At 42.4% G+C, this 72,089-nt stretch overlaps 1 protein-coding gene across 1 annotated transcript; it reads right to left on the bottom strand.

The window, feature by feature from the left end:
• Positions 1 to 26,850: 26,850 nt before the first annotated feature.
• Positions 26,851 to 55,590, bottom strand: LOC146866355 (uncharacterized). The gene is made up of 3 exons (XM_085640502.1): positions 54,263 to 55,590; positions 44,675 to 50,365; positions 26,851 to 26,931 (listed from the first exon to the last, which is right to left on the bottom strand). Exons 2-3 carry the CDS (start codon positions 50,321 to 50,323, stop codon positions 26,851 to 26,853), a joined length of 5,730 nt encoding a protein of 1,909 aa, XP_085496628.1. The 5' UTR covers positions 50,324 to 50,365; positions 54,263 to 55,590.
• Positions 55,591 to 72,089: the final 16,499 nt, after the last annotated feature.

Raw genomic sequence — 72,089 nt, 5'->3', positions numbered from 1 at the left:
ATTGCTCATTGATTGTGCTCATTGATTGTTCTCTTTGAGATATTCGCTGTCTACAAACGGGGAGGAGTAGAAATACTCTCTCTCTCTCCCTTTGCAGATAGTGAAGGGTAGGTAACGCAGACTTTTGTCCCCGTTGAAACCCGTCGTGCCTATCTTTATCTCCCCACTGATTGATTGTCCGAACATTGATTGTTTTGAAGAATAGTGCTCTTTGAGATATTCTCTGTTTGCAAATAACGTAGAATAGAAATATTCTGTCTAGTCTTTGCAAATAGTGAAGGGTAGGTAACGCAGACTTTTGTCCCCGTTGTAACCCGTCGTGCCTATCTTTATCTCCCCATTGATTGATTGATTGATTGTCCGAACACTAGTTGTTCGATATTGGTTCTTTTGGAGGTATTCTCTGCTTACAAATAACGAGGAATAGAGATATTCTGTCTAGTCTTTGCAAGCAGTGAAAAGATAGGTAGTGCTGACTTTTGTCCCCATTGAAACCCGTCATGCCTATCTTCTCCCCACTGATTGGTAGTTGGTTCTGCCCGGACCGCTTATTAGAGGTGAACCATCCGGCCCCACTGGAAGGCACCCCTAATAAGGACATGTTCACTAAATATGGACTAGTCGCCGTAGCTTATACCAAGCTATGGCATAAATATACAAAGAAGGACCCCGAGAGTCAGTGGCCACTGATGGGATCCTTCGACGACCATAAGATAGAAGTGCTAGAAATAGCTCTGCGTAGCAATAAGACGACGCCTACTATGCTTGACAGTATCGGCATGTGGCGCAAAGAAGCAACGCAACGGAAAAAGAGGGAAGAAGTAAAAGCAGAAAAGGAATTACGAAAAGCAGCTCACCTTGCCGCTAGAAAGTTAGAAGAAGAAATAAAGGAGAGAAGGGAAACTAAACTAAGACAGGAGCCCGAAACATCAGGCCAGTACGCTGTTAGGACCCCTTCTTTGCTCTACCCTGAGTTATCCTCTAAGCAGCGAACGAATGATGAATTACTATTAGGTCCCCCAATCATTTACATGCCCCCTCCATACGCACCCTCCCAATCGGTAGCGCACCACCCGCAACCCCCAAACACGAGCGAAAGCAGTACAGGGGCCTCGGTCCTCACGGCCTCCGCGCCGGCCGAGCCTCTTGTACTGAACACAATGTCGGCAACGACGTTGGATGACCCTGAGATAAGAAAGAAAGATTCCACCAGAATGAATCGATTAACAAAGGATGAATGAGCAGGAATTGACAAAATAGTAAAGACACTAGTGGAGCGTAAGGAAAGTGAGGAGTATATAACAGACTTATATAACTCGTATGCAGACAGCCGCAGACGACACTTTGTCGTACGACTTTGTTATCATGCCCTAAATGCATATGAGGATAGGTACCGCGATAAAGGTCCAGAAGGCTTAGCGACCCTATATAGGAAGGTAGACATTGGGGAAGAAGGAGAGGGCGATGTAACGAACCTCTTCACTCGTACACTAGAGGTCTATCGACACCTTAGAGAACACAGGCAGGCCACCAAAGCAGAAACCCCCATAGCGACTAAGCCCCAAGAAGGAAGGGCTGATACCATGATGCCCATCAAAGAGGCTGCCCCCTACTGGGTCCCCCCACGAGGTCAGGGAACACATGACGACATCAACCACCAAGATGCGAAGGGAAGGGTTGTATATAATTGGGTCTACCAGCCATGGGACCGACAAGATATTTTGACCTTTAGAAAAACTCTACCCGACTTGAGAAAGAACCCGACTGCCTTCTACACTGAACTGGGTACAGCCTTAGGTTCTACGATAATGACTTTAGCAGATATCGACTTGTTCTTTGGGCTGTGTCTGCCGGCTGATGTGTGGAAGCAAATCCGGAAAGTTGACCACGCTGAGCCGTTCGGATATACCTGGATACAACTCGATACCATAGATAAACAGCGAGAACCGGGACAGAAACCCCCGAAAGCCATATTAGAGCTCCCAGACAAGATTGTACTTAAGTTGAAGACTCTAATCCCGGAAAGAAAGGCAGATTGGTCAATAGTGACGGCTTGTCGCCAGAAACCCCAGGAGGATGTGTCTGAATATTTCTCTCGGTTCGAGACTGTGTTTTCCGATTATAGTGGCCAGGACATGACCACTGCAACCGGACATCACCTCTTTGTCCAGAATTATGTGAAGGGTCTGTCACAAGAAGTTTCCCAGAAGCTACAGACCAGCGAGAGTAGTTGGGCCGCCTCCAAACCCGCAGCAATTCTCCAGATGGCCCAATATTACGAAAACCAGAAGAACGAGAACGATAGGGCGTCAGAGAGGAAGAAAAAGGAACTGAAGGAGAGGGTAATGATAGCACAGTTGCAAGGGGTGACCATAATTCCCCGAAAGGGAATTACCAACCAACCGCCCCTAGAAAGCTACCCCCTAGAGACCATACACCTGCACCCTACAACGGACGGAGAGACTTAGATGGGAACCAATGTGCGTTCTGTAGAGGGTTCGGACACTGGAAATCCCAGTGCCCGGTCCTTCTGGAACTGAACAAAAATAGGGATCCCAGAGACACAGCATATGACCCCAGAAATAGAGGACAGGGACGAGGACACACGAACGACGCCATCAACGACAGGCCAGGCAGACCAAACACCTTTGATCGCCCCCGACAAAACCAGTGTCAGCAGTCCGACTACGAAAGCACCCATGACTTCGCATAGGACCGCCAGGGGCAAGGGAGGGATCCAGTCGAACTCCGTGTTGACCAGCAAGGTCCTTACGTCACCGCTAAGGTCTTGGGCACAAAATCTCCATTCCTGGTAGACACTGGGGCGACACGTAGTGCGTTATCCAAACGACTGATTCCTAGGGCACCCTTGTCTGGCTCACATGTAACCTCAATAGGCTTCGATGGAACGCCCTCCACTAACCCCTTATCAGCACCAATCTCCTTTGACTTAGAAGATAACACCACTGACACGACCTTTCTGCTCTCCTCCAACACCCCCGATGCTATTATTGGACTTGATTTGCTAAAACATTTTCGAGCTACCATCAGATGCTCCCCAGACGGAGTTCGAGTCATCCTACACGATAACCTAGATCTGTCCCGACCCTGTCACACACGGCGTATGCTCTCTATAACCGATGCTGACATGTCCCTACTCGACACATTACCTTCACATCTATGGGCTAAAACCGACTCAGATGTAGGGCGCATGGTGATCGACCCGGTACACATAACCGTCCGACCGGACGCAGTGCTCCCAAAGCTTCCACAGTATCGGATATCACCCGAAGGCGAGAAGGCATTGGTGGAAATCATCGAGTCCCTAGTCGAGGCAGGAGTGGTAGAAGAAGTAGTCAGTAATGTTTGCAACAGCCCTATCTTACCCATTGTAAAGAAGCAAGACGAGGGAGATGAGAAAGCCTACCGTTTCATTGTTGATTTGCGAGAGGTTAACAAAGTAGTCATACCCCAGTACCCCGTGGTCTAACCCCAGACTACACTAAACCTTTCTCCCTCTACACCCACGAAAGGGAGGGATGTGCGTTGTCTGTCCTAACCCAGTCCATAGGCCCTAAACAACGCCCTTGTGCCTACTTCTCTGCCACTCTTGACCCTGTAGCCAGAGCTTTGCCCGCATGCCTTCGAGCAGTAGCCGCCGCGGCTATCTCTATCCGGCAAAGCGAGGGGATCGTACTCTCAAACCCCCTCACAGTATTGGTACCCCATGCGGTTGACACCCTCCTGAACCAAACCAAGACTCAACACCTGACTAGCGCACGACTGACCGGTTACGAACTGACTCTGCTTGCACCCCACATCACATTGAAACGATGCACCACTCTGAATCCAGCTACTCTACTACCTCTCCCTGACACTGATCCCAATGCGTCCCCTATACACGACTGTGTGACCCTCACCGACGAACAGACCAAGAGTAGGGTCGACCTCCGAGATACTGCCTTCCCGGACCCTGACGGAGAACTGTGGGTGGATGGCTCATGCATCAAGCTCCCCGATGGCACCACCTCAGCTGCCTATGCAGTCACCACAGCCCGAACAGTTGTTGAGACAGCCCGCATCACACAGCGATCCGCACAGGCGGCGGAACTAATTGCTCTCACACGAGCCTGCATCCTGGCAGCAGGGACAACCGCAAACATCTACACAGACAGTCAGTACGCCTTCGGGGTAGTTCACCACTTTGGGCTCTTATGGAAAGAGAGGGGATTCTTGACTTCTCATGGCACACCCATCCTGCATGGAGATCTAGTCTCTGCCCTGACCGAAGCAGTCCTCCTCCCCACACGGTTAGCTGTGATCAAATGCCAGGCACACAAGAAGGTGACAGACATTATAGGACAGGGAAATGCACTGGCTGACATTACTGCCCGAACCACAGCCGAGAATAGGTCCACGACCCGTATGTACGTGACCAGGTCACAAACTGAGAAATGGAAGGATGCTAGGGAAACAATTAGGGATATCCAACTAGCCAGCACACCACACGAATTAACTGAATGGGCCCGGGTGGGATTAAAGGACGATGACGGTTGCTGGCGAACTAAAGACTTGAACAAATGGTTGCTACCAGATTCATACTTGATCCCCATGCTGACCATGGCACACTCCCCCGCACACATAGGGTCTGCCCCCATGATCGAGCTCATCTCCAAAGTCTGGCACAACGACAAAATCCCAGACTCAGCCAAACGTCTGGTCCAACAATGCCTAGTATGCCTCCAACACAACCCTGGGAAGGGAACTGCTGTACCCCGGGGAGGGTTTGGGGTCCCCAATCACCCTTTTGAAGTCCTACAAATGGACTATGTCCAGTTAGAAAGGTGCCAAGGTTTGAAGTATATACTTGTCGTTGTGTGTGCCTTCAGCAAGTGGGTGGAAGCCTACCCAACCCATGACAACACCGCTATGACTACCGCAAAAGTACTACTGAAGGAATTCTTCCCCCGATACGGCCTTTGTCGAATTTTGTGGAGCGACAACGGCCCCCACTTCGTAGCCGAAGTTATCCAACTCATCTTAAAAGGGTTGGGTGTAAAACAGAAATTCCATGCGGTCTTCCATCCCCAATCTGCAGGCTTGGTTGAGCGACACAACGCCACATTGAAGCTTAAGATAGCAAAAATAGTCGCCACCACAGGACTGAGATGGCCAGACGCTCTCCCGCTAGCATTGCTATCAATGCGTTCCACCCCCACTAAACACCACTTAACCCCCTACGAGGTCGTTTTCGGGCGGCCCATGAACCTTTGGGCTGCTCCAAAGCCAACATCCATCCACGACGTCCCGGACGTCCTCATGTCTGACTATTTGTATAACCTAACTAAAACGTTGTCTGTCATCCATCAGCAGGTGCTGCACGCCATTCCCGATGTTTCCAGGGGCCCCGGACACGACATCCACCCGGTGACTTCGTCTTAGTGCGTAACTTCCAGCGCACCAAGAGTCTGGAGCCCCGGTGGACGGGCCCCCTGCAAGTCCTGATCACCACCCGAACAGCTCTTCGAGTGGAGGGGAAACGCAATTGGCTGCATGCACACCACTGCAAGAAGGTATCACCGACCCTGACAACCACGGACAACATCACCGCCCAAGAAGAACTTCTGGACAAAGACCGACCATCCCTGAGTCGCTGCCCAGATACAGAGACACTCGAGTTAGTAAGATATCCTGATCCCACCGTGCCATCCAAGGAAGGGTATAACTTGCGACGAAAGGAGAGAACTTCGGCTAAGCAGACCACAGGCTAAGTGGAAATCTCAGAGCGGTAGCCTAGTCACCTCAAAGGCCACCAGGAGAGAAACTAAACAAAGTCTGTGGTTCTGCCCGCTACCGAGTCTCTTGAAGGTGATGGAAGCGCCCGACATGAAGATGATGGAAGCAACCGGACGTCCGAAGATCCACTACAAAAACCCAAAGACTGACCGAATGCACAGTTTAAAGACTATTGCACTTTTCATTACCCTTCTCTTTTGCCTTCTCCTCGTGGTTACCTTCTGGATCATGGAGGAGAGCACACCCGCTCATAAGACATTGCTGACCACCGTTCAACCTACCACCACGAAAGAACACCATCTGATCTCACTTTCACCCCAACTCCGAGAAAGGCGTAAGGAGTTCTGGAATAACTCTTTTGTACAGTTGCTCCACCAACACAATCTTGCCGCCAACGCCACTAACTGCTGGATCTGTGGATTGCTACCACATGCCACTGGACACTCTATCCCTTTCATCCCTTCACCTTTTTCTGTCCATGGTTCCTGCCTCGCCTGGCTAATCCTCCTGCAAGAAAGCTACAAGGACAATGCCACTTCCGGCAGAACCATGTCACACTTCTACCATGGGTTCTGGCTGAACAAAACTGGAAGAACTTCTGCCCTCTTCTGCCCTCTGAGATCGAACACTTCCTTTCACATGGACATCCCTGCCAAAGAACGAGTTGAAATGCAAGTGTTCAACAACCCAGCCAGACCCACCTTCTCTTACCTCCGGAAACGGACGGCTGCCACCCTAACAGTGGCCCTGTCCGTCATCAACATCACTGGATTTGTGTGCCTCGAAGGCCTGGGGGCGCAGCTGGTGGGCCACAGCTCCTGCCTCATCACCCGAACATTGGACTCAGTTGACCCACCCTCCTTTGTTGCCTCCCCGAATATGTACTTCGTCTGTGGTACTAAGGCCTACACCTGGCTTCCAAAAGGTTGGGGAGGCACCTGCTACATCGCCTTTGTCCTTCCTCCGACATATGTGGCTCCAGCAAACCATCACCGACAGAAACGGGCCAAAGACATTGTGCAAGCCGACTCCGCCGGAGCACAGTTCATGGACGCAGTGAAAGGCCTTGTTCCACTCTGGGGTCCAATGGCAAACAGCCGTGCCATCCGCCACTTAACCCAGGCAGTCGAAACGGCGATGAACATTACGGCTGGCGCCCTCACCAACAACACCGCCGAGCTCCAGGCCGTCCGCTTAGTGGCCCTTCAGAACCGCCTCGTTCTAGATGTGGTTCTGGCTGATCGTGGAGGAGCATGCCGCATCATTGGGTCCAGCTGTTGTACCTACGTACCGGATAACTCACCCTCAGTCTACAAAGCAATTGAACACCTCCACAGACTGTCCGCAGAGGTCCATCAAGAGCAAGAAGAATGGTCACTGGGGAGTTGGTTTTGGGACACTATTAAAAGTTGGGGATGGAGGCTGTTTTCATTTATCCTAATACCGATTGTGATACTATGTGGATGTTGCTTGGGGATTCAGTGTCTGCCACCTTTATGTTCGCTTTTTATGAAGTGCATCTGCCCTAAGACTTTGGACTTTGAAACAGAGCGAATGAAAGCTCTGTATGAGGTGGAAATTCGTAGTATTATGGGGATAGATCCGAACTAGACAAGCTGGCGAGATATGTTAAAAGGGAGGACTGTGGAAATTTAGCTTGTAACTGAACATTATCTGCGCCATCTTGCCTCTCCCCAGCGCCACGCACAGCGAATGCACGGCCGCCATTTTAGGCACCCCACTCTCTCCCCGCTCATTCTCGATCGCCAGCGCTTTCCCCTGGCGCTGCGAGCATCCCCCGTGCGCCGGCCACCCCCGCTCTCTCATACACGGGCCATAAACCCTCTCATTCTGCGCGACCCTGCCATGGAACCACATCCCACGCCTGACCGACATCCCATACATGGTCATGCCCCTCTTTGATAAACCCCCTTCCTCTGCGCCCCATTGTCCGAACCGATCCCAGGCCATCACCTAGCCCTGCGGATGCAGTTTATTGCCCCTACTGTAAGGGAAACACCCCACATCAAAGGGATTACGGTGGATCAAAGCCCCTACCCCCTGAGACCCGGCCGGTTGCACACACCCCCGGGAATTGGCGGAATATCCAGCTGCGTGATAGCCATCTCCTATTGTGGGTGGGGTGGGGACTTCTACTGTAGATATGTGTGGGAACGAGCTTGAAGTGGGGGTTCCAAGGAATGTCTTTCCGTACATCAAGGTCTCAATAAGAGTGTACAATATGTAATAAAGCAATAAACCTGTGTATAAGAGACCAGGTCTCAGAGATGCGGTTAGAGCATCTCGTGACGATACCTTGCTGTCTGATCTGATGTGTTCTGCTCCGACGGAATAAAACTTTGTTTCCTGCCTTCCAGTCTCCGGCGCCTGCCTCTTTCATTGGTAAATTATCGAGTGGTATGAGAGGCGATTACCGCCGGGCAATACTTGAAAGGTTATCGACTGAAACTGCCACTACCATTTAACAACGCGACCTAGGATGACAAAAGGGGGGACGGGTGCTCCGCAGGTGCAGGTTCCCCAACCGCCCAGGATACCGAATATGCAGCAGGGAGCTCGGACCTATGTGCAGATGCCCCAGTTCGAAGTGAATGGGGAAGATGACCCAGATCTAATGGCGAGACCCTGCTGGGAAAGAGAGGATGATTGTACGATCGGAGCTGTCCTAGAGGTAGATCAGAAGGGGCCCTTTGTGGAAGCTGAGATTGATGGTCACCGCACGACCTTTTTGGTTGATACGGGAGCTACGCGATCGACTGTAAGGTCTGCAGCGGTTCCGGATCTACCCCTTTCTGGAAAAATGATCCAAGTTATTGGTGTGGCAAATAAGAAACTGACAAGCCCACTGACGGAACCCATACCCATCAGGATAGGGAATTTCAGGGATCGACACCAGTTTGTGGTGTGCGATTCTAGCCCAGTCTGCTTGTTAGGAAGAGACCTATTGTGCAAGCTTAACTGTACTATCTACTGTACCACGAAGGGAGTGGAAGTGCAGACGAGGGACGATGATGCGACCTTTAAGGTTGCGAATCAACGTTGGTGTGTGGAAATGTATCCAGCGCTAACAGTGGACGAACTCCCATTCGACTTGAGGGATTCCGTGTCAGTTGATGTATGGGACCTCAGCGGTGAAGAGATTGGATTAGTTAAAGGAGTAGATCCAGTGAAAATTCAGGTCAAACCAAACGCAGAATACCCAAGAACACCCCAGTATAAGTTATCACCTGAAACTATTGAGGGAATTAGTCCTGTAATCGAGTCTATGATTAAGCAGGGAATTTTGAGAGAGATCATGGGTAGCCCATGTAATTCACCCATTATGGGATTACAGAAACCTAGCGGAAAATTCAGGATAGTGCAAGATTTGCGAAAAATCAACGAGATAGTTGTCCCGTGGTACCGAATCCATCTGTGATCCTGTTCCAAATCCCATGTGAAGCGGAATGGTTCGCAGTGGTCGATCTGTGTCAAGCCTTTTTCTCGATCCCTCTGCATGAGGAGAGCCAATTTCTTTTTGCGTTTCAGCTGGAAAATCGCGTGTTAACATGGTGTCGTATCCCACAGGGATATACTGAGAGCCCGTCTATTTTCAATCAGATTTTGAAAAGGAACCTTGAAGGTCTGGTGCTTCCACAGGAGTCTGTCCTTGTGCAGTACATAGATGATCTGTTCGTGGCGTCAAAAACTGAGGACGCCTGCGGAATTGATACGGTAGCATTGTTGAACTATCTGGCGGAGACTGGGCATAAGGTGTCTCCGAATAAATTACAGTACTGTCTGAGTGAAGTGCAGTATTTGAGGCACCGGATTGAAAAGGGTAAAAGGAAGGTGTCGCCAGATCGTATAGAGGCTATTTTGAAAATGCCTGTTCCGACTACCCAGAGGGCAGTTCGAATGTTTTTGGGAATGGTTGGTTATTGTCGCCAATGGATCCCAAACTTTTCCTTTGAAGCGAAGCCCTTACAGCGGCTGACGGGCAAGGATGTGAGTGATCCGGTACCATGGGATGGAGACTGTTTAAGGTCATATTTGAGACTGAGAGAGGCCTTGTGTAGCGCCCCAGCTTTGGGGATGCCGGACTATAACAAGGCGTTCGCACTATTCTGTTGTGAAAAGGAAGGTTGCGCATTGGCGGGGTTAACTCGAGTTCATGGGAATGTCCGTAGACCAGTTGCCTACTTTTCGCCTACTTTAGATCCAGTAGCCTCTGCGTTGCCCGGATGTCTCAGATCTGTTGCTGCAACAGGTGTCAGTATCGAAAGATGTGAGAGCATTGTAATGGGTCACCCGCTTACTGTGCATGTACCACATTCTGTAGAACTTTTGATGACCAGGACTAAAACCCAGCACCTCACGAACAATAGGTTGACGCGTTATGAACAAGTCATCCTTGCAGCAGAGAATGTAACTTTGAAGAGGTGTTCTGTTTTGAATCCTGCCACATTGTTACCTACCCCAAATGTAGATGATGAAGATTGTGAGGATCATGATTGTCTCGATGTGACTGAATTGTGCACCAAACCTAGACCTGACATTGTCGATGAACCACTTCCAGAGTCAGACAAAATCTTCTTTGTGGACGGTTCATGTTTGAGAGACAGTGCTGGTCAGTTGAGAGCAGCGTTTGCTGTATGTACCATCACTGGAGTGGTTGAAGCCACTTGCCTAGAAGGGGTATACTCCGCGCAGGTGGCTGAGCTTATTGCCTTGACTCATGCCTGTTTGGCTGCTGACAAGATCCGTATAACGATTTATACGGATAGTCAGTATGGGTTTGGTGTCGGTCACGACTTTGGACAACTATGGTCCCAGAGAGGGTTCATGACGTCAACTGGGTCACCCATCAGAAATGGGGATTATGTGAGACAATTGTTGGAAGTGTTGCAATGTCCAGATGAAGTTGCGGTTGTGAAATGTTCTGCTCACACGAAGAGAAATGATTTTGTGTCGCTAGGCAATAATTATGCGGATAAAGTTGCTAGATTTTGTGCAGAACAAGGATGTAATTTCACGGAAAGACATATTGAGGGAAGCCAAGAGAGAACCGACTTCAGTGTGATGTTAGCCATGGCTGATACATGGGAAGAGCTAAAACAGCTGCAGGACGAAGTGACTGACCAGGAACGGGATAGCTGGGTGCGAGCTGGATGCGAGAAAGGAGATGTGGATGTTTGGGTTTCCAATGATGGGAGAGCTGTGTTACCGGAGTGTCTGTTGAACCCAATGGCAAGACTAATACATGGTGCTGTACATCTTGGTAGAGATGCGATGGTATGAGTGTTTCGCCAAACATGGTATAATACGAAGTTTAGAGCAGTGGCCGAAGCTGTGTGCCAGAGGTGTGTCACTTGTCAACAAATGAATGTAGGGAAGAGAACAGCCGTGACAATGAGTCATATAGGGAGATCAGGTGGGCCTTTCAACAGGATGCAGTTGGATTTCATTGAGATGCCGAAGTGTAATGGGTTGAGGTACATCTTAGTCATGGTATGTGTCTTTTCGAGATGGGTGGAGGCTTACCCAACACGTAGATGTGACACACTAACTGTAGCTAAGTTACTGCTGAGGGAGCTTATTCCGAGGTTCGGTTTCCCGACCTCTCTTGAGTCAGACAGAGGAGCGCATTTCCACAGCGAAATCATGAAATTGCTTTGTGCTGCCTTAAATGTAGATCAAAGGTTGCACTGCAGTTACCGACCTGAGGCTTCTGGGATTGTGGAACAAGTTAATGGGACATTGAAAGCCCGGATGGCAAAGGTGTGCTCTTCGACTTCTCTGAAGTGGCCAGACGCATTGCCTTTGGTTCTCATGAGTCTCCGGAGTGTGCCTGATAGGAGAACTGGATTGTCACCCCATGAGATCCTCATGGGGAGAGCGATGCGTGTGCCAGCAATACCTGCCTCTGCTTTGATTAATATCACTGATGATGTAATTCTCGACTACTGTAAAGGCCTGGCTGATGTGGTCCGTTCTGTGTCTCAGCAGGTGCAGGCAGTAGCTGTTCCAGCCGCAAGTGACCTGTGCCACGACTTGTGCTCCGGCGATTGGGTATTGGTGCGCAAACACGTGAGGAAGAGTTGCTTGGATGTTCGGTGGCGTGGGCCCTACCAAGTCATCCTGGTCACGAACACGGCAGTGAAGTGTGGGGGATTGCTGAACTGGGTGCATGCCTCCCATACCCGTAGAGTCCCAGCACCCTTGGAAGATACAGCCCCTCTCGTGAACGAAAACGAAGCTGAGGTGGCAGAGCCATCTGAGAGGGCAAGTCAAACTTTAGGGGTGGCTGACGCAGGTTGTTGTGCACTGGACCGAACCGAAAGGGGATGTGAGAGCAACCCGGAATCGGAAACGGAGGAAGGAGAAGTTGCAGTGGGCGGCATTGAGTCAAATTCTGCTGAAGGAGAGAGCAGTGCACAGGGTATTCGAAGGGAGAGCAGTGGTGTCACCGAAGCAGAAAGAGTTTGGCCTGTGAGTCAGAAACAGGTAAACTTGAGATTGGCACCAAGAAGAGATCTTGCCCCAGTATCTGAAGTGGCAGAGTCAGAGCAGAGTGACGAAGATCAAGCCCCGGATGCTCTGAGAAGATCGAGGAGAACAAGGGTGCCGTGTCAAAGGTACGCCTCGCCAGAGTGGACATGCGTAGTGACAGATGCCAGGTTTGCAGAATACGGGGAGGCTGAGATCAATCACACTGGTCAGCAGTTATCCGACTCCGAAAGTGGAAGTGCTGCTGAAGATTCCAGGATTGGAGATCAAGGGGATATTGACCATCAATATTCCGGATCCACCGCTTCTGAATAACGTCCGTGGTCTGATTTTGGATACGTTGGCTTTCCCGACCTTTGCTGTTATTCCGGCTCCCCAAGAACTGAAAAATCTCAAACTTGAATTCTTACAGGGGGTCCTAGAGCTGTTGGGACCGGCAGTTATTTTGGACTAATGAGGAACTTTGTTGAGTATAAGCTTGAAAAGAAGATAACCTAGACCCAAGCGGAAGAAGAAGAAATTTAGGGACTTTTCCATTGAAGATATCGAAAGGGGTTAAGGAAGCCTTTTTCTGAACCGAGTAAGTAAGAAACTGAAATTTTGTTAGGGAATACTAGCTACAGAGGACAATTGCCTTGGGTTGAGACGCAAGTCTGGATGAGGAGGAGACTCTTGCCCATTGTCATTAAACTGGACTTTGAGCACAGTGGGAAGATGGCTGAAGCTGGAAATTCTCATCGTAGAGCCAAATTAGTGATAGGTACACTTTTAGGGGTAGTGATAGTTGTTATATTTGCAGTAGTTATAGCGTCTTATGTAGGGGCACACAAGCAGGAGGAGGAGGTTCAGGGGACACCTACACCTACCACTTCCGGTAAAAAGGGGGATGCCATAGGAGACCGAAGAGCTTCGATGCTAGAAGAATGTCGTATGTTTCATATAGATCTGTCTAGAGGCGATTTCAAACGTAACGCTTCTGCAAAGCTGTTGTATGAGTATGTTGATGCGATGGATGCGAAGGATTGCTATGTGTGTATGCAGCTGCCTGCTTCCGTAGATGAGGGTATTAGATACCATCACCTTCCCTTGACCTATGGGATTTCTTGCAGTTTATTGCCTAGTCTGTTTTATGAAAGGAAACAGTTAGAGTATTATTTTTCTAATTATGACACAGTGCTTCCTGATGTACCGGCATTTAAGCATTTGAATAAGTATGATTATTATAAGTTAGAAGAAAGACTTCGGACTTACTTCATTCCGACTACAAGTTTAGACACAGCTTATGCGCATAGACATAATCTGACGTGTTCGTTATCGGACACTGAAAAGAAATGTATTGGTCAAGTTGAAGATAGGTATAGAAAATTAACCCAGATGAAGGAAAGAAGTCCGTAGACTGGACTGATGAGGAGAAACTACATAAGTCAAAAGGAAGTTATGGACCCATAGCTTTAGACCATGTACAGAAGGGGAATTTGTGTGTTGCTCGTCCTCAGTCTGATAAGTACAATACCTGGGTTGGACATAGTACGTGTGATCATACCTTTACTATGGAAGATTCAGCTAGGAATTTCTTGCAAGGTCCGGTACAAGTGATTCTGACAGTGTAATATGTATGCGGAATGAATGCGTACGTGAGATTGCCTGCGCAGTGGTATGGTACTTGTTATCTGGCTGTTATTTTCCCGAAGATATATCATGCAGAAGATTTGAATCTGCTGGAGACTGGACAGCATTCTAGAGTGCGGAGAGCTGAAAGTGCAGGAGTAGTGATTGGTGATATTTTTGGAGCAATGATACCCAGTTTGGGCGTGGTCTTGAATGATGTGAAAATACGAAAGTTAGCAACCGTGGTTGATGAGTTGTCAATGAACACGGCAAAATCATTGCTGTTGGTGGATGGAGAGATGTTATCGATAAGAACGATGGTTTTGCAAAATCGTCTTGCATTAGACGTATTATTGGCAAAAGAGGGCAGAGTCTGTAAATTGTTGAAAAGTTCAGGAATGTTGCACGTATATTCCAGACAAAAGCAAGGAGTTGAGGAAATATATAGTTAACATTACTACGATTCACCAAGAGATTGCAAGTTTGGCGGAAGAGAATGTGTGGGAAAAGATTGGCAAGGGATTTGGGCACGTAGGAAACTGGTTTGCAGATTTGGGGAAAGGAGTTCTCGGATACGTGCTAAAGCCAATAATCATTGTGGTGGTTTGCGTGATTTGTTTGTGGGGACTTGTAAGAGCGTTTCAGTGGGACAGAGGAAATAGGGCTGAGAGGACTCTCAGAGCGCATGAAAGACGAATGGCCCATATACAGGATATATTCTTTCCAATGGGTTGTTTTAGAATCCCATCCCTACATGTCAAAGCAAGCCCTTTCTAGACTTGAACAGCGCTGGGTCCTACGATTGGCTGCGGACACTACTGGTCTCAACGAAGATATTCCTTGGAATATGCTTACTTAAATTGCCCACCCCATTTCATTCTTCTCAGCTCATTTAAGCAGCCTTTCTCCTCTTAACCCCGAGTCCTGACACTGGAAAACAAACCCCCCCCCCCGCTAGATCAGCATCCTTGTGGGAAACACTTTGATGTATGTCTGCCATCTTCCTCTACTTTCTCGAGTCCATAAACTTGTTTCATCTTTTTTCTACTTCAGAGATACATTCTCTTTATTATGTGGGCTCGCTTGGGTGCGGAGGTACTTATTCCTTTCCCCCGCCCTCCTAAACAACGTTGGTTTACTTCTGACCCTTTACTTTTACTTTTATTCCGCGTCCGAGTTGATGGCCTCACACGCCTCTCTTTCCTTTATTTGCCCATGCGACTGCGAGTGTGATTCTCTTGCGTTGGTTACCATGGTAACGACGACCGCGCTCTCACTGAACTACACACAGTGAGGTTAGCGGTTCAGTTGCTTCGTTCACGCAGCATGCCTTTCCTCACCGGAAGTCCCGCCCCTTTTCCCCCTCGCGTCCCGCCGACGAGCATTTTTAACGTGAACGCGAGTCGGGTGTCCTTGAACCATACCTCGGTGGATGGTGAGGCTTTAGGTTTGCGGCACATTCCCCATTACGGAACCGTGAGTACTTGCACTAAGCTTCCCTTATTACTAGGGTATGTTTATATTATTTAATTAGATTTTCCCGGTCTCCGTTACTGTATTGTTCCTATGAACAACGGACCAGCATCATTATGAGTACTCCCACCTATAAGCTACCATTGTGTTCCCCTGAATAGCTCTGGGACCGCGTTTGACGCGCTAAATGTTTTACTTTCAGCGTCCCCACTTCCCTTCACGCTGGATCTCCATTGCTAGTGCATCTTTAAACCTGTCGGTCTGCTTATGGGGAGACTTTTAGACACAATACAGGTTCTCCAGCCTCCATGGGGAGCCAGCGGCTAACACAGTGGTTTACACAATTCCTCTGGTTGGCATTATATTATTTGTCACTCTTTTTGGCCCCAATGATGCGCATCCATAGCTGCATATGGCTTTCCTGTCAGCAACGAGGGCTCCAATATACCCAGTGGTGCAACGTGACGCAGATTCACAATATTCCTGTTATGTTGTCTTATTGACCCTCTCGTATGTTTATCTGCTTTCTATATCCTAGGACACTAATAATTTAGTGCTCTCCCACCCTGGCCTCGATTTCATCACAGCTCATGAGGGTGAGTTTCCTTTCATTACTCCTGGTCATTGTGCTCAGCTAACTCTGGGGATGTCCAGTGCAATGATTTGTAAATTTTACTGCTGCTTGCTCAAAGTATGTCCTGCACACGTTTGCTCACAATCGATGCATGTCACGGTTACATTGACATTACCACTTGTCTACAGCAACCCTGATATCTCGTATTGTCGTTATTGTAATGCTATCTTTGATTGCAATACTTTTAATCCTTTTTCTTTTTTCGCAGGTTGTGTTATTTAACTTTTGGTACCACACATTTTTAGGGTGCTGTACGTGTGGCCACCATTGATACTTCCTAGAGGTTGTGACCACCACCAAAAAAGTGCAGGTAGCCTTATCATTTTTGGTCCTGAAGAATTGCCAACTAATAAATTACCAGGCAAGAAACATGTTGGCCCTTTTAGCACATTGACTCACACACCTAAAGGTGAGATATGTGCGTTTCACTTTGGTTTTAATCAGGATGGTGACCATGCTTTATTAAAATAGTTTGAAGTGGATCACCTATCCCTGTTTTAGTTCACTCACTTCACACTTCACATGCACCTACACTAGCTAATAGAAGTAACCCCTTACACACCTCACTCATCGGCATTGGAAATAAAGATCTCCGTTAGGAAGGCCCCATTTGGGTGCCTGATCGGGCATTGCACCGCCGGCCCGATAAGGAGCAAGACCTGGTGATGAAGCAAGACACCCGCTTGTTGGGTGTGTGAGGGTCTTCTTTTCCAGAAGGAGTTATCTTCTCTCCTGCGTACCTTAACACCCTCACATTGTCACCTTGGTACCCTCTAGTTATTTCACCACACCCTGCGTCACACTTAGGAACTGCATACCCCTTTGTTTTCACTGCTTGTTGGGCACGTATGCTGGACCTATATGAATAATAATAAAGATTATTATTTATAAGCCCTCTATCCCTCTATTTGTTTGAGATTTATTGTACAGGTTACCCCCATGGGAAATTCAGGATACCAAGTGGTTCTACTATGCTCCCTTGGACCAGTTCATCAGTAGATTTTGTTCAATTCTGACTTATTCTACTTTTTATAATCACAGGTCCATTGGGACCATTTACCTCCCATATGGAAAACTTTCAAGGACTCAGCTTCGATGATGAAGCAGCAGCAGAAATACTTAGAACACCATCACTGTTGGCCCCTGATGGCAGTTCTGCCTCTGGTAGCCACACAGAAGACTGGGCTGCATTATCCAATCTGAAACATGAATGGCTGAAAGTGACACTTCATGGTGCCATGATGACTGAATATCTGAGAGCTAATATAGCTCCTAATGGGCTTATTGTAAACAACTTTCCTCGTCTTTTTCTAGAGGATGCGCTATTTAAGAAAGAGTGGTCCCTAGTAGCATGGAAATGCACTATGGACTGGCTCATCCTCATCATTAACACCGCAAAAAGAATAGCGGATGCCTTGCTTATCAGGATTCAGACAGCCGAGGGTGCTATTAAAGTCATCATTCAAACGACCGCATACAAGACTAAACTGGCAGAGATCAATGCTGAGCTCGCCGATAATAGGGAGTACCTTATGAAACAAAAAATATCTAAGCTTCAAAAAGATATAAAGAGGTTTTCAACAGAAAAGATATATCCCTATCTTAAAGCAGACTATACATCTACAGTAACAAGCTATTCTTCAGATGAGAGTTCAGGGCCTTCCAGACGAGGTTCTTCAACCAAGAGTGCCTCTAGCACAGGGAGTTGGAATAACAATAACAGGAAAGCGAGACCTTTCCAACCCCCTGGATATCCGTCATATAATATGCCTCCTTACCAAGGACCACCTTTCTGGCAGTATCCCATGTACCACCAAGGCCCTCCTCCACCTTTCTTCCCAAACAGAGCGGAACAACCTTTTTTAGACAGAGGCTGGGGCAGAGGAAGAGGGCGCAGAAGAGGGCAACAAAAAAGAGTGCAATGGCAGGAACAACCTTCACGATCAGTGGAAACCAGGAGCCAGACCAGAGACAAGAGAGATTGATGATCAATCTATCCACCAGAGGTCTTACTCCTGTGGAAGAAAGAGTTCTCCAAAAAGGTCTGGGGTATGTCCCCACACCCAAGACAGACAAATTTCGTGACACTTGTGAGGTTCAGAGCTTATTTCGCAAGATTAGATTACAGGCATTCTTTCAAGATCACCCACCGCCTACGGTTAATGATTCAGGCCTTCATAGACCATCGACCTTCACTCCTACTAGGAGTATGGTCCCCCCCGAAGTACTTACCTTCGAAAAGGCAGTCCTAAAAGATCTCAATATGGATACTAATCAAGTGCCCTTTAAGAATATGTCTACCAGTAAGTCATTAGCCATAAGAAATCTGGCTAATGACAATACCATTGTAATCAAACAAGCAGACAAGGGTGGAGCAACTGTCATCATATCCTCAGTTGACTATGATATTGAGTGTCGCAGACAATTGAACAATACAAGATACTATACGCCTATTAAGGAAGATCCCACTCCTCAGCTGACTAGAGCTATAGGCTCTATGGTTTCCACAGCTGAGTTAGAAGGTTGGATTTCTAAAAAAGAAGCGAACTTCCTCATAGCAAAAGAACCAATAATCCCCTACTTTTGCTGCCTTCCCAAAATTCATAAAGGGACCACTCCAGTGCCTGGACGTCCCATCGTTTCAGGGATTGGGTCCATTTTGGAACCCTTGTCTCAGTTCGTTGACCACTTCATTCAGCCTCTGGTCAGAACTACCCCCTCCTTCATCCAAGACACTACTGATGTCCTCCGCCTCCTTGAGGGTATCCAACACCCACAGGAAATAGACCTATTGGTAACATTGGATGTTGAGGCTTTATACACTAACATACCCCAACAAGCCACTCTCCTAGTCATCGAGGACGCTCTGAGTAACAATGAGCTTATTTCCACCACTCCAGTACCATTCATAATGGAATGCGCTAGCCTGGCCCTTACTCAGAACTTTTTTGAGTATAACACACAACTGTACCACCAAACCCAAGGTACTTCTATGGGCAGTACATTCGCACCGAGTCTAGCATGCATGTATATGTCAGCCTTTGAAGCTAGAGAAATTCCCAATTCCACTAATCCTTACTCGGCGAATGTACTGCTCTGGAAAAGATTAATCAATGACATTTTGATGCTTTGGAAAGGAGACTACGCTAGATGTACAGAATTTTGTACCTGGATCAACACCCTTAATCCCTATCTCTGACACGGAAGTCCCCTTCCTTGATCTACGTGTCCGTCTAGAAGGAGAAGAGATCACCACTAGTCTGTACCGTAATCCTACAGATAGGAACAGCCTTCTCCTTTTCAGCATCCATCACCCCAAGTCATTGAGAGAGAATTTGCCCTTTGGACAATTCTTGCGCATTAGAAGGAACTGTAGCTCACTGGCAGACTACCAGAGGGAGTCTGCTACCCTGATGAATGATCTGATCAAGAGAGAATATCCTAGACAAGTAGTCTCACGGGCACGTAAACGAGCAAGACATAACAACAGAGAGAGCCTATTGGAAACTAACATAAAAGAACCTGAACAGTCCATCACTTGTGTCACTATGTTTACCCCTGATTCCAACAGGATTAGGAACATCATACAAAAACATTGGGGCATTCTCAACACTGGTGACTTGGATTTAGAACCACCTAGGTTTGCATTTAAACGCACCAGTAATCTCAAGGATTTACTAATACACACTAGACCTAAGAAACAAACAATTAGATCACAAAGAATGTTGTGGGATCTACCTCCTGTCAAGGGCCACTATCCTTGTGGTTCTTGTTCTATGTGTCCTCAAACTAGGATTAGCAAAGAATTGATATTCCCTAATGGGGCTACCTGGACCATCTGTAAACACACTAAGTGCAATTCAGTTAATTGCATCTACATGATGACATGTCCGTGTGGTCTACCATACATAGGTATGACAACGCGTTCAGTCAAGACTCGCATGCTGGAACACAAAAGCAATTTCAGATGCTCTAAAACACACACCAAGATGATGACCCACTATCACTTGGAACGACATGCTCCTACTTCTTTCCAATGGGTTGTTTTAGAATCCCATCCCTACATGTCAAAGCAAGCCCTTTTTAGACTTGAACAGCGCTGGGTCCTACGATTGGCTGCGGACACTACTGGTCTCAACGAAGATATTCCTTGGAGTATGCTTACTTAAATTGCCCACCCCATTTCATTCTTCTCAGCTCATTTAAGTAGCCTTTCTCCTCTTAACCCCGAGTCCTGACACTGGAAAACAAACCCCTCCCCCCCTTGCTAGATCAGCATCCTTGTGGGAAACACCTTGATGTATGTCTGCCATCTTCCCCTACTTTCTCGAGTCTATAAACTTGTTTCATCGTTTTTCTACTTCAGAGATACATTCTCTTTATTATGTGGGCTCGCTTGGGTGCGGAGGTACTTATTCCTTTCCCCCGCCCCCTAAACAACATTGGTTTACTTCTGACCCTTTAATTTTACTTTTATTCCGTGTCCGAGTTGATGGCCTCGCACGCCTCTCTTTCCTTTATTTGCCCATGCGACTGCGAGCGTGATTCTCTTGCGTTGGTTACCATGGTAACGACGACCGCGCTCTCACTGAACTACACACAGTGAGGTTAGCGGTTCAGTTGCTTCGTTCACGCAGCATGCCTTTCCTCACCGGAAGTCCCGCCCCTTTTCCCCCTCGCGTCCCGCCGACGAGCATTTTTAACGTGGACGCGAGTCGGGTGTCCTTGAACCATACCTCGGTGGATGGTGAGGCTTTAGGTTTGCGGCACATTCCCCATTACGGAACCGTGAGTACTTGCACTAAGCTTCCCTTATTACTAGGGTATGTTTACATTATTTAATTAGATTTTCCCGATCTCCGTTACTTTATTGTTCCTATGAACAACGGACAAGCATCATTATGAGTACTCCCACCTATAAGCTACCATTGTGTTCCCCAGAATAGCTCTGGGACCGCGTTTGACGCGCTAAATGTTTTACTTTCAGCGTCCCCACTTCCCTTCACGCTGGATCTCCATTGCTATTGCATCTTTAAACCTGTCGGTCTGCTTATGGGGAGACTTTTAGACACAATACAGGTTCTCCAGCCTCCATGGGGAGCCAGCGGCTAACACAGTGGTTTACACAATTCCTATGGTTGGCATTATATTATTTGTCACTCTTTTTGGCCCCAATGATGCGCATCCATAGCTGCATATGGCTTTCCTGTCAGCAACGAGAGCTCCAATATACCCAGTGGTGCAACGTGACGCAGATTCACAATATTCCTGTTATGTTGTCTTATTGACCCTCTCGTATGTTTATCTGCTTTCTATATCCTAGGACACTAATAATTTAGTGCTCTCCCACCCTGGCCTCGATTTCATCACAGCTCATGAGGGTGAGTTTCCTTTCATTACTCCTGGTCATTGTGCTCAGCTAACTCTGGGGATGTCCAGTGCAATGATTTGTAAATTTTACTGCTGCTTGCTCAAAGTATGTCCTGCACACGTTTGCTCACAATCGATGCATGTCACGGTTACATTGACATTACCACTTGTCTACAGCAACCCTGATATCTCGTATTGTCGTTATTGTAATGCTATCTTTGATTGCAATACTTTTAATCCTTTTTCTTTTTTCGCAGGTTGTGTTATTTAACTTTTGGTACCACACATTTTTAGGGTGCTGTACGTGTGGCCACCATTGATACCTCCTAGAGGTTGTGACAACCACCAAAAAAGTGCAGGTAGCCTTATCATTTTTGGCCCTGAAGAATTGCCAATTAATAAATTACCAGGCAAGAAACATGTTGACCCTTTTAGCACATTGACTCACACACCTAAAGGTGAGATATGTGCGTTTCACTTTGGTTTTAATCAGGATGGTGACCATGCTTTATTAAAATAGTTTGAAGTGGATCACCTATCCCTGTTTTAGTTCACTCACTTCACACTTCACATGCACCTACACTAGCTAATAGAAGTAACCCCTTACACACCTCACTCATCGGCATTGGAAATAAAGATCTCCGTTAGGAAGGCCCCATTTGGGTGCCTGATCGGGCATTACACCGCCGGGCCGATAAGGAGCAAGACCCGGTGATGAAGCAAGACACCCGCTTGTTGGGTGCGTGAGGGTCTTCTTTTCCAGAAGGAGTTATCTTCTCTCCTGCGTACCTTAACACCCTCACATTGTCACCTTGGTACCCTCTAGTTATTTCACCACACCCTGCGTCACTCTTAGGAACTGCATACCCGTTTGTTTTCACTGCTTGTTGGGCACGTATGCTGGACCTATATGAATAATAATAAAGATTATTATTTATAAGCCCTCTATCCCTCTATTTGTTTGAGAGGCATATACAGGATAGCCAATATCAGGACCTTAAAAGAATGGAGGGTTTCCGACAGAGCAGGATGGCTACCACTTCTGTTTAGATGGATTTCTTCAGGGTGAAATAAGATTGAGATGATGTGATGACAGGAACTGAGAGAGCGTCACTGGTGTTAAGATTTGTAGGGGTGCACCATATTCACTGTTAGTCAGCACCCGTATATAATTCAAGAGTGTTTAGAATTATCATAGAAATATATTCGTTGATACAGAGATGTAGAAATGTAATCAGGCCTTGAGAGAAATAAAGGCCATCAGGGCGTGTACCAAGTTTTTGGGGTTTCGTATTAGGGACAGTGCCCCGTGGGTTGGGCAGACGAAACTTAGGAGGGAGGCTAGAAGGAGCACCATAGATCGAGCTCTCATTAAGTGAAGACTTCTTAGGAAGTTTCACTGCTGACACCTTTTTATGCTTTTCTCACCTGAAAGGGAATGTTATGTAGGGATGTCACTTTAGAATAGAGTAGGGACAGAAATGCTTTGATTAATGACTTTGAAATTTGACATCACGATAGCCATTTTGTACCTGATGCTTTTAGAAGCTGTAATCCTTTTTATCTTTAGTCGAATGCGGATACTTCGTAGAGTAGCATTTGTGTTAGTTCCCATTTATCTTTTGTGCCTTGTATTGAGGTGCCTTTATATTCAGAAGTTTTTGCTGATAATAAAAGGTCAACTTCCCAGACTTTGAGACATCCTTTACGAGTAATGTCAAATTGCGGTAAATATGTTCTGATAATTGTGTTCCTTCCCTCTACGCTATTAAGCAAGTAAAAAGATCCTGACGACCTGAGTGGGTTCTTGTAGATAATTGGGCAGAAACGAGAATCCGGCTTTATCAATGCTGAGGATGTTTCTAGAAAATGGCGAGATATGTACCGTGAAGTTTCGTTTCGCGGTTCCAGGCCAGCGTTAATATTTTGTTTAAAGTTGCTTTGCTGCACTGTGGAATGCTATCCTTCATGCACGTGCCTCTCCTCCATGCTATCTCTTCCAGAGCTGCTTCCCAGGCCCCCAGACACCCTCCCATCCGCACATAGCTGGCGCGTGGGGAGAACTTTTCCTGACATCTGCAGTTGATCAGACCCTCAGCATTCATACATGCAAACAGAACCCAGATAAAGGCCACTGGGTCGAGGGACAACCACACATTCTTTCCCCAATGACCCTCCATGGTCTCCGGTTTTAATCTCAGGATTTTACTGATCAGGCTAGTATATTCATGAGCTAGGTAAAAAAAAACACCCTTGGCTTCACAGTACTCTCTTTAAGGGCATGCTGGCCAGTGCTTGAAAGACTGGTAGGTCACGCAAAGGAGAAACGCCCCGATTCCTCAAGGCCAGTCCACTTCTATTGACTTTCACCATAGATAGATTGGGAGAGGAGTTGGCCTAATGGCTAGGGTGGTCAACCTCGATTCAGGGGAACTGGGTTCGAGTCTTGGCAATGATACAGAACATCCTGTGATTCTGGGCAAATTACTTAATCCCCCGTGCCTAACCAAAAAAAACAAGCATTGGCATAGCCAATAGGTCTCAGCTTTGGGACCTTATAAGTGTTTAGCCATGCATCGGTTGATGTTGTTGCACCGAGGATATTGTGCTGTATATTTAAATACTTATAAGGTCCCAAAAGCGAAACCTATTGGCTATGCCAGTGCTTGTTTTAATTTGAAAGGGAGTAGGAACTGCAGTTCTCTTCACTGCTGCAATACATCTAGACCCCCGTTTCCGAGTGATGGCGCTATACATCGCACCTCATAAATAACGATACCACGGGGTACGTAAATAGTGCCTTTTGCACGTTTTTGAGGAATAACACGGAGATGTTGGTGTTTAAACACACCAAAATCCGCATGACATGTAAATTACCGTACCCATTTCCCCATTTAAATTTAATGACATTTTGATAATTATCAGATGCAAGAATAACTTCCAGCTCGTACCCTGATCTGTGCGCAAACAGGGGTTTACACACCAGCTGGAATACAGGGACCCACTCGTAATCAGGCTCTTAATGGGAGAGTACTGGCATTTCTCAGGCGCAAACTGGTATTCTAAAGAGTGAGTACCTGTACTTCTAAATCTCCATTCAAAGCACTGTTGGGCAACCCCGTGAGTCGTTCTGGAATGCCAAAAAGGATACATTACAAGGTCAAAGAATGTAAGGGAAAGACCAAGGTAGGTATATAAAACTAAAGAAATGATAACGAATCTCGACTTGATGAACACCAGCAACGTTTTATGAAGATCAGTTCCAAGGCATTCTGTTCAGAATGTGTGCATGGGGCAAACATCCATTCATGAAAAGGTAAAGCAAACTTCATCGACAAGTATTGTTCTTAGAAACAAAAACAATGGTTTTGCGCTCATTCAAGAGATCTATCTGATTGATGAAAAAGAAACAATCTTGAAAGGGAAGAGGTGAGATGTCAAGTGCACAGCTGTTTTACTCATAGTTGTAACACACTCGTTCACAAAAGGCTCAACCTCTTCATATTTATCAGAAATCTTGGACTGCTATTTGAGTACTAAAATCAATGTTGGTGGAACTATTGGGACTTTGATTTGCATATTTGTTGCCTTAATTCTTGTGTTATTCAGTCTGATCTTCAGTGTAAATGCCTTCCTCATTGAGTGAAAACCGTGTTGTATTGTGGCTATGGATGCGAGTTGTTGTGGTCTGGGAGCCGTGAAGGGTGGGTGGCATCATACCTTCCAGAACATTGAGTGTGTTTGAGAGTTGTTGAGGAGGCAGCCACTAGTTATGCCAACACTTATCTTCTCCTGTTTTATGGTACTATATACTTATTTTTCCAAAGTCTGTGGTGTGGACCTCACTTTGTTACCCTGTCGTTGACCAGTGAGCAGGAGCAAATTAACTCACATCAAATTATTCCCAGATTTCCCTTTCTTTTCGGAACTTATTGTACCAATGAGCTAAGTGGAGCATGCACAGGAATTTCAGCATTTCTATTTTGAGAACAACTGATTTGCACTTACTTTAAGGAGATTTACCACCGCCTGGATACCTAGAATTTATTCTTTAAATGGGAGAATTTCTAATGATGTACACATTGGCTTGTGTGCAGTGACATCGGAACTTTGCGCATTGAGGAAGTACTCTGTGGTATGCGGCTGGAAAGCATCACAAAGAGGTCACATGTGATGCTACAAGGCCACCATTTTAAGTGTACCTCACTGTCGCTACATTTTCGGTAACAGGCACACCATTTCAGTTCATGATTGTATTATTGCTGCCATCTTTGGTGTATTTGGTGTTGCATACATCAAGTTTCTCTTATGTTACGCACAGCTGTTGCTTCTTTTATATGCGGCTTAATTCTTCTACAATGTTTTTTACTGTTCAGGCAGGTAAGGTTTCATCATTAGTTTAATTTTGGTGACATATTTTGTGGCAAGATGTCAGGCATAGCTAGCTACTCCATCTCCTTTTCTACAGTCTAAAGGTGATCCAACAATGAATTGAAAATTGTGGCTACTAGTTTTTCTAGCTTATATCCAGGTCTTGAAAGGTGAAGATTGTTCATTACAAAGAAAACTGTCTTTAATAGGACATTAACTTGGTGGAGTTGGTCTCAAATAATTTTTACATCTTCCACCATTTTCAGTCCCAGGAAACCTTGACTGTTTTGACTATGCTGTGAAGCAAGTAACAACTAGGTTTATGAAGACAATAAATCAAGAAATGGAATGGAATAAATATTATTCTAGAGCTCAAGGTGAAGATGAGTCGATCGTACAATATGTGTCAGCTTTAAGATCATTACCAACTTCATATGAATTTGAAACCATTACTTTTGACCTGGTCGTTAGAGATCATATAATGATGAAAACTAAGAGCAAAAACGTTCAAGAAAGTTATGGTCTAGTGCAGAAATGATGCTCTGTACAACTGTGAGCATTTCCAAAGGTATTTAGCAATCTGATTAATGAGTTTAACAGATTAGAGGTGACAAAGAGGGTGCCATGATCAAGAATGATATGGCTATGAATGATGTCAGATTAGTTAAATAGAAATAAATCCTCCAAACAAAAGGTATAACAGCAAGACATTTCAGAATGGAAAACATTTGTAATATACTTCAGGTGTGGTAGTAACAACCACATTGGGAATTTTAAAGGATGTCCAGCTATCGACAAAATTTGCAACTATTGTAAATTTAAGGGAAATTTTGAAAGAGTTTTCCCTGCTTTTCCCAAAGGTAAAGTCTATTGTATTAATAATGAAGAGGGAAGTGATGATGATGATTTTGATCCCAATTTGGTGATGTGTGTAACAGGCAAAAAGATTCAAGGATTTTCTGAGTGCTTGTTGAAGATCAATGGGAAGGAAGTAGCATGTGGGTTAATTCTTGTGCATGGTTTACTATAATAAGTAAATCGGTAATGAAAGAACTGTGAGGTGAAAGAGTGTTGAATCCACCTGATGTTCATACTGGAGAATGCACAGGACATGAAATTGATCGATTAGGATATTTCTGGACTGAGATGGGTTTTTCAGGAAGGCGGACCTATGGGAAAATAATTGTGGCTGTGAATGGTGATTCGATTTGGGGTTTGCCTTACCAGCAAGAGTTGAGTATGCGTCCTGATTCCAATGCTTGCCCACCGGAATGTATTGTTAATAAGGAAATTGATGTATGCAAACGATCTTAAGTTTCCTAATTCATTTTGCAAAAGATTAGGTAAATTTAAAGATTTTGAATATAAAATAATATTGAAGGAAAATGCTATTCCGATTCGACATAAAGTGTGTAATGTACCTCTAACACATAGAGCAAAATTGGAGGAGATTTTGAATGAATGATGCATTGCAAAGGTTATTGAACCTAAAGAGTCTTGTCCTTTGGTTGCTCTTGTTGTGATATCCCCAAAGAGTTCTGGTGACCTTAGATTGTGTGTGGATCTAAGAAGACTGAATAGTGAGAAATGAGTGAATAAGCATCCATTACCAAATTTACATGAGTTGAATTCAACTTTGACTGTAACAGGAGCTAGTGTTTTTTCCATCATCAATTTAGCTATTGCTTACCATGAGGTGGAAAAGCATTTGACAGCTTTTGTGATGCCCAAAGGTATGTTCCAGTATTGCTGAATGCCTTTTGGGTTGGCTAATGCTGCTTCGGTGTTTCAAAGGGTGACGAAAAATACTTTAGAAGGTATGCAGAGAGCAGTAGCATTCCAGGACAACATTCTAGTGCTTGGTAGGAATGAGGAAGACCATGATGCAAATATTAATGAAGTATTGCAACATTTAAAAAGAAATGGTCTTACTTTAAAAGAAACAAAATGCAAATTAAATGTTCTCTGGTTGAATGTCTAGGTCACCTGATTGCCAGGGAGGGTTTCAAACCAAAACAGAATCATGTTAAAGCAGTTGTGGAGGCACCTCTTTCGGCATGCAAAGAGCAATTGATGTTGTTTCTTAGTTTAACTGAATTTTAAGCAAAGTATTTAGAAAATCATACCACTAAAGTGGAGCCTCTTGGTTGCATGTTGTAGAAGAAAGCACGGTTTGTCTCGGGCACTGAACAAGATAGTGCTTTACATGAGTTAAAAAATGAGTTAGCTGAAGCACAATTTTTAAAACCTTTTGTGATTGACAAGTGTTGGATTGTGGCTGTAGATATGAGTGCTTGTTGTCTGAGAGCCATAATGCTACTCAGAGAAAAAGATGAAGAGTGGGTGATATCATACGCTTCCAAAACATTGAATATGTCTGAGACTTGGTGAGAAGGCAGCCACTGGTTAGGAGACAACTTATCTGCTCCTGTTTTATGCTAATATTTATTCTGAGGTGTGGACCTCACTTTGTTATAAACCTGATTGTGGGATGAGGGTTTCATATGGCCCTAGATTACTTGTTGGATCAGAGTCTGGGAGGCAGGCACCACAAATGGAAAGAGAAGTAAACTCTGGTGTAATTTAGCAGAAACCTGGGCATAGTGTATATCTGAAGGTTGCTGAATCCCACAGGTAAACATCACCAATTTACTCTCCAGCTTATGATTTATACTCAAAGAAGAACCACGTATCAAGATGGAATGAAGTTATCTCTTTTAAGTTCCAATTTATAGCAAGCATTGGCAAAGCCAATAGGTCTGGCATTGGCCACCAGCATTTCTGCAATTTTTTTTGTTTTTCATGGCTTTTACAAAACTTTATTGCTCAGAAACTTGCTGGGCCCTCATTGGATCTAAAAAGACATTGACTAAAGGCAAACGTGTTTTAAGGTATCCAAAATATACAATTTACCCTGGTACACCCAGCACAGAAAGGAACTGCATTGTGTGTGGATGTGCTCCTTGTGAAAGGACAGCATGCCGTAACTCAAAGTAAAGTCAGTCAATGGCGGAAGTGGGCTAACAATGTCCCTTGATGCATGCTAGAGTGGGTGAAAGAAAAATGTGAATGAAACAATCACAGACTAATGGATAAAGTCTAGTTGAAAAGTCCTAAAAGTATCTATTTCATACATACTTTTAGTGAAATAAAATGGTGTTTGCTAACACAGACTTAATAAAAAGCCATCAGTCTGGCATTGGCTGCTAGCCTCACCTTAGACCAAAAAGGCAAGAAAAAGGGAAGAAAGTAAGGGAGGGAGTAAAAAAAGAAAAAATTGGAAGCAGGCACGGAAGGAAGGCAGACACAACATTAAGGAAGAAGGGCAAAAAGGAAGGAATAGATGGAGGCAAAAAGGAAGGCAGGAAAGCAAAAAAGAAGAAAGGAGGGTAGAAGGCAAAACGAAGGAAGAAAGAAGGCAAATAGAAAGAAGGCAAGAAATACAGAAAAAGAAAGAAGGCAAAACAAGAAAGAATGGAAGAGGGTAAAAAAGAAAGAAGGAGACTAAAAAAGGAAAGAAGGCATTAAATTAGGAAGGAAAGAAAGAAAGAATAAAGGCAGAGAGAGTAGACCAAAAGAAAGAAGGCAGAAATAAAGAATGAAAGAAAACAAAAAGAAAGAGAGAGAAAGAAAGAAATTAAAGAATGAAAGAGAGAAGGCAAAACAGAAAGAAAGAAGGAAAGAAGGCGAAAAGAAAGAAAGATGGAAAGAATGAAGAAAAAAAGGCAAATAAGAAGGAAATAAGGAAAAAAGCCAAAAAGAAAGAAAGCAAGAAAACAAAACAAAAAGAAAGAAGAAAAGAAAAGAAAAAGTTAAAAGGGCAAGAAATAAAAATACAAAGAAAGGAAAGACAAAAGGAAAGAAAAAGGAAAGGAGGCATAAAAGAAAGGAAAGAAAATAAGGAAGAAAGGCAAGAAGAGAGAAAGTAAGAAGGTAAGAGAGAATTAAAGAAGCAAAGAAAAAAGGACAGTAGGTGAAAAAGAATAATAGGAAAGAAAGAAAGAAAGAAAGAAAGAAAGAAAGAAAGAAAGAAAGAAAGAAAGAAAGAAAGAAAGAGGAAGAAGGCAAAAATGAAGGAAAGGAGGAAAGAAAGAAGAAAGAAAGGCAATATCGAAAGAAGAAATGAAAGAAAAGAGAGGGCAGGAAAGAAGGGGAAAAGAAAGAAAAAAGAAATAAAGGAAAGAAGGAAAGACAAATGTAAAGAAAAACAGAAAGTTAAAAAGGTAAGAAAGAAAGAAGGAAAGAGGGCTCAAAGTATAATATATTGCCTACTAAAAACAAAATTACATCCCATCCATGTTTGCATAAAACTCTAACATGCACGCTGCAAATGAAACACATTAAAGTTAGTTTTTCTTCCTCGGAAAAGTTTAATAAAGAACCATTGGTGAAACAGAGTCCAGGAATACAACATGGTATGCTGTGAAATAGCAGCAATCCACTTAAAAAGGAATGTGCAACCCCATTGGAAGGAGAAAGGAACTGATAAAGCTGGAATGTGCCATGTACTCACATCATATGCATCCTACTATCACATCAGGCAACAGTGGCACTAAAGGGAACTAAACTACCATGCATGCAAATGTGCTCTTTCTGAAAGAGCAAAACGAAGTCATTCAAAGTGACATTAAACAAAGGCTTAAATATCCTGACCCATTGCTCCATGCTGTATGCTGCAATGGTAGGAAGCAAAATGGGAATGGCACGACAACAGACCAATGGGTGAAGAGAGATGGCTGAAAGCCCATTTAAGTAAGTATATTACAAATATTAATTTCCACAGATAATATCATTATTGCCAGCAGAGACTGCTGTATATGTTATTATTACTATGGTGTTAAATAGTAAACCTTACCAAGAACATAAAAGCTCTATAAGATGTGGCACACTAACAACAAAATCAGTGAATATTTCAAAGAACTTGGATATAGAGCTGAAAGTTTTCAATGGACCGTGAGATAGAAAGTGAATAACTGGACAGAGATGGCTGAACGCACCTTGATTTGTTTGGAAAAAATGGATCTTCGGATCACAGACAGATTTAAGAGGCCTGAATGATTCAGTGGTCTGGTTTTGATTATTGCAATGTATTTGGAACTTGATCTTTTCTTACACATTAGTCTGTACAAGAGGGTCCATTATCAGTGCTAATCTCTGACTCAAAATATGTCATGTTGTGGTTTTAGAAAGCATATGTTTGAGTTCATAGCAGTTGGGCCTCCTTGATGTCTACTGAGGTGTGATTTCAAAAGATTTAGACAAAAATAAGACTTCCCGAGGTACTTTCAAAAAGAGCCTATGAATATGAAATCAACAAATATGGTGAATAGGGTGAATCCTGTTTCTGTACTCACTACATAAGCAGAGATGGTTGCATTTCATTTTAACATTACCAGAGAGGCAAAGTTCTGTCCTTACATCTAATTTACATCTACAGATGTTTTCCGGTACCACGAACATAATGTCTGTGGGACACCTAAACACATGACTTGAGATCATTTTGTGAATATGGACTAGGTATCAGGCCCAACACTTGGATAACAGGACAGATTCAACACTGTAATGTAACATTGTTCTCTTTCCGTTACGTCCTATACTATGAGATATGGATATGAATTGTGTCCTCTTCTAAGATGGCCACCCTGTAGAGGCAAAGGTTCATCGCTACGTTCAGAGCATTATAATGGGCCTAACAATATGTGTGATTGAGACAGGGAATAGATTCAAATTGCAGCACAATTCGTCTTCAAGATGGCCAACTAAAATTCCCTGTGGAGACGACGTCCAGTGTCTATATCTACCTCATACTAATGGATGTCATTATGAAGACTAAGCCCTTAACTAGCTATTGATAACAGAAGTGGATTCAGCTCATTTTCAAGATGGCTGACCATAATATGATTTACATCCAAAGTCCCACCTCTATGTCTATCTCATATCAATGGGCAACATTAGTAGACTGTGTCCTTGAAACAATATTGAAAAAGGAAGTGGGTTCAGATCCTAGCAGTGAAATTGGAATAATATAATCCACATTTGTAAAGCGGGAATCAGTCATCCACTGTGAAATGCATGGAGGACAGTTAATTGGCCCAAATATCTGCAACGTTATTGAATGTGACTATGTCATGTGAATAAAAGTGGGAATGCTGGGTAATTCCTGACATTCACCTCTTTGTGTAATATCCCAAGACACTGAGATTGTATTTTGTGCTGTTTTTGTGCTGCAATCCACCATAAATAAATGATAACATCTGTAATGTTATGTGACAATGAGGTCATTTAATTTTTGTTGGGGTTTAACATTACATCAGGATTTGAAAGGTAAGCAACATCTTTCATCTTAAATTTGACTTGTGAGGAGGAGGCAATGACTTCTCACAGAGAGTACTTCAAATCAATGTACATTACTTCATATGGTGAGCCATGTTTTTTCGCAAGAATCATTCCCCATAGGAATGTGCACTTAAATTGTGAAGTATGAATTGTGACAGGGAGAGAGATATTTAGAGTAAATAATATAGATATATGCAACAAAAATATGGTGTGAACACAGGGTCCCTGACATTTTCAAACACCACCCGAATTTCATCTCAACCGAAATGCCTACATTCTCAGGATCTGAGACGGCGTCAACTTCATGGGGCAATGTGTCCCTGCGTTAAGGCACCTCCCAATTCATCGAAAATCAGAAAATGCAATAATTAAGTAAACGGGCCCTCTCAATGACTGAGTTCTAGGTTAATGGGAACGTTGAAAGGTTTATCACAAAATTAGAAAATGAAGCAGTACAGAGTAAATACCATGAAGGTTCTCAATTTAAAAGGTATACAGAGAAATGCAAAATCACAAATTATCCTAAGTCCCAAGAAGGCAGCAAAATCGGGACAACATCCCTAAAAACAGAAAAGTCTTCTGACTCACCCTCAAAATCGAGAGTTTCTATAAATTATTTTTGCATGTGAATTTACAAGATCTTCAGACTGATGTGAGCAAATTGTAGCACTTTATCAGCAAATCAGAGCACAACGAAAATCAACATCATATTGCTTTAGCACCTAAGCACTACCCAACTACATGAAAATTATTAACTACCCGCTATGCTAATATCATCCGGAGATGCTAGATCAAAACTAGATACATAAATAAGGTTGTGTTCTATGAATAAATAAGACACTGCTAACCAACGTGAAGACTTTGGTTATATTGTGGACTGCGACTGAAAGTTCATTGAGAGCAGAATAACAGTGGAAATAAACCAGTACATCTCTTCTTGACTGTGTGCTGCAGAAATGGGGAGGACAGACATGGGGCAAAGAATGACTGATAGGAAAAAATGGCATTTATACCGAAACTGAGGCCTAGTTAACATATATCAAAAAATGCACTTCCACATGTCATAGAGAATTTGTTTCAAAAGCAGCCATATTATATCTGTGTATACATGTGTAATCGAGTGTGACAATACTTTCTGTACATTGTTAATGATGTACAAAAATGAAAACGCATATCAGTCTTCTACATGGTTACAGCTGAAAAAGACATATCATAGTAGAAGAGCAATGTAATGCATTCTTCGACAGGTCTATATGAGAAAATATGGATTTGGGGAAATATTTTCCTTGCTCTGCCTAATATATATATGAAGGGCAAGAAGAGCTGCTGTATACTGCCGGCGTGAACAGCTCTGATAAGCTAACCGAGTTCCATATTGTTTTCATTTTTCCACAGGGGATACATTGCCTGACAATTATGAATATAGAACAACTATGAACACGTATTCTTTTATTTGGCCTTTTTTAAATGGTTCTAACAAATATTTTATTTGAATTGTTATGTTGAGTGGGTGAGAAATGTGTTGCTAAAAGGGCACAGAAACGAGTCAACTAATCATCTGATGGAGTCACTCATTCAATAGATAAAGTCAACACACTGACCGCATTCATGGTTTTAATTTTGCAATCTCATACAGGTAAAAAAAAAGTAGGTTTTCTACTGAATGAGACACAAATCTTAATGTTTTTCTACAAAGAAGCCGCTCATATATTAGTTGATAGATTGTCAGTATATCTACAGAACATCAGAATGGGCTCTGGTTGAGTTAGCGATCCCCTGAGCGTTAGCGTAGTACACCACCCTAGGTACAATGCACACATTTGCCAACAATAAAATGTTAGGAGTTGGAAAAAAAATATATTATTTATATTATAAAAGGGTGTTTTGAGTGACTAGTTGGTGACAATAGGAAGAAAACTGCCTACATAAGAAAATCTGAGGGTGAAGCAATACAGGCTTAGTTGTTGTGCCCATACAAGGTGTTTTGAGGGTCCCATTCTTTGATATACATTTTAAATGTGGTAGTTTGTGTTATCCAGATGGACACTAAAATATACAGGGTCCATATCTCTTCCTTTGAATACACTGGGGGATTACAATTTATCGAGCATTAATAGCCAAAATGGATGGTGGTAATAAACTATACTAATACGTTAACCATATTAATAGTAACAATGTACTGAAGGGAGTTTTCTGCCCGTTCCTTTTTTGCTGCTTGGAGCATGATTTTAGTATGTACCTCTGTTCCTTAGTGTAACCGAGATTTGAGTACTTAAGCCCTCCTCATGAGATGGTCGAGAACTAAGTAGGAAGACAACAACTTCCAGCCATCACAAGTTACAGGGCCCAGCATGAAGAAAAACCTCTGGTACCTGTACTTACCAGTTCGCAAACCCTGTGGACACTCTCTGCTGAAACCACTGCAATTTTGCCAGTTGTGTTTCAGCACTGCCCGCAAAAACACGAGGAACTGGCAGTCCTGCTCTCAGAATTACCAGTTACGGAAACAACAAACCATTCAGGACCACCCGGAGTGGTATCAAGGGTTATGCATTTGCATTCTAGGATGTTCTTCCCTGTTACAATTCTAAGGCTCCTATCTCTGAGGATTTCTATCAGTACTACAAAATGAACATTCCTGTTTACTGCAAAAATGACATTATCTGTAAATTGACCCAGCCTAATTAATAAAGTCACTGGTACTGTTGTGTAGTTCCCACTAATCCATAGGATCTGCACATTTGTTGGACAATATAAACTTTAGGTGAGGTCCCTAGACTGATTCCATGCACCCCTGCAGGATATGTTGGCCTAGAAACCAGCTAGCTCACAGTGCCACCATAAGCCCCTCTAACCCTACCAGGGAGAGAATGGTTTCTGGCACCCGCTGAACATGACAACCCTGACCCCTCAGGGATCATAGAAACAGATCAGAACCTTTTGCTCAGTCACTCGTGCTTACTTGTTCTCAGAGAGACATACAGAGAATACACACTGGGGCATTTTTAATATATTTATTGAACCAACGTTATTCTTGTATAGAATACATGTGCTGCGATAATCAGTAGACAAAAAGAGATGAAAGTGATAACAAGCACCAAAAGAGTAAACAGTAGATACAGTTCTACCATGGTGCTGAGGTACTGTATATATGCACTCATATAAAACAAGATAGTAACCAGGCGTACTCCTACTATGCAAAACCCTACTCTATGTGTACCTAAAGTATGTGCAGGTGTGAAACCAAGAATCCCCCAAAGGGACGTTCCAAGCCTATTACCTGCACGGAGGTAATGTAGGACCCCGTTTTGGTCATGAACTGGACACCCCTCACGGAGATGTCAGACCGCTGCGTGATGAAGTCTCAGCATGAAGGGACCCTCGGTGTCAGCTGAAGTGCCTCCACTGCTAATCCTATGAGATACTGATTATTTATAATAAAAAGCATCCTTGCAATGTACGTGTAGATTAGCAATGTTATGGATATGTATATAGCCCTGTCGCCCCGTGGATGAAGATTCGAACGAAATTTGTACATTTGTGTGTAGATGCCTTGTACTTGGTGTTCGAGGCATAGTGAAAATGTTATGCCAAGTCAGATGTGTAAACAGAAGTCGTTTCAGAGAAACTAATCCAACATTGTCATGCACCCGAATATGTGCAAAAGGTCACAGCAGAAATGTTATTGTGCAAAAGAGAACAATGTAAGAAATTAGCAGCTTCACTACATGGGTCTAACCTGGGCACATAACAGTACTCTTTACCCACATGCCACTGTCTCTTTGGTGGCAGCAGATTGATTTTGCTTTGGAGCAATAGTAAACCTTCTGACTATATTGACCAGCTATCTTTTTCACTCTTCACTTCCAACATTTATTTAAAAGTACTTTAGGCAAAAATAGACACCACAAAAAGTTAAATCTATCTAATACAGTAGGGTTTTGGGAGTGCTGTTTTAGTGATGGACCCCCCGTCATACCAATTCTGTCAACACCATATTTCTTGTGCACACCACCATTATAGTCAATTCCTTAAATCAGCTGAATATTGTGGCACTAATGATACATATTTCATGGACTGTGACTCTATCCTTTATACAGTAATACAGTCCTTCTCTATAAGGAAGTCTTGGAAGACTTCAACTTGGACCTCAACAGATGTAACACAGGGGGGTCATCGACCCCTGCGTTAGCAGCTATAGCAGGGGTGGAGGTTTTGATGGGCCTCTTCTGTCTGCAGTTCAGAAAACAAAATAATTAAAGCAAAAGGAAGGGGGGTGAGTGAAAGGATGGACGGCTGGATGGATGGATGTGTGAGTGAAATGGTGAATGGATGGCTGAGTTAAGGGGTGGATGGATGGATGGATGCATGAGTGACAGGATGGATGAGTGAAAGGGAGGGTGGATGTGTAAAACAGTGGATGGATGGATGGATGGATGGATGGATGATGAGGAGAGAAGGATTGATTAATGAGTGAGTTAAATGATGGATGATGAGTGAAAGGGTAAATGGATGGTGGAAGAGTTGATGGATAAATGGATGGATGGATGGATGAATGGATGGATGAGTGAAAGTATGGATGTAAGGTCAGATGAGTGAAAGGATGGATGAATGAGTGAAAGGGAAGATAGATGGATGGCTGGATGAAAGGGTGGACTGATGGCTGAGTGAAAAGGTGAATATATCGATGGATGAATGAGTTACAAGATGGATAGATGAGTAAAAGGTAAATGCATGGATGGATGGGTGAGTAAAAAGGTGGATGGATAGATACATGGATGAATGAGTGAAAGGATAGATGTATTACTGAAAGGGAGAAAGTATGGATGGATGAGTGAAAGGGTGAATGAATGGACCAATGAGTCGATGGATGTTGTGAAAGGGTAGATGGATGGATGAGTGAAAGGATGGATGGATGGATGGATGGATGGATAAATGGATGAGTGAAAGGGTGGATGTAAGGATGAGTAAAAGTGAGGGTAGATAGATGGCTGGATGAAAGGGTGGACTGATGGATGAGTGGAAGGGTGACTGAATGAGTCAAAGGATGAATGGATGGATGAGTGAGTAAAATTATATTTGGATACGTGAAATGGAAAATGGATAAATGAATGAAGGGTCAAAGGATGAATGGATGGGTGAAGGGATGGATGGCATTGTGAAAGAATGGATAGATGAGTGAAAGGGTGGATGGATGAGCGAAAGGATCGATGGACAGATGACAGAAAGATGGATTGATGAATGAATGGATAAAAGGGGATGGATAAGTGTACGGTTGGATGACTGAGTTAAAGGGTTGATATGTTTGATGGATAGGTTTGAAGATAGAGCGATTGGTTTGGATATGGATGGGCAGATAAATGGACAGAATGGTGACAGACTAAATGTGGGTTAAAGACTGAATGGATGACAAAATGTAAAGGTGAAATAGTGATTATCAGCAAGTGGATGAAAAGATTAATAGATAGAAGCTTGGATGGAGAAGGTGTTTCAAGCCTTTCTGGGGAGGGCTGCAATGACTTGATTCACTTGCTTGATGCCACAAGAGCTTTGATGCAAAGTGGTGGGGGATTTTAATTTTCTGGCTATTTCCTTGATTTAACCAATAGATTCTTCTTAATCAATTGATATTTGACCACTTGGTTTCCAAAATACACATTTTCCACTGACTGCATGGCAACCTACGCAATCACATTTTAGTCTCCAATTAACTTTCCTACTGACCCCATCATTCAACACTCCTCCTCTGACCACTACATTTAATATAGATATTAGTACATGTATCCTTATTCCCCAGTTCCTCTCTAAGACCACTTTCTCCAGAAAAAAAACCTGCATGACTCAATACCACTCAAAATGAATTTCATGGTTGAAGTTTTCACACAGGAGAACCTTGACTCCAATTATGGGATCCTACTAACATGGGACGCTCAACCCCCTGATCTCACCCCTTCATTCATTCAAATTAGAGTACTATATTATTCTCATCTCCCTCACACCTCACCCTCAGCTATCCCACACTATTAACCAACTCCTCGCTTCCCGAATAGAACTGCCCCGATTAACCACACAGCCAATGACTTTAGTACCTGCTTTTCTCAATAATCTTTGCTAACCAGAACAAGTTTTTCAGTCTTTTCATGGCCTGGCATCCCTTCTACTCCCCACCTCCACCTGTGTCTCATTTATCCCTAATTTACTCTTTTGCCCTTGTCTCCTCTACAGATCTACATACCACTGATGCGGCTTCTATGCTTGTCCCATGCCAAATAGGTATAATAATCTTTATGTTAGAATGTCTTCCATTGCTTCACATCTCTCTTCAACCACTTGTTTGTCCATTTCTGATTTTGCATCACTATTTATTCAGTATTACAAATCGTACTACAAAAAGTGCATGTTACCTATACTACGGAGTTTTTCTCGCATGTAAGTGTGGGTTTTAGTAGGAAAAGTGGAATGTGCACAGGGGAGTGGGTGGGAAAATAAGCAGACTTACTCCTAAAGAGGTCGGGATTCGGGAAAAATAAGAGGGGTTCAGGAAAGTCAGGGAGAAGTTTATGGAGGAACATCACGCACTCACACAAGAGTAAGCCAATCGCTTTACTCTGGGGTGGAGACATTTAACTTACACTTTTGTAGTAAGTTTACACTTAGTGGGTCTGATTCACGAAGGTAAACTTACACTTTTGTGTAAGTTTATGTTTGTTTCCGAATTCACAAACTTCGATTCAATAGTAAGTTTACGACTGCAGTGGCTCCGCAGTCGGGGCAGAGAACTCCACACACAAAACATAGACATGTCGCATCTTTTTATGTGAGGAGTTCTCTACCCCAACTACGAAGTTCTGCAGGCGTAAATTTACTATTAAATAGGAGTTTCTGAATTTCAAAACAAACATAAACTTACTCGAAACTCTCAGTTACCTTTGTGAATCAGACCTACTGACTTTCTCCTTCTGACTTTTCCTTGCCACTTGAAAACTGTTACAAGGGAATTCGCACACAAATGTCACTCACACTGGGTTTTGCACTTTGCAGCCCAGTGACCACAGATATTCTTGGTCTAGCAATCTGAATGCCGTTTACAAGGACCTGTGAATTGTGCACTCTTTGGGACCACTGACACCAATATCTAGGCTCTTTGATGCATGTCTGTTTGACCAGTGGAGCCCCAGCCCCACTGATACATAGTTGTGTGAGACCACAGATGCTTATTACTAGCCCTTTGGTACCTGCACTCTTGCTTTATACTAGGAAGTTGCAGCATCTGTCTTTGCAGCACTTATTATGAACAACACACATAACATAAGTCGCATCTTATGGCTCTTTTATCATTTACGGCATTGGTCACACCAAATACAGAATTACTTTGAGCAAAAACATAAGACAAGCCAATCAGGAACCAGCAAACTCGTCCTCGTGAGGAATAGTTCTAATGAGAGCCGAAGTAATCTGATAGTTTTCTAACATACAACTATGATGGTTACTTTTGCATCATTCAGAAGCGATTTCATATTTTTCAGTTCCACCTTCAATCGTATTATCAAGAGGGCACTTCCTGACTTGTCATATTAAAATTGCTAGTTTTAGACAGGTCACATACTCCAAAGTGGGCCCAGCCTTCAGTTCTGCGCCCTTCCTTGTCATTTTGACATCAGGAAAATACATTAGAACCAACAGTTTATCAAGGAACGAGCATTTTACAATGTTCGAGTCTAAAAACATTCATATTGCAAAGCAAAACGAGTAAATATATATATATATTCAGTGAAAAAACCATAGGTTTCACACACGTTATAGTTAGGAATTAGCATTTAAAAAACCTTAGAAATTCAGTGAAAAAACCATAGGTTTCACACATGTTATAGTTAGCTGGACATTTTACTCGTAAAAAACCAATGAAATTGCCCCGTTATAGTTAGTTCAGCTAACTATAACTCGCGCGCCCGCAATGCACTGCTGATGACGTCACATATTACATCACTCATGACATGGTCAGTGACATCACTCATGACATCACTGATGACATCTCAAATGACATCACTGATGACATCACTGTTGACATCATCCTTGTGATAGAGTGGCAGACCTCCTCTCACCTTAATATAAGCTTTGATACACACATTCAAAAATAGAGACTAAAAATTTCAAAACAATGGACATACCAATACCAGTTACAACAACCTCTTCAGTAATTCTAAGATCCACATACACATCCACTCATTCACCAACAGTCCTATACAGTCACTCATACATGTACTCAGTCATCATATGTACTCATACATCTATACATCCTGTTACACAATGCCACTCATCCATAGAGTTACTCACACACATAGTCACTCATGCTAATAAGGAATCAAACATACATTTACTTGCATATACAGTAATACACACACCACCATACTTACTTCTACGGAAACTTACACATACTTAGTCTTTTAAACAATCACTTATAGAAACACATACTTATTCATACAGGAACTCTTTCAATCTCTCCCTCTCACATATACTCACATATATAAACCAATAGTCACATATACTAGTTTAAAACATATGTAGTTACTCATAAAGACACTAGTGAGACAGTCATTCACTCACTAACACAACCATTCACACACTCATCCACCCATACAGTCCTGCACACATGCTGTCTTCAACACATACAAAGAGTGAATCACTCATTCATGCACCTATGCACTACATAATACCCCCCACCGAACCATACAGACACTCAGACTGATACTCAAAAAAACAACTAATAACCTATATAGACACCCATGAAGCTACTCACCAACCCATGCAGCCACTTATACACAAAGTGAGAGACTGATACAGATATTTTCATATTTAAACATTACTCAGTAAGCCATGTATTCACTATGATACACTTAATCAGTCAGTAACACAATAAATTTTTCAAAAACAAAGCATCCATTTAGACACTTATATACCCATTTATTCTTCCATTGACCTTGAGATATACATATATAAAACATATTTAATTTTCAGAAAAACACACATTCACTGGATGATGTCATCAGTGATGTCATCAGTGATGTCATTTGAGATGTCATCAGTGATGTCATGAGTGATGTCACTGACCATGTCATGAGTGATGTAATATGTGACGTCATCAGCAGTGCATTGCGGGCGCGCGAGTTATAGTTAGCTGAACTAACTATAACGGGGCAATTTCATTGGTTTTTTACGAGTAAAATGTCCAGCTAACTATAACATGTGTGAAACCTATGGTTTTTTCACTGAATTTCTAAGGTTTTTTAAATGCTAATTCCTAACTATAACGTGTGTGAAACCTATGGTTTTTTCACTGAATTTCTAAGGTTTTTTAAATGCTAATTCCTAACTATAACGTGTGTGAAACCTATGGTTTTTTCAGTGAATTTCTAAGGTTTTTTAAATGCTAATTCCTAACTATAACGTGTGTGAAACCCATGTTTTTTTCAGTGAATTTGCAAGGTTTTTTAAATGCTATTTTTTTTTTTTTTTCTTCATTTTTTTCAAACATATTTTTAATTTAATTTTCTTACCTTTTATAAAGACTATGCTTAATTTTTTAAAATCATTAAATATTTATTTTATATAAATTTTTTAAAATAAACAAGTAAAATCTATTTCCAGATTTTTTTTTTTTTTTTTTTTTTTTTTTTTTTATAGTACGCGTACCGTAAGCTCACGGTAAGCGTACGGTTTACGCAACGTCCGTAATCTATCTACGCTGCTTGCGTATAGTTACGTACTTTGCGTAGCCGCGCGTACTGCGCGTGGGACGCGTGCGCGCTTACGCAACACGCGCACGTTACGCGGAAGTGCCGGGAAATGACTGTTATGCGCATGCGCGCAAGCGCGTGTCTTTTTTACGCGCACGCGTACTTTTTGCCGTAAGCGTACCGTAAGCGTACCGTAAGCGTACGGTAGGTCATGTGATCTTGAAACACAACTTTTGATTGGTTGAAACTACTTTCAGTTCTAGAACTCTCCTACACCACACCCATTCCCCTCATTTCTGCTTGTGATCCCTTGGGAGAAGGAGCTGGTTTGTCTTTGGGATACGATGGCAGAACAGCAGAGCTCTTCTGAGAGTGAGGCTAGCACCAGCAGCACTGTCTTGAGGCAGAGAGCGAGGAAAGTAAAGCCTTCTTACGTTTGGGAGTATTTTACTTTTCCAGAAGGCCAGCAAAAGGTGAATGCACCCTTAGTTACTTGCAAGCTGTGTAAGCGTGTACTTTCTAGAGGTAATCCTAACAGGAAATATTCCTTTGGGAATCACACCATGAAGAGACACCTCCAGGAAGTACACAGAAGGACACATGGTCATCTTTTTGGAGGTAACTCTTCAGAAAGACGAGCCAGTACATCCACAGCAGCTCAGCCTGGACCATCATCTGCAGGGCAGACTCCTTCTTCTGCAGGTCAGGTGAGCCCTTCATCTGTGGGGGGAGAATCTCCTTTTGCTGGCCCTCTGGAAATTAACCCTCGGTTTGCGAGGGTTGAAGTACGGTGCGCCACTTGTCACGATCTAATTACTTATAGGGAGACCAGTGTTTCCCTGGTGAACAGTAAAATAGATCAGCACACTTGTCGTACCGTCTAATATTCCCAATCTTTCTTTCCTCTGTCCCTGCATGAACACAACGGTTCTTTTAAGAGCCAACCTTATCTTTCATCTTTTTTTTTCTTTTTTTTTAAAAACTTTTTTTTTTTTTTTTTACCGTACGCGTACGGTAAGCGTACCTTTTTTTTATTTTTTAAAAAAAAACACTAAAAATCATTTATCTCATTACAAAGTCCTTGAGAGACTACAATTTTTATTTTTAACTTACCATACTCACTCAAAAAAATATTTATTCATTTGTTTTTTTTAAAAATAGTTTTTAAAATGGTTGTAGTTTCCGAAAATTTTCTATATCGATCTGAAAATAAAAAAAAAAGTATTAATATTTTTTATCCATTTTATAATACAATACACATATTTACATTTTTTAAAAAAAAATATTTTTGCCTTATTTTTGCTGTTTTCAGAATATATTGCATTTCACTATTAATTGTGAAAGCAATTGCATTCATCATTTTACAGCGGGCAAAAAAAATTAACAATCACAAAGATTGTATTAAAAAAGCCCAGAATGTCTTCTCACTTAAACTTATCATTACAGAAATGCATATTATTCTAAAAAAATATCATCTAAAAACAATACTTTTTTCTTTAAAATACCGTCTGATATGTTTGTTTCAGAAGTATAATCACAATATTATATCTCAAATAACTCCAAAATACATCTGATTTTATTTCCTTTAGGCCAAATAGTATTTTTTTTTTTTTCCTGGAATAAATTTCCAAGGGAAAACCATTAAAATTCTAAAGTTTAATCTGTCCAGATCTCACCAATTCTCTGTAACATTTTGGTTCACGAAAATTTTTTGAATAATTTATTTAGTCCACAATAGAATTGCTTACTTTTCCACATGGCCAAATAGTAATTTTTTAAATCATTTTTGAAAAAATTTCCAATGGCAGTCCAATAGCATTCCATAAATTAAAATGTGCAGAAGTTACCGATTATCTCTAAATTATTGGTTTTTGAAAATTGCATTAAAATTTAAAAAAGTCCACATTACAATTGGTTATCTTTCCTTTAGGCCAAATGATAATTTTAAAAATCTTTTTTCTACAAAATTGCAATGGTAATCCAGTAAAATGGTAAAATTATTTTGTCCAGATCTTGCCAAATCTCTCTAAAATTTAGGTTTCAGGAAGATTAGATAGGAATTTGCTAAATCAAAAGGCAAACGTTGTTTGAAAATCAATTTGGAATCATTACACAGTGTCCAGCCTTTTTCACATTTTAGATAAACTGTGTAATGTCCAGAAGTAACAGTAGGTCCATCATGGAAAATTATTGCAACAGTTACAAAAGTTTTTCCTGAAATTGATAATTGCTGTCCTGTAAACTTCTTTATTAAAGTATCCAATTTTGATCCATCAGCTCTACATCGTTGCATCATTAAAATTACATACTGTCCGTATTCCCTTAAAATTAATGTTGAAAACATGTCAGAATTACACTCACCACATTTCATGCTATGATTAGCATCTTTAACTAATTTTGCAAAAGTGACTGTTTTACTCTCTGGCAATGTCAAATAAATAAACCTTTCATTATCAACAATAGAGCCACATATATTATAACAATTATCACAACTATGTTCCCATTTATAAGAGAGACCAAAAAAAATGTCAATGGGAACTCCTTCTTCTTCCACTACCTGAAGAAAATACATCAAAAATTCGTGTGCATCTTGCTGTTCATTTTGAGAAAACTGTGTTCGTCCTGAACATACATCTAAAAGTTTTCTAATTTCAGTAGCACTTTCTATTTGAGTTTTATCTTTACTCAGCTTTTGAAAAAGGAGACTGAGCTCTGAACAGAATCTTTTTCCCTGATTTACTATTATCTGCTCTTGCAAACTTTCCAGATAAAATGCAACATTCAGCACTACATTAGCGTAGCAGTTGACACCAGAGCTATTTTCAAAATGACATCCTACAACCTGTTCTTCATTTTCCTTATTCTTTTTGCTTGCAATTACATCACTCCTCTTTTTTTTCCTCTTCTCTACATCTTCATTACAGATATTCTCATTTCTCCTTTTACGAGAAACTACACGTTTCTCCAACACAGGATACTGACCTAAATGAGGAGCATAGCTTCTTCTTAATCTATTATACTCCTTTACACAGTTTGTATCAGCACTAACTTTTGAGTCATCAAAGTCTATCATGAATAAACCTGATAATGTTTTGACTCGTGACAAAGCTACATATGCCATACCTTCTTTGAACACAGTTGAACCAATGTTCACAAATGCACAATCTACAGTCAATCCTTGAGACTTGTGGATAGTTACAGCATATGCTAGTGAAAACGGAAACTGCTTCCTACGTACATATAAGTCTTTCACAAGCATGAAACGAACTGAACAACGACAAATGTCTTTAACTTCCTCTATCTGATCAAATTTTATCTGTAAACATTCAATTCCTTCTTTTTTCTGATAATTAATAAAACCCACAACTCTTCCCATCGCTCCATTCACTAAGCCTTTCTCAACATCCAAATTTCTCCTTAAAAACACTCTACAGTTCATGCAAACATAAAGATTTTTTTCTAATCCTGCTGTTTTGGAGATGTTCTTCTCTAGTGAGTCCAATTTATTTTTCAGTTTGCCTGTTACTGTGACTGTAATTCTTCCATCCTCAATTTTGTCCACTGCTTCCAATTTCCTGATGTCTTCCTTTTCCAATTTCAAAAGCTCCTCATTAAATATTGAGCATTCACGTAGAGTTGGCATTAAGCAGATGACACTTTTGTTTTCTGCAATATTCTTGTATATTTTCTCTGCAACTATTTCTTCCTTTGGAAATAAATTATGTAGCAGCCGACTCTGTAATGCTTTTTTCCCAACATCTGTGAGTAGTCCAATCCTGATATCTTTCAGAATACTTCCATATTCTTCATCGTTTGCTTGCCTCATATTAGTTGTAAGTTCCTTGTACTCAAAGAAGGACCAAATATTTGTATTTCCAATGCTTCCCAATGACTTCTTCGTGTCTTCATGTGTCACAGTATTAAACACTGGTTGTCCTTTAACTGGAGTAAGTTGCAAAAGATCCCCAAAAACTATGACGTGTTTTCCACCAAATAACACGTCATAGTCTGTCTTCAAAATTTGCTGCATTCTTAAATGCACAAAGGCAAGCATTAAGTTTGATACCATGCTCACCTCATCAATAATGAGAACTTGCATCTTCTTCAATACTCGTGAAACTTCCAAGGATGCTTCTCCAGTTAGCTTGTTGAATTGTATTTTGTTCTCATGCTCCACTGGTAACATTAGCAAACGATGTAAGGTGATTCCTTTTATGTTATATGCTGCTAACCCAGTTGGAGCAGTAACCACACAAGACAAAGTAGAATCCGTTTTTTGCTTTAGGTAGCTTCTGATGACTTTAATTAGGAAACTTTTTCCAGTGCCAGCTTGTCCGCTTACATACATCCTGATTGGATGAAATGATGTGCATGAGCACTCTTTTTTGATATGTAGAAATCCGTGATCAATTTTGTTTCTGATCTCTTCATAAATTTGTTGCTGCTCTTGATTCAGTTGTCTTTCCAAATTTTCTAAGTCTATAAATTCTTCTTGAGCTAGATTCATAGCCGTTTCCACTTCATTCATGGCTATTGATGCTTCATTTTCAACGATTGGTTGTCCTAGGGGATCTTGACTGTGTGTTCCTGAACTTTGGCTGTCCTGAGAACTGTCTCTAGCTATTTCTGCTGCAATTGTAGTTTCCTGTTCAATTTCTTCATTTAACATTTGCAGATAAGTTGAGAATGTACTGCATTGTATGCTGTCTTTGCAAGCATTAAAAGAATCTTCATAGCTCTGGAATTCTCCCAGTAGTTCATCCTCTGTACGCCATGGTTTAAACAACTGTAAAAGAGCCAAGTAGTAAAATTCTTTCTTGTCGGTAGTGTCGCAACTCAGCTTCCGGTGATTTATCAAACTTCCTTTGGTTTGCTTCACCAAACATCCTTCTTCACCAACAACTTTATATTTTCCACTGTTGATGTCTTCTGCAGCTTTCCGTGAATAAATGTAGTTCTGCAGCACTTCATAGAGACACATGTTCTCCAGATGATGACTTCTCTTGGGATAATATGTGTCCAACATGTTTGTTTTCAATATGTCTGTACTTTCTGGGTCATTCTCGGCCAAATATTCAATTTCTCCAACAGATTTCAGTACCCGATTTCTCATTGCTGCAAGGCCTAAACTTGCCCAAATTATTCTTCTTGACTTCGAGTAGAGACTTGCAGAAGATAACCTATCTGAACATTCGTAGGATCCAATTTCTCGATGCGATAACATCTTCAAACTAAAACTGTACAGCTTCTTACTGACAGTCTTCTCGTGAGAAATCTCTTCCCACATTTCCTTCAATTCTGTTTTTTCTGATTTCGTAATGTAAGACGTTACATATCGAGCAACAGCAATGGAATTGTCAGCAACATACTGTATATCCATGTTAGCGTTCCACATGGATAAAATGACTGGGTTGTAGTCATTTATATTTTTTGATTCTTCTTTTCTTTTAAGGTTGTAGGTATTCTTAGGTGATTTTCTTGTGATAGTATGTCTCACAGCTGACATAAAACTGTTGACTCTTCCATTTGTAAGAACAGGTCTAGGAAATCCAAATCGACATTTAGTGTAGTATTTTTCTTTGCTCTTGTATTTCCGTCGACAGTATTTTCCACACCGATGACTTTGGAAACGTAGAACTTGCTCCTTTAACTTGTTCTCTTCTGTGTTTTTAGGTATAGCACATGTTGCATATTCTTCAATGTAAGATAACACTGCTTCATCAGTATCTGTTCCAAACTTTGGGGCATCCTTGATCCACAGCAGCATATGAATATGAGGAGCACCTCTTGCCTGGTACTCTTTTCTCCAAAAGAAATCCACTACTTCTCCAAGGGGTGGATTTTTTTTATTGCAGATGAAGGACATCATAGCCTCAAATCTATGATTGAAATATCTGCAAACATTAACCGGATCCAATGAGCACAGTTCTCCTGCTGTCTTGTATTCGATGTTTTCAATGTTTGAATTGGCCTCTCGTAGAAAATCCAGTAAATCATCCCAAGCGTACTCGGCGCAGCTTAGGGTAAGGAACCATGTTGGTGTTCCTAAGTTGCGTAACATGCATTTTAGTTCACCATGGCGTCGGTACCAATATTCATTTGTCCCACGCTGACAAGCCATCAGATTGATCAGTTGTGTTTCCAAATGATCATCTCGGTGCTGCACTTTCTCCATAAAATCCTTAGCAGACACATTTTGTAAATGTACTCCACTTTTTAAAATGTGATTTACTGCATAAGACAGTGCAGACAAGTCGCTTTCAAATAAAAGATGGAACAAATAAGGGATACTTTGTCGAAATCTGGGATCTTCAGCATATAGTCTTGTAGTCCGATACTCAGAAGCTGGAATCTGTTCCGGACGTTCATCGTATCGTCCTCCTTTTCCTTTAGGAAACAGCTGGGGAAAACATCGAGCTTCCAAGCTCTCCTCCCATACACTCACAGGATTTCCTTTTGCTTTCTTCATCTGAAAGAGATCAATATTGTCTCCCATAACTTCTTTCGAATGGAGAGGATGTATGCTAAAATGTTCATAAATTTCTTCTTCCTTTGACTTGTCCACTTTTTCAATTTGTCCAGTTGGTGTTTCTGTGTCTCCTTGTAAATCTTCTTCTTCTTCTTCTTCTTCTATATAAATTGATTCATACCATTTGTTATTTTTTTTCAAATACAAATTTGCTCTTTGTACTTTCCGCACATCTACCAGCTCCTGCCAAATCTTCTTATTCTTTGTAGGGACACCATTAACCAGAATAATTAATGGTTCAGTTTCCAAAGTATCTGCATCAATAGTTTCCATATTTTTTTTCAAATCCAAGGGCAAATACACCACTCTACCTTTTAAACCTCTCAGTAAATCTGAAGGAGGTAATTTACCAGTTTTGGGCTCCATACGTACTATGGTCTGGAACGGATGAACACATTGAATGAGTATAGACTCATATGTATTTAATTCAGAAAGTTCAGCAGGAATAGCATCCAATTCTAAATTATTATGTACAGCTCTGGTCGGCATTCTATTTTCCTCTAACTTGTTGTAGCAGTATTTGCAAATACGCTGATCTTCACCCAATTCAAAACAATTTTCAAGAAATATATATGTGGCAAAATCCATCCACTTATAATTATCTTCATTTTCACTCTTTCTGTAGAGATCAACATTCCTAGTTTGTTTTCTATAATGAGTTCTGCGGCAACAAATACAAGTAACATTTGGTCTTTCATTAGAGACTATTGCAAATTTTGTTATGTGATCATTAAATGTGTTACTTACAGAGGGTTCTACATTCTCTTCCACTTCTGCCTCATTTATTGTGTCCTTCTCTGCACTGTTTTGTTCAGGACCAAAGTAACAAAACTGAATTTCATCAACAACCTTCTCTACATCTGATACCGTTCCTCGGAACAGAGCCCTATTCAATTCATTTAACTTTATTGCTGGACTTTTGGCAAAATACAACCGTCTCACAAACTTTCTTATTTCAGTATGATGAACAGCCAGCATCCTAAAATGATGGAAAACACTATTGCACACTTTTCTAGATAGACAAGCAAGAGAATGACCCTGCAAACCAGTATTCTCTCTCACTCTGCATGGATCCAGACTTTGAAGCACCTTAATCTTTTGTTTTACACTTTTTTTACTATATTCTCTTAGAAACTCTCGAAATCTGTCAATAGATTCCTGACGCACAGTGCAAATACTACTACAATTCCAAGTGTACACTGGGGCTTTAGGACGTCTCCCCATTGCCTCATCTGCCATCACTTGTACCTCATCTCTTGGAACCATTATCTCCTTCTCCATTATGCAACCGTTTTTTACTTCGTATGAACGACCTCTGGTGTCAACTGCATGCAGCAAACTATTGCTTTGAAAATAGCTTTCTTCATTAAAAAAAGGTTCACTACTTGAACTATGCATCCACTTTCCTAAAAACACTTTACAAAAGTTTGTTCTGTTCACTACTCTTTTGCTTTTGCTTTGTGATTTCAGTACATTAACCATTTTATCTAATGTACGCATCCTATTCAAAATTAATATGAATAGTTTCCTTTTTAATTCTAATGCTTTTGCTGCAATGGCTTCAATTTCTTTTTTTCTCTTATAATATTTAGCCTTCTGCTTATATTTCTTTATATCCTTTATCAAATTGGACATAACTCTTCTCTGAAACATTTTTCTACGTATCTCTTTAAATGCTGTTTTTCTGTTTATGTTAAACTTTTCAATTGCAGAAGGTATATTTGCATTAACTAAATCCTCAATTTTTTGCTGTTCTGTAGGTTTTGTTACATTTTTCCGAGAACAGACATTTTGTACATTTTTGTTTGTTTTCAATATTTTGTTTAGGAATTGTCTTTTTTGCTTACCAGAAGATTTTTTCTTTTTCCCAACATCAGCATCTTCTACTAACTTTGGTCCTCCAGTTGTCCTCAAATATAGTTTTTTTTTTAGAGTTTTTTGAACTCGAGATTTTGTAGGCATCTTAAATTTTGTTCACTGTTCTTCAGCAATACCTGAAAAAAACTAAAAAAAAAATCCTTTATTGTATTTAAATATATTACTACATTTCTTTTCACAATAGTCACAAAACGAAATTTCTTTGCCATTTTCAATGCACACAAACTGCTCTTTTTTTAAAATTTATTTAAATGCACATGTCCAAGCTTTTTTTTTTTTTCAGATCACCACCGTGTGTATTCTCTGTGACTGCCTACACTCCAGCAGGGGCCACCAGCCTTAGTGATGCTGAATGTATTTGCATTACAGACTTAAACCTGAAAACCCCACTCGCTTCTAATTACTGTGCATGACTATACATGGCAAGCACATGGGTGTGTGCTAAGCCTCTGCTTCTTCCCCCAAAAATTCGCTCCTCTTTTCCATCTACTGCAACTGTGAAATCACCAGAGCAAGACGCAATAAATTTCTGCCTATAATTCTTCTATGCACACAGAGTCATGTTTTCACATTAGTGCCAAAACGAAATTTCTTTGCCAATTTGAAAGCACACTTACTGCTCTTTTTTTTTCGGGCCAAGTGAAAATCTCTTTTTACACTTTGAAATCACTTTTACAGACTGACACATTCTGAAACCTTTTTTTTAAATTTATTTAAATGCACATGTCCAAGCTGTTTTTTTTTCAGACCACCACCGTGTGTATTCTCTGTGACTGCCTACACTCCAGCAGGAGCAACCAGCCTTAGTTATGCTGAATGTATTTGCATTACAGACTTAAACCTGAAAACCCCACTCGCTTCTAATTACTGTGCATGACTATACATGGCAAGCACATGGGTGTGTGCTAAGCCTCTGCTTCTTCCCCCAAAAATTCGCTCCTCTTTTCCATCTACTGCAACTGTGAAATCACCAGAGCAAGACGCAATACATTTCTGCCTATAATTCTTCTATGCACACAGAGTCATGTTTTCACATAAGTGCCAAAACGAAATTTCTATGCCAATTTGAAAGCACACTTACTGCTCTTTTTTTTTTGGGCCAAGTGAAAATCTCTTTTTACACTTTGAAATCACTTTTACAGACTGACACATTCTGAAACCTTTTTTTTTAAAATTTATTTAAATGCACATGTCCAAGCTGTTTTTTTTTCAGACCACCACCGTGTGTATTCTCTGTGACTGCCTACACTCCAGCAGGGGCAACCAGCCTTAGTGATGCTGAATGTATTTGCATTACAGACTTAAACCTGAAAACCCCACTCGCTTCTAATTACTGTGCATGACTATACATGGCAAGCACATGGGTGTGTGCTAAGCCTCTGCTTCTTCCCCCAAAAATTCGCTCCTCTTTTCCATCTACTGCAACTGTGAAATCACCAGAGCAAGACGCAATACATTTCTGCCTATAATTCTTCTATGCACACAGAGTCATGTTTTCACATAAGTGCCAAAACGAAATTTCTTTGCCAATTTGAAAGCACACTTACTGCTCCTTTTTTTTTCGGGCCAAGTGAAAATCTCTTTTTACACTTTGAAATCACTTTTACAGACTGACACATTCTGAAACCTTTTTTTTAAAATTTATTTAAATGCACATGTCGAAGCTGTTTTTTTTTCAGACCACCACCGTGTGTATTCTCTGTGACTGCCTACACTCCAGCAGGGGCAACCAGCCTTAGTGATGCTGAATGTATTTGCATTACAGACTTAAACCTGAAAACCCCACTCGCTTCTAATTACTGTGCATGACTATACATGGCAAGCACATGGGTGTGTGCTAAGCCTCTGCTTCTTCCCCCAAAAATTCGCTCCTCTTTTCCATCTACTGCAACTGTGAAATCACCAGAGCAAGACGCAATACATTTCTGCCTATAATTCTTCTATGCACACAGAGTCATGTTTTCACATTAGTGCCAAAACGAAATTTCTTTGCCAAATTGAAAGCACACTTATTGCTCTTTTTTTTTTGGGCCAAGTAAAAATCTCTTTTTACACTTTGAAATCACTTTTACAGACTGACACATTCTGAAACCTTTTTTTTTAAATTTATTTAAATGCACATGTCCAAGCTGTTTTTTTTTCAGACCACCACCGTGTGTATTCTCTGTGACTGCCTACACTCCAGCAGGAGCAACCAGCCTTAGTGATGCTGAATGTATTTGCATTACAGACTTAAACCTGAAAACCCCACTCGCTTCTAATTACTGTGCATGACTATACATGGCAAGCACATGGGTGTGTGCTAAGCCTCTGCTTCTTCCCCCAAAAATTCGCTCCTCTTTTCCATCTACTGCAACTGTGAAATCACCAGAGCAAGACGCAATACATTTCTGCCTATAATTCTTCTATGGACACAGAGTCATGTTTTCACATTAGTGCCAAAACGAAATTTCTTTGCCAAATTGAAAGCACACTTACTGCTCCTTTTTTTTTCGGGCCAAGTGAAAATCTCTTTTTACACTTTGAAATCACTTTTACAGACTGACACATTCTGAAACCTTTTTTTTAAATTTATTTAAATGCACATGTCCAAGCTGTTTTTTTTTCAGACCACCACCGTGTGTATTCTCTGTGACTGCCTACTCTCCAGCAGGGGCAACCAGCCTTAGTGATGCTGAATGTATTTGCATTACAGACTTAAACCTGAAAACCCCACTCGCTTCTAATTACTGTGCATGACTATACATGGCAAGCACATGGGTGTGTGCTAAGCCTCTGCTTCTTCCCCCCAAAATTCGCTCCTCTTTTCCATCTACTGCAACTGTGAAATCACCAGAGCAAGACGCAATAAATTTCTGCCTATAATTCTTCTATGCACACAGAGTCATGTTTTCACATAAGTGCCAAAACGAAATTTCTTTGCCAATTTGAAAGCACACTTACTGCTCCTTTTTTTTTCGGGCCAAGTGAAAATCTCTTTTTACACTTTGAAATCACTTTTACAGACTGACACATTCTGAAACCTTTTTTTTAAATTTATTTAAATGCACATGTCCAAGCTGTTTTTTTTTCAGACCACCACCGTGTGTATTCTCTGTGACTGCCTACACTCCAGCAGGGGCAACCAGCCTTAGTGATGCTGAATGTATTTGCATTACAGACTTAAACCTGAAAACCCCACCCGCTTCTAATTACTGTGCATGACTATACATGGCAAGCACATGGGTGTGTGCTAAGCCTCTGCTTCTTCCCCCAAAAATTCGCTCCTCTTTTCCATCTACTGCAACTGTGAAATCACCAGAGCAAGACGCAATAAATTTCTGCCTATAATTCTTCTATGCACACAGAGTCATGTTTTCACATAAGTGCCAAAACGAAATTTCTTTGCCAATTTGAAAGCACACTTACTGCTCCTTTTTTTTTCGGGCCAAGTGAAAATCTCTTTTTACACTTTGAAATCACTTTTACAGACTGACACATTCTGAAACCTTTTTTTTAAATTTATTTAAATGCACATGTCCAAGCTGTTTTTTTTTCAGACCACCACCGTGTGTATTCTCTGTGACTGCCTACACTCCAGCAGGGGCAACCAGCCTTAGTGATGCTGAATGTATTTGCATTACAGACTTAAACCTGAAAACCCCACCCGCTTCTAATTACTGTGCATGACTATACATGGCAAGCACATGGGTGTGTGCTAAGCCTCTGCTTCTTCCCCCAAAAATTCGCTCCTCTTTTCCATCTACTGCAACTGTGAAATCACCAGAGCAAGACGCAATACATTTCTGCCTATAATTCTTCTATGCACACAGAGTCATGTTTTCACATAAGTGCCAAAACGAAATTTCTTTGCCAATTTGAAAGCACACTTACTGCTCTTTTTTTTTCGGGCCAAGTGAAAATCTCTTTTACAGACTGACACATTATGAATCCACCATGTGTAACTACAACAAAAACAATTCCCATTTCTATTATTCATTTCTTAAGTTACCACATACATCCCCTCTCAAACTGTAAACTCACCTTTAAATTTAGTTAGTTGTGAAAGAAATGTGTCACTCAAACAGCAGATTATCAGAGCCAGGATCTCTGTTCTGTACACCTCTCTCCTCTCAGCAGAACCAGATAATGGCAAACTTTCCCTCTATTTTTCCACACATATACATGTAAGTTTCAAATCTCAGTGCTTCCCCCTTTTTTTCAAATGTAATGACACATTTCTATTGGTTGAAAACCAACCCTTTTCCAAAAGTACCCTGCCCCCAACTTGACTTCTGCCTAGTACCCTTCCCCCAACTTGACTTCTGCCTGCTACCATAGCAACAGCTCATGGAACACTGCTGTGTGCAGTTAGGTCAGAAGTTCGACACACAATGTTTCAATTCCACAGAGCAAGAGTGCTTGACTTTTCAAACCTAACTGCAAATCCATAGTACTGTTCTTTGGTTACACATTTTTTTGTACCAATACAAAACATGCTTCTATTAATTTTCACATACAGCCTATTTTTTATTCTAGAATGGTATGAAACAGCCAATCAGTTCTTTTTGTTTTGTAAAAAATATGTATGCCTCCATTTCCAAACTGTCTTTATTTTCATATTGCCATTCTACTGAAAGACACCTCCTGAGTGCATCCAGTTCTCCTTTGAAGATGTTCACAGTGTGGATTGTAGGGCACAGCTATGTCTTCTGGAGTGAAAAGTTTGCAGAGAAAACAGATATGGTGAGAGACCTTGCTTTGCCAAATGTAGACATTAAATGGATTGGTCAGAGAGGGTTAAAGTGGCACCAATTGATGCCATTGGTGAAATCCTTCATGCAAATCCAACACCCTGACCTCATAATAGTGCACTGTGGTGGCAATGACCTAGGCACTTTGACTGGGGTAGGTCTGGAAATGCTTATGAAGGACACCTTTGCACAACTGTTTACACTTTTCCCTAAAACTGCCTTTGTGTTTTCCAACATATGCCAAAGGCAAAAATGGAACTGGTCCAATCATTTCTGTCCACAGATTGACAAAGCAAGAAAGCACGTCAACAAATCTGTTTCTGCTTTCCTCCGTGACTATGGTATGGGTGCCATTTACCACAACAACTTGCGTTACGACATGCAAGACATTTATAGAGGAGATGGTGTGCACTTCAATGATGAAGGGAACAGAGTCTTCCTCTTGAACCTTAGACTCTGCATCGGTACTTACTTGTAAGTACCACTAAAAAAATGACTCCATAAACACAACAGCTCTTTTTAGAGCTCCCTAATTTCTAAACTCTTAAATCTGATTTTCATTTATTTATTTTTATTTTTTTTACCGTACGCTTACCGTGAGCTTACCGTACGCGTACCCCGTGATTTTTTTTAAAATCAATAAATGTTTTTTTTGTACTTTTCTGTCCTTCTTTGACCCCCTTACAATTGTTAGGGGGTCTGTAACTCTCCTCATTGCCCCCTTACTTTGTTTTCACTCTTTTTTTTCAGAGTGAAATACACAAAATGGCGGCCGCCGCTTCCTGGTTTCGGCCGATTCGAATGTTTACTAAGATCTAAGAGCCAATCAGAATCGCGCTCGCGCACGCCACCGTACGCTTACCGTAAGCGTACGGTAAGCGTACCGTAAGCGGGCTCAGATATATATATTGATTTAAAGGCTATTTTCTCAGAATCTACTGAACAGATTTACACCAAACCTACAAAAGGCACTTCCTTGACCTGAGGACTACCTCTCTGCCAAATTTCTAGTAATTCTGTTCAGCCGTTCGGGCTGTAGGTCGTTCTAAAGGTCCTATGGAAAAATGCATGGGAAAAACGCGTTTTGGGACCCCCCTTTTATCTCAGCCCCCGCTTGACGGATCCCCCCGAGACTTTCAGGGTAGGAGCGGAGCGTAGCGCCCCACCTATTTTGAGAAATTCGCGAGGATTCGTCGACCGGCGCCAAAGTTATTCAAAATAGAATGTTGAGGTTTTCCTATGGAAACGTGGTCCTAACTATAACTACCTACTGGCGACCGCCAGTAGGTAATGTATATATATATTCACTGAAAAAACCATAGGTTTCAGGGGCGTTATAGTTAGCTGGACATTTCCCTCATACAAAACCCTAGAAATTCCCCTGTTATAGTTAGTTCTGCTAACTATAACTCGCGCCCCTGCAATGCACTGCTGATGACGTCACATATTACATCACTCATGACATGGTCAGTGACATCACTGATGACATCTCAAATGACATCACTGATGACATCACTGATGACATCATCCATGTGATAAATTAGTGCATCTTCTCACACCCTAATATAACCTTTGATACACCGACTCAAAATTTCAGACGGCCATTTTGACAACCATAGATACTCCAATACCAATAACTACTCACCCACTCATTGACTTTTAGATCTACATACATGTCCACTCACTCACCTCTACAGTCACTCATACTTACAGTCATTCTGTGCATTTATACACCTATATAGACACTCACACACCGCCAATCATCCATTGAGGTACTGACACATCTAGTCAGTCATGCACATAATTAATCACAGTCCAATTTACTCACCTATACAGTTAAACACACTCAAGTTCACTTACTCATAAAAATACTAACACATTCTGTGTCTTCCTGCAGAACAAACAAACAGAACATGACACAGATATCCTTGCACTATGGCGCATACAGCCAGTCCCAAAATCACACACTCTCACATATAGATAGTTATATACTCTTACACATATATACACTGCGTTTCACTTATGTAGTTAGTGACACATGTATAACTGAGATATACATTCAATCACTAACACACCCATACATACACTCACCCAAACGTACAGTCCATCACAGATGCACTTTTAAATCCATGCACCCAGTGAATCACCCACTCACACATCTAGTCACAGAGTCACACACACCCTACCCACACAAACACTCAGGCACCCATACAGATACTCAGACAACCAATCAATAACCCATATAGACACTCATATAGCTATTCACAAAACCATGCAGCCACTTATACACCAACACACAGACACATACAGACATTCACACAGTTTAGTCACTAGTTTGCAGTAAGATACATTTAATGACTCACTTAAAGAGTCAGTTACGCACCTAGAAAATCAACCATTCACACACTTGTACACCCACTTATTCTTCAACAGGCCTTTCCCTATATATATTAAACATATTAAAACTGTTCAGAAACACATACTCAATGGATGATGTCATCAGTGATGTCATCAGTGATGTCATTTGAGATGTCATCAGTGATGTCACTGACCATGTCATGAGTGATGTAATATGTGACATCATCAGCAGTGCATTGCGGGGGCGCGAGTTATAGTTAGCTGAACTAACTATAACAGGGGAATTTCTAGGGTTTTGTACGAGGGAAATGTCCAGCTAACTATAACGCCTCTGAAACCTATGGTTTTTTCAGTGAATATATATATATATATCTATACTTTCAAATTCACTAATGAGAAAAGAAGTTGTTTTCGAGATGGGATGCATTCAGCATAAGCAAGCAGGGCCTAATAACCCTAAACAAAATTCATAATTGCCTTCCCCTCCCACTCTTACCGCTGGGCCTTCCAAGCTGAATTGCAGCCTCGAAGCTGATGCCATCTCCAGCTGAGAATTCTAATGCTCCATCGCCGCTTCCGGTTAGTATCCTTCTCAGGTGTTCTACTGAGAAGCAGGCTAATGTCTTTATTTAGGCCTTGGACGGCCTCACAGCAATCTTTCAGCTGTGAACGTTAACACCGCCATGGCAGCTCCTTTCACAACAGTAAATTTTGCCAAGCGGGCACCATGTTTAAAGAGTCTGCTCAGCAAAACTTTTTTGTTCAGAGAAAATAAACTGTCAAAGCCTGAGTTTTTTTTTTCTGAACTAAAAGTAAATGTCTTGATTCGTAGGGAACATTTTTGCCTGTAGGTGAGGGTCATTTAATATTTTCCCTGCCCATTTCAGCCATGGCTCACATGGAGGACATGGGCAGGGAAAAGGAATGACAGTCCTGCTGCCATCAATAGGTCGGTGAGATTGTCACTGTGACCCCTTGTGTCAAGGTTTACCACCAGCGCAGGGGTGTAGCTGCAGGACGGGTGTTTGCGGTGTTACACTTCATTAATAAATGTATTTTATCCTAAATAGTTGGGTACAGGTGCTTTCAGTCGGGTATGGTGAGGTGTCTGTTGGATTTCACCAGAGCCAAAGAGGGCGCCAGATGGGCAGGGACAGGTATAAATACTTCACCCGGGCAGGGGTAATTCTCCCCGGGGTCCCCTCAATGAGAAGGGGTGGCAGTGTGCCTAATGCCGCACTAAGGTGGCCGCCCTTTTGAGGTGGCCCACTGCATGAGCCGCGGGCAGCCTCAATAGGTCGGGAAGATTGTCACTGTGACCCCGCGGTCCTGTGACAGTCAGACCATTGTGTCAAGGTTTACCCCCAGCGCAGGGGCGTAGCTTCAGGACGGGTGTTTGAGGTGTTACACTCCCTTAATAAATGTATTTTATCCTAAATAGTTGGGTTCAGGTGCTTTCAGTCGGGTATGGTGAGGTGTCTGTCAGATTTCACCAGAGCCAAAGAGGGTGCCAGATGGGTGGGGGCAGGTATAAATACCTCATCCCAACCCTCTGCGCACCGGAAGTGATGCGGCCGGCGTGCCGGGCTGGGGGACTCCTCCCGAGGGTCCCCTCAACTAGAGGGGGTGGCGGTGTGCCTAATGTGGCACTAAGGTGGCCTCCTTTTTGAGGTGGCCCACTGCGTGAGCCACGGGCAGCCTCAATAGGCCAGGAAAATTGTCACTGTGACCCGCGGTCCTGTGACAGTCAGACCATTGTGTCAAGGTTTATTACCAGCGCAGGGGCGTAGCTTCAGGACCGGTGTTTGAGGTGTTACACCCCCTTAATAAATGTATTTTCTCATAAATAGTTGGGTACAGGTGCTTTCAGTTGGGTATGGTGAAGTGTCTGTCGGATTTCACCAGGAATTTATACATAAACACATACAAACACATACAAAAACGCACACACATTCTCTACCCCTCTCTACTTTGAAAGTCCTTCCTTCCACTGCCTCTTTAGCCTCTCTCCTATGCTCTGCTTGTCGTATAATGTATTTTACCAATATGTGCCATCGTAATTGTTTGAACATCTGAAGCTCGCCCCCCCCCCTCAACCTTACTGATCAAGCTACACCCCTGCACTGGCGTAACCAGTGGAGGCTCCCTCGACTGTAACCCAGTGGTTTCCATGAATCTTAATAGACTGTGGAAACCGCAGGTTTGGTGTGGATGGTGGACTGCCATTTACAGTGTTCCTCCTGCTCCACCAAACCTTAAATAAGGCCCTAACCGTAAAATGTCATATTTTATGACCACTGTTTGTCATGATTTGTGGCCCCCAAAATACTAAGTCCTGTAGCCTTAATATAGAGGGTAACTAGCTCGAAAGGTTCCTTTCCGTACTTAGGCCTGGATTTTGACGAAGGCTGGACGTGGCACACCTGCATAAATAATAGAATAACAAGATTCACACGTGCAGTTGGTACTAATTATTCACTTGCAATGTCCATAGGTAAAAAGCCCATAGCCCCAATTGTAGAGATTTATAAGCGCAAATGTATTCCAATTTTAACATATGGTATGGGCATCTGGGGATGTAGGGACTTACTTGCTATACGGTTGGAGAAGAATAGATTTTGCCGTAGAGTTTTAGGAGTGCCCCCTTCCTCGCAGCATTTTCCCTTCCATTTGGAGTTAGGTCTCGATTATGTCCAAGATACTATAAATGCTGCACCTTCAGCTATCCGGTGTTCTATCTGGACAAAAGAGGAAGCTGATTTTAAATGGGCAATTAATAGAGACTGTTTAAGCTGCACTCGTGGCCTTTTCATCCCCAGGCTCCAATATATTAAAACCTGTTTTACGAAACTTGGTTACTCCTCCTTTTTTGAGTGTCCAGATCTAATTGGTAAAGGGGACCGACAGAGGGTTTTGGAGAGCTTCCGAAAACATAACGAATTGCCTAGGGAACTGTCTGAAGTAGTCAAACCCACGGTCAGGGATTATTGCCTTATACAAATACCTCCTTATACTACCCAGTATTTATTGTATGTAAATAATGTTAGTGAAAGGAGTTTTTTGACTAGATTCAGTTTGGGGTCTTTTCGGTGGTTGATATTATTTTCCCTGGGTCAGTATTCTTCGGAATCTATTTCTATTTGTCCTTGTGATAAACATTCGAGTCAAACCATTTTACATTTTGTATTTTCCTGTCAGTTTTATCTTCCATTTACTAGGAAATTTGTAATACCTCTTTTGCGCAGACACACATTTTCCAAGTGCAAGCGGCCTTGTATTTTTTGCTGCAACTCAATAAACACGATGTTTGCTTTGCCATTGGTAGCTTTTTGAAGTGTATTTAAGCAAAGAGAAGGAGTATGCTGTTTGAATTCTAATGCATTTTACTACTTTTGGTATGGATTGTATTTGTATTGCTGCTTAAATGTTCACTACTTCTGCTAACTCCTTTTATAGGATTGATTTTATTAATCATGTATTATTGGATAATATTTGCTGCTAGTGATGGTTGCAGTCGTTTTTGCACTATTGGATAATATCTGCTGATACTTATGAACTTAATCGTTTTGCACCGTCACTTTAGTTCCGAGAAAAATTACTGTTTTTGCTTGCTGGCGTATTTTTTTTAAATAGAAAATGAGTTTGTATTGCTGAGATGTGTATGATTTTAAATGATGTTTTTTTACATGTGTATCTTTTATGACCTGTCTTCGGAAGGGCGAATAAAGAAAGAAAGAAAGGAAGAAAGATCACTGTTCTCTAATAGCTTAGCAAGTTCTGACAGCTGAAATACTAAGGGTGGGGTTCTACTGACGCAAGCAGGAAATATGTTTAAAAAATAAGAGCTTTGCTTTACAGAAAAATATTTTAAAGGTGTTCCTTTAGCCAGGCAGATAAACTGCCTGCGGGGTGTCTAAAAATGTATGAGATTAACCATACAAAAATTAAATGTATACCTTTAAAAAACATGAATTACTTGCAAATTACATTGAGAAAGAAAACCAATGTTTCCTCGCTGTGAGGCACTTTATGTTAGTCTCATCAAGGTCAGATTGGGACCAAACATATGCTGTATCGGGAAGGCCAAAAAGGATACACAACAATGTCAAAGAATGTAATATTATAGCTGAGGGAGGTATATAGCACTAAAGAAGTGCTGTTCATCTAGATGCCCTGTCTATATTTCATGCCCCCCTGCTTTGGGAATGTTCTGCTGGGTAACACTAAGGTGGTAGAGGAATGATTTTGAGGGGGGCTCCATGAACCATTTGGCAGTAGGTGGAGATGGAAAACAGTAACAAGCTGGCTATCTCTTCATGTGAAATTCTTCCACCATCTTGAATTTTAAGAAAGGGACCCTGGGATATTTTTAGTGACACAAATCACTCTCCAGAAAACAATACCTCGTTTTGTAGGAAGGAAATTTGCGAATGGAGTCTTTCTGGACCTATTTATTAACAGTAAATAGTTAGTTACTTCTGGGCTAGAAAATATACCAGGGGATAGGGGGTCCGGGTCTGTAGTTCACAGATATTTGCCTGCAGGGTTACCAGCCTTGTATAAGCATGTGCGCAAGGACGGTGAATTCTTTTTTTCCGAAATGCACCTGGACCTGTTACAGCAAAAGGAGTTTAGCATGTTTGTCCGTTCTGGGCGGTGCTTTAACCTCTTCTGTGCCCATGACGAGATAGTCTCGTCATGGAGCACGGTCGCGCTGTGCCCATGACGAGACTATCTCGTCATGAAACCCGCCCACTAATGAAACGCCCGGCACAGGAGGGGGAAAGGGCGTGGCACAGAAGGGGTTAACAGCATTTTCAAGCGGGCTAAGGATTCTGGGAGCAGCCCTGATGCACTAAGAAGAAACCATTTGTGCTATTTGCTTCATGATGTGAAAGCTAAAGCTCTGAAATACAGTCCAAACAAATCCAACAGCATACAGCATCCATACAACTGACTTCCGGAAGCCCAAGCAATCCTCAGTTGGAATTGTTTTGGTAGACTCCCACTGTTATAAATATTATGTATTTTCTCCTCTAGGTATTCCTCTTTAAGTTAATACGTCAATAGTTTAAAAGTCAAAGTTTGTAATGACTGTGGATTGCATTTTTGTTTTATGTCTTTTTTCTTTGCAGTGTGATAATCAAGCCTGCTTGAATATTTTCACAGTATTTCATCTAAGTTGACTGTGCTGTTTTAAAATAGTTGTGAGCAAGGTTTCATGGAAAGCTGAGAACTACGGGCCAGATGTAAGACCGTTTTTTGCAGTCGCAGAGGGGCCTTTTGCCCTTTTTTCAACGGCAAAAGACGGTAGCACAATGTACCAACCCTATTTTGCGAGTCGCTAATGTAATAGCGACTCGCAAAATAGGGTTAGCGACTAGCTATTAGGAAGTGGCGTTATAAGGGCGTCCCTTCCTAATAGCAACTCTGAACCATATGTAAGAATGTTTTGCGACTGGGTTTGCGGTCGCAAAACTCTCGCAGTTTACCACCCTCTTCAAGAGGGTGGTAAACCATTCGCAAACAGGAAGGGGTCCCCAGGGGACCCCTTCCCCTTTGTGAATGGGTGCGCTACTTGCCCTTAAAAAATGAAACAAAAACGTTTCATTTCTTTTTTTGAAAAATGCATCCCGTTTTCCTTTAGAGTAAATGGGCTGCGTTTTTAAAAAGACTGCTTTCTTGACAAAGTAGTCCCAGACATGGTGGTCTGCTGACCCCAGCAGGCCACCATCCCTGGGAGTGCCAGTCATTCCCAATGGGGTCACAAATTGCGACAGCTTCATTAATATGCATGAGGCATACAATTTGCAACCCCATTGGGAATCACAAACAGTGTCTCTGACACTGTTGTACATTGATGTTTGCAGCTCACAATTTAATGCAATTTGCGAGTCAGAAACATCAATATAGTCGTTCATCTGGCCCTACATGTCTTATTTATAGATATTGTTTGAAAGGAACACAGTCTTGCAGAGTAGGAATAAGGAAAAGGGCATCAGGCCACTTTCTGCTAATCGGTGGTGGCCGCCGCGTACAAAAAGTGGTGAGGCGGGTGGAGGGGGAGCAGAGGGGTGAAGTTTGATAAAAAAAAAAAAAGCAAAAGACTTATCTGTGGCTGCCGGCCTCCTCCCACATTGCACCTCATCGCATTTGTCTTCCTGGTCCCAGCAGACACTGAGACAGGATCACAGACTCCCTGTTCAAACCCAGGTTCGGCCTGAGCGGACTGAAAAGAAGCTCACTCACGCACAGGGAGTCGGTGCTGTTTCCGTAACCTGGCTGTACAATACTGCCGGGTTGGAGAAACTTAAGTCCTAATTTGTGTGTTTGTCCAGCCTAAGAAGGCCGGCCAAACACACATGCGCAACTTGATGCACTCCACCCCACTCCTACTCCACCATCCCATGGCCCAGCCCTGCCCCTCCCTACACACACTGGCTGAGTCAGCTGCTGAAAAATAAAACAACAATAGAATATCGTTTTAATTTTCAGCCAGTGGGGCGACGCTCCTCTGCCATTGTGTAGGAGCTGCCCCTGCTGCTAATGATTTCTTCTGAAAAACTTGACAATGACTAAATAATTTTATAGAAGCTAAGCACAAAGTGTGAAGGGTTAGAGAGGAGAATTTGTGCCAGGTGGCACATACAGAAGAGACAGACCATCTGGAATTGCATTACCCAATTTTGGAGAAGGCTAATTGGAAGGCATTCAGCCTTCATGGCAGCTTTTATCAGTCCAGCTGCTTGCACAAGATGAGAATACCGGGCCTTGCTCTTACGGTGAACGTAAAGCCTTATTGTGCAAACAGTTATGCGGGTGTGAATCATCTCTGAAACTCAAATTTGGTTTTTCTTTTAGTGTAAGAATAGCTTAGTCAAAAAAAGAATGAGGGTGAGATTGGAATAAATATCTGTAGCAAAAATTATGGAGCGTTATTTTTTGTTCTCGTTTTTGGCAAAAGTCACAGCTACCATTCTGTTTATTTATTTTTTGTAGTAACAATTCATATTGCATACACTAGGCTAGGGTTTTGATTTAAAAAAATACATATTTGAAATGTTTTCATTGTTTCTTAGTGCTCTTGAGGGTGCTCTTTAATGAAAGAGGGTCAGGATCCACTAAATATACCTGTGATTTCTCATAGAACTGATGGTTACCTTGAAACATTTCTCAGTCATATGTTGCTCATTGGGTTGTGGAGAGGTTGCAGTCCAAATGTTTTTTTTGTCTCGTGTTGGCACATTGACTATGTTCTTAGTGCCTGGGGGTCTAGAAAACCATATTCTGGGCTGTGTTCTAGGGTATTTTTTTTAGAAAACATATGACCAGCCTCTAGTGAACAGTATTCTTATACTCTCTGTCAGTAGTTGCCTTTTTATGACACAGACTATTTTTCCCAATTATTGACTGATGTTTGCTTATTTTTGATAACCTTTAAAACCTGTATCTATTTTTCCATTTCTGTTTTGCTACCCTTATTAAAATGTTCTCTTGGAAGATGAAATGCGCAGAGATCTGAATGTATTTCCTGTTTCATTTACATGTAGTGAAGCTGATTGGTATGCGGTAAACAGAAAGACAGACCTTCATCCCTGCAGGGCATTAAGGTCAGCTATCTTGGAAGAGGAAACAAATTATATCTTTAGCTCTTAATATAGGAAAGACACGGAAAGGGGTAAATGTTCTCGCTCCCTATTCAGAAGAAAGGTAAATTCAAGATGCTGATACACACCTGCAAAGCCCTTCACAAGCATGAACAAACACACATCGACCACCGCCTGAACTTCCACTAACCCTCCAGACCCCCAAAGCTCCGCCTCCCTCTCCCTCGCACACACACCCCTCATCCACCAGAGCAACAGTGGAGGGCGCTCATTCTCCCACCTTACGTTGAAATACTGGAATGACCTCCCCCTTCACCTGCAGACCTCATCCTCTCTACTGGAGTTCATGAAAGGACTCATGACCTGACTATTTGACTGAACTTCACAGCTTGCTCTCATCACCTGGATACCTTCGCGGGCCATTAGCCTTGCTCAATAAATCTCATTTTATTGATTGATTGTTGCATCGTAGTAATGATTTGGCTCTGTTGTTCAAGGTTTAGGCCTGATCCCTATTCTAAACTCACAAAATGATCTTTTGTCACATCTTTTGATCCCCTAAAGACATTCTAGTTAAAGTGCTGAAAAAACTCAATAAATGTAAAATACACGTTAAGACGGCTCTTTGTTAAGACTAAAATGAAATGTACACGTCTCTTTCTATGTAGTGAGCATGTTTATGTTTATGTTTATGTTTTTGAGATTTTTATTGCGCACGAATACCCAAGGGTGTCTCGGCGCATATTGGACTTCCCAATGACAAAAGACATCTGGGGCAATTACTGATTAAATAACCAGGTCTTGAGGAGCTTGCGGAACATCATGAGGGTGGGGGCAGTTTTTATAGCCAATGGGAGGGAATTCCACAGCCTGGGGGTTGCTACCAAAAAGCGTCTGTCTCCCCATGTAGAAGTTCTGGTGCGTGGCACCGGGAGCAAGTGCGTAGAGGCTGACCGTAAAGTTCTGTTGGGAACATAGATTCGGAAAGCGTCCTTCAGGAACTTAGGTCCTGAATCATGAATGGCTTTATAGGCGATACATAAAGCCTTGAACTTTATCCTACTCTTTACTCTCAGCCAATGCAGATGGTGTATAGCTGCAGAGGTAGGATGACGAAATGGAACGCCCAGCAGTAATCTGGCTGCCGCGTTTTGTACTGATTGCAGTTTGGCTAGCACCTGCTCCTGAGCATTGAGGAAGAGGCCATTGCCATAGTCCATTTTTGAAAAAACAAGGGTGGTAACTAAGGTTTTTCCTGCAGTTGAGGGAAGATATGGCAGCAACTTCTTGATTTTTCTTAGCATATAGAAGGAGGATGTCGCCACAGCGTTGACGTGATGCTTAAAAGTCAATTTATTATTGAACATAATACCGAGATTCCTGACCTTGGTTACTGGAGTGGGAGGGGGGCCTATGTCCCTGGGCCACCAGGTCGAAGACCACTCAGGAGAAGGCCTACCAAAAGTCAGGACCTCGGTCTTATCCGAGTTCAATTTTAAACTGTTATCCGCCATCCATGAGCTAATGGCCATCATCCCTTCTTGGAATTTAGCGGCGACTGCGGGGCCATCTTTCTGAACAGCCAGCACCAGTTGGGTGTCATCAGCATAGGTGGTTAGCCGCAGCCTATGAGCTTTTATAACCCTCGCCAGATCCGCCACATATATATTGAATAGTGTGGGGCTTAGCGAGGATCCCTGAGGGACCCCGCAAGGAAGAGTGAAAGTGGGTGAATAAAAATTACCCAGTTTCACCGTTTGAGTTCGATTGGCCAGAAACGAGGCAATGAGCTCTTTTGCACGATGAGTTACCCCCATGGATGCGACACGGTCGACCAAGATGGAATGGTCGACCGTGTCGAAGGCGGCGGATAGATCAAGAAGCACCAGAATCGCGGCACCCCCCTGATCCATGATGTACCTAATCTCATCGGAAGCCTTTACCACGGCCGTTTCTGTACCATGATGTTTCCTGAACCCAAACTGAGTATCATCTAATAGATTGTGATGGTCAATGAACTCAGATAATTGCAGGTTCATAACTGACTCAAATATTTTGGCCGGGAAGGGAAGACAGGCAATAGGCCTATAGCTAGCTGAGTCAGTAGGATCTAAAGAAGATTTTTTCAGTAAAGGTTTGATTACTGCCTTTTTCCAGACTTCCGGATAGATGCCTGAACGGAAAATGGAGTTACAAAGATCCGTTAAGGGAGGAACTATAGCCTCAGCGAGAGTATTCAATATCGCAGGGGGACATGGATCAAAAGGGGAGCCGGACTTGATGGAAGTGACCAGCCTACTGATGTGTTCATATGAGATCGGAAGAAAGTTGGTGAACTTGGGCGTGTGAGAGAGGGAGTCAGCGGCGGCGGAACGTATAGGAAGGGAAAATGATGAATAGATCTTAGAGACCTTAGTAGAAAAGAAGCTGGCCAGCGCATTGCATAGATCTTGAGAAGGTTCCGTCGGAGGGCCTGTAGGGGGGTTAGACAGAGTGTCAACTACCTGAAACAGCTTTTTGGCTGAGTTTTGAGCTGATTCAATTTGGGCCAGAAAGAAAGTACTTTTACATTTTATAATGGATTTTTTGTATAGTGCCAGAGCATCTTTATAGGTCTGCCTATCTACAGGATTATAGTGTTTTCGCCACCGCCTTTCCAACATCCTGCAGTATTGACGCTGTAAGCGAAGATCGTCTGTGAACCATGGAGCAGATGGTGATATCCTATTTGAACTAAAAGATTTAGCTGGGACCACAAGGTTCACCGCGTCAGAAATCCATTCTTGGTATCTACTGGACGTTACGCTGGGATTAGGGGAAGCCTCATAACGGGAGTCTACTAGGGTCTGGGAAAGAAGTACGTGGTCCACGTTTTTCCAAGCTCTAGAGCTAATGGAAATGCGGGGCATGGATTTGGAGAGGTTGCGATTATTCGCCTGGATGGTGAAAATTACAGCGAAATGGTCCGACCATACCACAGGACTTACTAGAGATAGGGAAAGCTTGAGGTTGTTGGTGAACAGCCCGTCTAGCGTGTGTCCTGCTTGATGTGTGGGAACATCCACTAGTTGTGATAAGCCGGCCACATGTAGATCAGCTGTTAGTTGGGAAGTATCTTCATCCTCAAGGTCCTCTAAGTGGAAAGTGAAGTCACCTAAAATGGTGAAATCCGGATGGCTTATAGTGAGTTCTACAAATTCTTCCAAGGACAGAAGAAAGCGCGCGTGAGAGCCGGGGGGGGGGCGATATAACAAAATCCCTTTGAAGGCCTGATTGTGGTTGAGTGAAATAGCGAGAAAAAAACGCTTCACAATCTGGTCGACTTAGAGGGACAGTTTTGACTCTTAGATTAACTTTATGAATTATGGCTAAGCCACCTCCTCTCCCCGTAGTTCTGTCCTGTCTCACCACACAGAACCCCTCTGGAGTAGCTGAACAGAAATCCGGGCCCGAGGAGGCATCTCCCCAAGATTCAGTTATAAACAAGATATCAAGCTCCTGAGTTGTAATAAATTCCCTTATTTCCCAACAATGGCTCGGGAGAGAACGGGCATTAATGAGAGCTGCTCGGATATGGCGAATGGGTCCTGGGCCAGTAATATGCTTTACAAGGGAAGGACGAGGGGGAGCAAATTTGCAGCCTGGACATGTGGCAGGTACGGATTTTAGGCAAGTAGCCGGGGGCAGACATAGGCACCGATCACTAGGGGTCCCTGAATTAAGATCCATCAGCTGGGAATGGGAATAATGTAACCTAGTGTTCTGGGAGGCCAGGTCTGCACGGCCAGGGGGAGTGGCCCTGGGCCCGGAGCTGGCGCGGACGGGCACAGACGGGCTCACCTTCGGCGCGCCCGCGGCGCGCCCGCTGCGCACGTACGCTGCGCGTACGCGTCATCGGCATCTAATATTGCCTTCTACAAGTCACGTGAGGGGTGTGTCAGCGAGGAGCATAGAACAGGACTCAGTCTAGTCACCATATTTGCTGTGTTCATATTGATGCATTAAAATCTCTCGGCAGTAACACGTTCAGGAGATTATAACAAAACGTTGATGCAGTTTATAAATAAAAAATGCATTAATCACAAAAAAGACATTTGAATATTACTCATCTCCTACAAGGCCTCTGGCCTGTTTGCCAAGAGCAAGTAAGGAATGCTCAGTCCAACAGCGCCTAGTTCCTGTGGTATTAAAGCTTGCAGTAATAGCTCTACTGTCACAAAACCCCCAGCTGACCTCAGAATGCAGTAAACAATTGAGCTATATGGAACTTTTCATTCCCGAGCAATATTTCAAAAGCAGAGATTCCACAACAACTTTATAACTTCGTGGAATCCCATAACAACAATCATAGACCCCAATAAGGGTTCTGGCCAGGCAAAGACACAAAATGTGCCCAGAGCAATGTTAGGGCGGACCCTCTCTTACCAACAGCTTCTTACCAACAAGAAATCTTCATGCTATTTGATCTGTTAACTGCCTACAATACATCAGATCATGAGATATTCTTGCAAGACCTTGAATAACAGGCTGAAATTACTGGTATAGCCTTAGAGACATTTCAGTCCTTCTTGATGGGCCCAAATCAACAAGTGAGAAATGCCAATGTCAATTAATCAAAGAAACCTATATCAGTCATGGACGTTTTCAGATGGATAACCATAACTGTTCAACATAAGTCTTCTGCTGTTGGCAGATTTGATTGCACAGCATCTGCTAATATGTAAACAATATGTAAATAGTAAAATATGTATTGAATTTTAGTAAATAAACCATATGACAAAATACAACAAACACACTTTCCGTTCAAATCCTAAAACATTTTAAAACAATCAGTAGCCAAAATTATTTTGCTAATATCAGTTACTATCCACAATTAGAAAGGTAAAAATGCCTTAGGGTCTGCAATAAGAAAGTCTAAAATGTTTGGTCAATCAACTAAAGCAAATTAACAGAAAATCTTGCACCAGATACCCACATTGTTAGAAAACTGATGACCCCAGAGCTATTAGTATTGTTAAACTAGTTAATAAACTAGTTAATAAAACTAAAATGGTTGTACAGAAATTGTTAACCGAAATGTAAATAGCAGTTATTATGTTTTTTTAAACACATGTTATTTATTTTCAGCATTAGTAAATGAAAAGCTGTCATGGCAAACATAGTGAACATAGTGAGCTCATCCCCACATAATTGTAAAAGACATAAAAGCAGCTGTATTAACTGTAGTATACAATATCGCAATGCCCACACGCCACCTTCCATCATGACCCTTATCCAAATAGCCCAAGTTGGTGTCGAATTAAATTTTCTCCATGTGCGTAGTACGACACAGCCCTTGATCCAATCTCATGCTCTAATGGTGTCCCGGCATAGCATTCACCCATCCGCTTCCTGCATGTGATCACCTAACCCATACGAAGTGAGTCATTTCTAGGGGTGAAACTCCCGGTGATGGGGTTCAGGATTCTTCATACAATCCAATAGTGTTTCCCACTCCCTGGCCATATCTAGTCACCCTTGCCCACTCCTGGCCTCTCGGAGCGGTACTGTGCCCTCATATCCTGCCCATCTTGCTAATTTCCTTTTCCATACCGCCACCCGGGGTCCCCCTGGGACCTTCCAATTCCTAGTGATTTCCTGCTTTGCAAGGATAAAGGCTGAATCCTGAAAACTGCTCATAGCTTTGGTTTTTGCTGTGTGTGGGAACCAGCTGAATAAGTAGTGACCTCTCTTTCGATAACCTCTGCCAGTACTCCAGTAATTTCTACCCAGTAGGCAGCGAGCGTCAGGCATCCTCAGAACACATGTACTGATTCTGCCCTCACTCCCTCACATCTCAGGTATGCTGCCCCTGCTATATGAAAGAATCTGTTTATTCCTCCGGGGTGGGGGATGCCCTGTGTAGCACGTAGAGATGAATAAGTTCAAACTGGACGTTCCTCAATACTTTGGGTACCCTTTCTAATATGATCACTGTTAGAAATGGGATTTCTGGTTGGCTAGGGCTTGCGCCAAAGCCAGGCAGAGACCACCACTCTAGTCAGGGCTGGGGAGTTACACGCCAAAGATAACCCCTGCTCACCCCCTTGGTAGCTTGGCACGAGCAGTCAGGCTTATTTCGGAGGCAATGTGTAAAGCGTTTGCACGCGCACCCAGCAACAACACCCAAGGCCCACCACAAAAGAAACTCCACACAAGGTTATATATAAAAATAGCCTTTGTATTATACCAAGCACATTAGATAATATTCACACAAATTACACTGTGCCAACTGGCACTGGGCGGAATTTACAGGGGACTATTTACACAAGACAGGGCCACATGGACCACTGTCAGAATCATCACAAATCACCAAATTATAAATGTAGAAATGTAGAATAAATTATAAATGTAGCGCACAACCAGTAACCACCGGTAACAGGTAAGTACCACCTACGCAATCCTAAAACACCTTAGGTACACATCACACAGGGAACCATGAACACACTAGCATAATTTCTACTAGCAAAACAATCTCCTATGCATAAGCACAGTTTAGGAACAAAAATAGCATAAAGGCAGTGCACATTGCGCAAAAGTATACATGTTAAATTAACCATGCACCCTAGGGGAGGGCACAACACAGGGAAACTGTCCCCAGGCCAACTTGGCCTCTCAGGGGCTCAAACGCCCTTTGTCCAAAGTCAGGGCTAGCTGCGCAGGCTGCGCAAGCCAAAGCGCAAAGGGGCACAACCTAAACGTTGCAGCTGCCCACTAAGTGCTGGGCATCTGGGAAAATGAGCTTGGGCACACCTGTGCCTTTTAAATCAGATGTGTCACACGTTGGAGCGCACTGGCGCTCTTGATCAATACTGCCCCCAACGTTGGAGCGCTTTCTGGCTCTTAACAAATAATGCCCGTGGGAGTCCCTCTGGTCTCTAAACAATATGCCCCCTTCGTTGGAGCCTGTCAGGGCTCTAAAACAAATATGCCCCCGTCGTTGGAGCCTGTCAGGGCTCTAAACAAATATGCCCCCTGAGCGTTGGAGCCTCTCTGGCTCTTCAATAATAATGCCCTCGCTGGAGCGGCCCGCTATCAAACGGGGCTGCCCAAGAACTCTACACACAGTGCCTTCACTGGCACTTCAAACAGTTATCAGCTCCCTCCTCGGCG

This window comes from Triturus cristatus, chromosome 2_1 (assembly GCF_964204655.1).
Source record: "Triturus cristatus chromosome 2_1, aTriCri1.1, whole genome shotgun sequence".
Taxonomy (NCBI): Eukaryota; Metazoa; Chordata; class Amphibia; order Caudata; family Salamandridae; genus Triturus; species Triturus cristatus.
This window is presented reverse-complemented; position numbering and strand designations above follow the sequence as displayed.

What these genes read in the sequence shown, in the direction of transcription:
- LOC146866355 (XM_085640502.1), bottom strand. Translation starts at nt 50,323, where the DNA reads ATGCCTACAAAATCTCGAGTTCAAAAAACTCTAAAAAAAAAACTATAT. An exon ending in ATAAGGAAAATGAAGAACAG is followed by an intron (nt 26,932 to 44,674) that starts GTTGTAGGATGT and finishes ATTTTCCCATAG; the next exon opens with GTCCGCCTTCCTGAAAAACC.